This window comes from Ylistrum balloti, unplaced genomic scaffold, assembly GCF_031769215.1.
Source record: "Ylistrum balloti isolate Yb309-2 unplaced genomic scaffold, AGI_CSIRO_Ybal_v1 Utg369992, whole genome shotgun sequence".
Taxonomy (NCBI): Eukaryota; Metazoa; Mollusca; class Bivalvia; order Pectinida; family Pectinidae; genus Ylistrum; species Ylistrum balloti.
In genome coordinates this window covers 622,324-694,412 of record NW_026782074.1, presented here as the reverse complement: position 1 = coordinate 694,412, position 72,089 = coordinate 622,324, and the positions used below count along the sequence as shown (strand labels likewise).

The 72,089-nt window shown below is 34.7% G+C and overlaps 1 protein-coding gene across 1 annotated transcript; it reads right to left on the bottom strand.

Moving 5' to 3' along the window:
* Positions 1–27,574: 27,574 nt before the first annotated feature.
* Positions 27,575–58,312, bottom strand: LOC132547969 (uncharacterized). The gene is made up of 5 exons (XM_060211784.1): positions 58,234–58,312; positions 55,765–55,773; positions 48,438–48,479; positions 39,020–39,270; positions 27,575–27,625 (listed from the first exon to the last, which is right to left on the bottom strand). Exons 1-5 carry the CDS (start codon positions 58,310–58,312, stop codon positions 27,575–27,577), a joined length of 432 nt encoding a protein of 143 aa, XP_060067767.1.
* Positions 58,313–72,089: the final 13,777 nt, after the last annotated feature.

The following is a 72,089-nucleotide window of genomic DNA, read 5'->3' as shown; positions in this document are numbered from 1 at the left end:
TGTCTAAGCTAATGAAACGTAAAATTATCAATATCGTTGCTAAGTCTTCAAAAGATGATCAGTGACTAGAGATCAGTTCCTTGAGTCCTATTTCCTTTGGCACATGTATGAAAACCACAAAGTTAATAATATATACCAAATGTAATGAACATAGTTCCATAGTACGCAGCTTCCACTAGTATGATGATGGACACACAATCTTATTCTTAACCACTCAATTAAGATAATTCCATTAAATGTCATTCACTAAAAGTATTTGTCTCTGCTGTACCATCTCACGAGTACTCCATCATGTCAATACAGAAAGATCACAAAGTTCTAATATCACATGTATAAATGTCAATGAATCTTGAATACCGTGCTGGAATCCACAAAAGGTTTTTTGTAAAACTTTGCAAAGGTGCTGGTATTGCTCCATCCAGCTGTACTAAGTATTGATGTTATTGGTACCTGCAGCCTAGATGCTGCAGAAACTGATGCTGCTCTTGTGCTATGCGGTGTAAAGATATTCATATCTATCCCAGCACTAGCCAACGTTGTCTTAATCCATCTTGCTAATGTTGCTTTAGACACTGGTTTGTAAGGCTTTTGAAACCCCAAAAACAGTTTTGAGTGTTGTCCTCTAAGAGGTTCAGTTCTTGTTAGGTAGTCTTTACATATTGACACAACACAAAGCTGTTTGTCCTCAAACTGCTGAAGGGTTATCTCCCTTTGATGGAAACCTGGACGAGTCTGTTTTAGTGCATCTCCAAATCTAAGTTTCAGACTAGAATCTGTTAGAGAAATGTTCTTTATATCCAACAAGTGAAGGGATTGTAGTCGTTGGCCTGTTAATAGTGCCAACATAGTAACCAGCTTTAGTGTTAAAGATTTTAATGTCCCACAGTCCATAGTCTTTAAAAATGTTAACACTTGCTCAGGGTCCCATGAAACATTGTTCCTGGGCAAAGCCGGTCGTAAATTGAAAATTCCTTTCATAAATCTCTTGATCAAGGGATGAGTGCCACATCCTTGGCCATTAAAAACAACAAATGTGGACAACATTGACCTAGCGCTGTTAATGGCACTATAACCAAGTCCTTTGTGGTACAGTGATGTTAAAAAACTCAAAATGTCTCTGATATCAGGTGACACGGCACAAATGTGTTCCGAACTCGCAAATGTTGTCCATTTTTTAAAGAATGTTGAGTACTGTTTGACTGTTGATGGTCGCCATGATGACAAGATGATGTGTTCAACATCTGGCGGAATTGACAACATTCGGAGGGATCTCCTGACACCCGACAAGCCATTAACGTCATCTTTGGAAAGTTGTTCCTGTCCCTGGTTTCTCGGTGTGGATGACTGAGGATTCTGTTGACCGTAGGTAAAATAAAAACACAATCAATAATACAGTTCAGAAGATGTGAATACCATGGCTGAGTAGACCACATTGGTGCTATTAATAAAGCTTGTGTTTTATCCTCACATATTTTTTGGAGAATTTTACCCAATAAAGAGAATGGCGGAAAAATGAAACTGTAAGAGTTCCATGTTAATGTAAAAGCATCAACTGCACATGCAAAGGGATCAGGCCTCCAAGATACATACTTGGGAAGCTGTGCATTTAGTCTGGAAGCAAACAAATCAATTTGTGGTCTGCCCCAAATTTTTACCAAGATTTGAAAAATACTTGTATGTAACGTCCATTCTGTGTTTTCATGTTCAAGTCTACTTTCTGTATCAGCCTCAACATTTTCACGACCTGGAATGTGGGCTGCGGATAACCATATATCCCTATCAATAGCCCATTTCCAGACTTTAACAGCCAACTCATTACAGGCTTTTGTCTTTCCCCCCATGTTAGAAATGTATGCAATAGCCGTTGTATTGTCAATGTTCAGTCGAATATGTACATGATGTAGGTCTCCACACAATGCCTGACATGTAAACCATGCTGCTTTCAACTCCAGATAATTAATATGATCAAGGCTTTCCTCAAGAGACCATCGTCCACCTGCTTTAAGTTTGACCTTCCCATCATTATCAAATAATGCGCCACCCCATCCTTTTTTAGATGCATCCGAGGTAAGGATGACAGTGGGTGTACCATGGGAAATAGGATTTAGGGCGGCATGTACATTATTCACCCACCATTCTAGGTCTACTTTACTCTGTGGTGAAAGTGACATATGAGCCATATAACTACCATGTGCAACTTTAAGTGCAAGAATTTTATCTTCCTCCAGAGACCTATAATGTAAAGGACCATACTGCACCCCTGGAAAACTTGACACTAATACCCCAATACATTGAGCTATTGATTGGATACTATGTTTAGTACCCACAAGCAAGGTTGAACAGACATTGTGTACCTTATCTTTCTTTTTGTCAGTTAATCTGATTGTCATGTCTTCTGAATTTAACATGAAACCTAAGTATTCAATTTCTCGAGTAGGTACAAACACTGATTTTTCTGGGTGGACTGTAAAACCTGTAAGATTGGATAGCAACACTGTATTCATAACATTCTCTCTACATTCTTGAATACTATCCCCAATGAGTAGGGAATCATCAATGTATGATGTATTGCGATATCCTAGTTTGCGCAATGTGGAGAAAAATGGTTTTGTGACTTTAGTAAAAATTCTGGGTGCAGAAGACAGCCCATTAGGTAAAGCTGTGTAACGGTAAGTATGACCCTCAAATTGAAAACACAAAACGCTTTGAAATTGTTTGTGTACTGGGATAGAATAGTAGGCATCCTTCCAATCAATTGAAGCCATGTAACAACCAGGTGTAATAAGGTTCAGAGCACTCTGTAGAGTGTCCATCTTAAAATGTCGATAAACCACAGATTCGTTTACATCTTTCAAATTTAAAATGAGCCGCACAGTTCCATCTTTTTTGGGGCGAGTAAAAATATTTGACATAATATGTTCAGCAGATGACTCTACTTCAATCAAAACTTGTTTGTTTAGTAACTTGCTAATTTCAGTTCGAATTGTTTCTTTTTCTTTCGCACTAAATTTGTACTGTTTAATTTGCGACTGCCCATAAACCTGGTCATTACAAGGTTCACCAATAAATTCTATTTTTACACCCTGAATATTTTCCAGAATAACAAAATCTGATGTAAGCCGTTTCCAATACTCAAGAAATTTACTGACATTACCAGCAGTGAAGGTTTTAACTTTGTCAGACAAGACTGATCTGATATTACTCAGAAAAAACTTCCAATCATGTTCACTTACCGTAGAGATAGGAAAAGTGTCAGCTGGGGCAATGTTAGACTGGCTTCTCACTTCCTGTCCTGCCCCTTTTTCAAGTTTTTTGGCCTTTGTTGGTTGTAACCGTTTTGTGGTTTTCCTTGAAAACTTCTAAATGGACGGTTTTCGTATGGCTGGAAACGACCCCTGTAGCCACCAAACTTTCCCCTGTTTGAGAATTTTGATTGTCCCTTGTATTTTCCATAATAGTTTCCGTACGAAACCTTGGAAGCCACACGATTTGTTTCGCTGATTTCCTTCATGGCCCTATGTAGGTCATCACCAAACAGCTGTGTTGTTACAGGGTTGTTTGTAGAGCATAATGACGAGAACTGGTTGTTCAAATCAGGCTTGATCAGTTCCCGTCTTCTCTGACTTATCTCTTGCGAACCCGCACTGATAAGCATAAAGCTGTCGAGTGTAGTTTTCATCAACTCGTCCAGAACCGCGTTCACATTGTTATCCGTAATTTTTTGCCTTACGGAAGTGATATTCTGGAGATTTCTAGCAAGGGGAACTAACCCTTTTAATATTTTTTCCTGTGCTCTTTGCATGCGCAGGTCTCTGCTCTTTGTATTATGACTAATCTTCCGCCATATCTCCGGGTTGGTTCTAGGTGCCTGGAGTAGTTCAACATTTGCAGGTCGGGGATATTCGTCCATTTTTACCTTAATTTTCTCGTCTGCCATTCGTTTAACTAGCAGATCCCCGAGAAGCCTTGATAGTTTTTCATTTGATAGCTCGGGCCCAGTGGCGTCCACGTTTGAGAGGTCTTGTGCTAGGCTTTTCATGTACTCGGGCAGTTCATCGCCCTGATCAGCAGCTTGGTCATTATTACCCGCGACGGGTCTTTGATCACTTTTCTCTTCGTGGTCAGATTGCGTGTCCCCGAGCAAAGCATCTATCCGATCGCACAGATCGACAGATTCGTTGTCGACGTTCATGTCGTCGTCGGAACCTTCCCCTGTGAATAACGATCTCTGATCGAATGTTCGCATTTCCGCAAACATTTGCATTTGCTGTGCCATCATGTTCTGCATGTTAGCAAGAACTGACGTTAGAGTATCTTGAAAACCCGTAGAGGGTTGTAAACCTGATGGACCCGGCAGAGATGGCTGTTCTGTGTCCATAAGTACTGGTGGCCTGTTGTCCGAGGCTTGGTTGGTCGAGCCGACATCTTGTGCCGAATGTTTGTCGGCAGTACCCTGGGAAGAAGGCTTCCCGCCAGTGTTATGTGTAACATTGGATTTTTTGCCTTTGTCGCCTTTTTTGTTGGGTTTTTCCGTATAACGGGGCTCCATATTGTTGAGAATGTCCCCAACAAAATCAAATTCACTCACGATTTTACGTTTTTCCAAGATGGCGGCCATAAAGCGCGCCAGAGAGGGAGCCCCTCCTCACAAGAAAACGTGAAAATATGCCGAGACGGCAGTGTTCAGAAATGTAAAAAGTATTTACACGAACAGTGAAAACCAACAAGTAAACCCTAGAGAGCCTCTGGGGTTGTGAAACAAATAATGAAAGTATAAAAGGCGATATAAAGTCAGAGGAACGCAGTTCCCTCTGTACTATTTGCTAACAAAACACGCTATGACTGCTAACGATGCGCACGCATCTCATGGGATCCCGGATGTACCATCCAGGAGTGAATGACAGAATGCAAATTATCGAAGCTGTGTGTTCAAAGATGAACGTCACAGAAAATGATTTTTTTCTCTGAAATGGATGGCATTTTGTACAGGCATGTATTGATTGTAAGGAACATTATGGATATCGTTATTGCAAAGTTTTCATGTCGCAGACAAAGCTCAGATAATGCTCAGTTAAAATGTTACTAATAATTGATACATTGTCTTGTCTAATTTCATTTTATTGTTAGTTTTAGTACTAATGAAAAAAAACAATTTCGAATCATTTGTCATTTAGATCAGTTGTTTATTATTCATTAGTGTTCAATGAATTAAATTTTAATTTGCCATTTCCACAAGATTGCCATATTTCAATTATCCTAGTCATTATTGCCTGTTGAATGCTTTATTATGATTGTCAAAAGGTTAATTTTACCAAACAGAGATGTAATACATCAACTTATCACCAGTCAGTTACCGGAAGATTTAATAGAGGAATGTCAAAACGCTGCCTTCACTGCAAAACAGAACGTGAAGTTATTGAGTGCTTTTCCCCTGAAAATGAAGAATAAGGACAATGAACGTTTGTGGTGTGGAGTTGATAAGTTAGATATTTATTGTCAGTGGTGTCTCCTTCCTGACAATGAACGTTTGTGGTGTGGAGTTGGGGAAATAGATATCAGTAATAAGTGATATCTGCTTCCTGACAATGAACGTTTGTGGTGTGGAGTTGGGGAGATAGATATCAGTAATAAGTGATATCTGCTTCCTGACAATGAACGTTTGTGGTGTGGAGTTGGTGAGATAGCAATATTTGTAGTAAGTGATATCTCCTTCCTCGCACTGAACGTTTGTATGTTTAAAGTCAGTTATGTTGTGGTAAATACTAGTGCTTAAGTGACGATTGAAGTTGCCACGGATAATCGCATGAAGCCCTTTTTATCATCTTATTGTAGTGTTAATATATACTTATTTCTATAACTGTTTTTACAAAACACCTTTGTGGCTGTGTTTATTAATATCAAACCTTCTTTTGTCTTCCCTACATAACTAGCCAGACAGAACACCTTCGACATATCGGTATATTGCGTTAACGGGGACAGAATATAAAAAGAATCTTTATATTTATTTGATTATACCACAAGTGATATGTGAACCTTTATGAGGTCGGAGGCAGTTGTTTAGATCACAATAAATCTATTATCATGTCTGACGTTGTAATTGAAAAATAATTTAGCACATTATCGCAAAAATCGCCGAAATGTTGAATAACTAAAACAATGATCTTGTAAAAATATTGACAGTTAATAGGTATGAATCGGTTTGGAGGAAAACTACTCATACCTCAGTCAGCTGGTCTCGATGTACTGTAAACACAGTACACGACTGTGCTTATTTGATGCTATTTCCTATAAGAATACAAACATATACATCGCATTGACGCCGTTACCATGAAATTCAGTCCACAGGATATCATCAGATTGATAACTTGTAGGTGCTTGGTACTCACCATTCTCTAAGGCAATAGACGATTTGTTGTGGAGAAAACTTAGTACATAAAGCAGGCCAGTCTTCACAACGTATGTAATCATAACAGTTGCAATAGCAAAGCACGCAGTTTTACACTTAACTTTCATTTTATGTATTCTTCTTGATGTAAAAGTAAAACCTCGTTTTCCCTGTACACAGAAAATGTTATGAAATCTATGCAAAATTGAAGTGAGCGCTGCCTTTTAACCTCAAGAGACTCGTTGTCATTGATCAGAGGCGCTCGAGTTCTCGGAGCTTTTTCGTCTTATTATCACAGATCACAGGTTGGATCAGGTCTGATGCGCTGTCAGTAATGGTAATGATCTATATGAAACAATACTACGTTGTAGTGATATATTGAACGGTGTTGAGATTTGTATCTATGTTGTGAGATCGATTGGACATTGTTAATTTGTATCAACGAGGTGATATATATTAAATATTGTGAGTTTGTGACTACTTTTGGAGTGTTTATTAGTATCTACATTGTACGTTGTGAACGGTGTTTATTTATATCTACATTGTACTCAGTGGACAGTGTATATTTGTATCTACATTGCACGTTGTGGACAGTGTATATTTGTATCTACATTGTATGTTGTGAACATTGTTTATTTATATCTACATTGTACTCAGTGAACAGTGCATATTTGTATCTACATTGCACGTTGTGGACAGTGTATATTTGTATCTACATTGTATGTTGTGAACATTGTTTATTTATATCTACATTGTACTCAGTGGACAGTGTATATTTGTATCTACATTGTACTCAGTGGACAGTGTATATTTATATCTACATTGTACTCAGTGGACAGTGTATATTTATATCTACATTGTACTCAGTGAACAGTGTATATTTGTATCTACATTGCACGTTGTGGACAGTGTATATTTATGTCTACATTGTACTCAGTGGACAGTGTATATTTGTATCTACATTGCACGTTGTGGACAGTGTATATTTATATCTACATTGTACTCAGTGGACAGTGTATATTTGTATCTACATTGCACGTTGTGGACAGTGTATATTTATATCTACATTGTACTCAGTGAACAGTGTATATTTGTATCTACATTGCACGTTGTGGACAGTGTATATTTATATCTACATTGTACTCAGTGGACAGTGTATATTTGTATCTACATTGTACTCAGTGGACAGTGTATATTTATATCTACATTGTACTCAGTGGACAGTGTATATTTATATCTACATTGTACTCAGTGGACAGTGTATATTTGTATCTACATTGCACGTTGTGGACAGTGTATATTTATATCTACATTGTACTCAGTGGACAGTGTATATTTATATCTACATTGTACTCAGTGGACAGTGTATATTTGTATCTACATTGTACGTTGTGGTCAGTGTATATTTGTATCTACATTGTACGTTGTGAACTGTGTATATTTGTATCTACATTGTGCGTTGTGGTCAGTGTTTATTTGTATCTACATTGTGCGTTGTGGTCAGTGTTTATTTGTATCTACATTGTACGTTGTGGTCAGTGTTTATTTGTATCTACATTGTACGTTGTTGACAGTGTTTATTTGTATCAACGAGGTGATATATATATATTGAATTGTATAACTTTGTATCTATTTTGTGAGATTCGTTTAACAGTTTTACTTTGTATAACGGTAGCGTTGTCTGTTAACAATTGTTACTTTGTATCACGGAAGTGCTGGCTATTGAACAGCGTTACTTTGTATCATGGAAGTGTTGGTTATTGAACAGTGTAGCTTTGAGATTTGTTGAACAATAATTATATGTATACTATTAAGATATTCAGATCCATTGAGTAATGTTGCATTAAGTTATTGTATTCAATATAGGACGAAATAAGCTGGTACAATTCTACATTAGCACCGAAGTATGTTTTTCAGTGCTTCCTTGGCATTGGAAATATTTTCATAACGAGTTTGTCAGCATTCAATTACTTTAAAGAGAGTGTTGAAAGACATTTAGAACTCTTAATTCGTATTTGCATAGCTTGCCGAGTCTATCGTCTAGTAACGATATATCTGAATATATAATCAATAACGTGACGTCGACAACTGAACTGAATGTACCATATCGAAATACCTATTTAAGATAAATTTAATATTTTGTACAATCAATAAAGTTTGAACAAATATTACAGAAATAAATTGTCTATTCCGTTTACAGAGTAGAGATGTTTTCAGCCTAATCTCAGGATCACAATTTTCTAGTGCAAGAAGTCGTCAACTGACAGACAAACACGTAACACAGGGTTTCCAAAAATGCAGGTTGATGAAAATCATGAGGAAGTTTTATGGTTGTCATATTGATCTCATTGAGAAATATTCTATTTCTTTGTACGATATGAAGTAGGGCATGTTTGATGGCCGTTAGTTTGTTGATACCTTTGTTATATACATTGTTCTCATTTAAAAGTTTGACATTACTTGCTTGGATTGACCAAGGTTTACATGGATGGTGTCGTTAACAAAGCAGAAAACGCTTGCTCTTCCAGCTCACCTGGTCTTACTCTCCTTGTACTTTTTCAGGAGTTTCCGTGCAATTTATATATCATTTTGCGTCCTAGTTCTACTGAAACTGACTTTGACCTATGATAATACTGACATGCTGTTATTTTCCTGTTGTTTCCAGTCTACTGTCAATAGGTTAAGAAGTTTAGAATATCGGACTACGAATGATTAAAGAGTTTAAGATGCTCTTTATAATGGATCAACCTCAATTGTTAAGATTATCCAAATGTATCATATACGATAAAACATCATTTAAAGTAAGGCAAGAGCAGCCAGTCTCATGAATACATGGACTTACATCATACATTTTACCAGTGAAAGAATACAACAGATTTATTAGTGCCAAACAAATGTCATCTTCTAGAATACGTCAATTTAAACCAATCACTGATGTGAGTGAGTAAGTTGCAAAGGACACCAAGTCGAGGTGGGTTGACATCTTTTCTGGCAAGAACCTTACTTAAGCTGGGAAATTGAGAAATCGGTACTGGAGAGAGGGATCAATTTTGCTTAAAGTCCTGATAAATTACCCATTTTACTACGAGTATCGCGACAGTGTGCAACTTACATCGGTCCTCACTCACAGGCAGCTATGCATCTACGCACAACCTGTGTAAAGATCATGACAAACACCGAACTCCCCAAATCCTACATATCAGGAGAGTGTATCGACTGTCATTATAACCACACGGCGGATGCTGGTAGCACCTAATGATAAAAATTCAACTATGAACAAATTTGGTGCGGATTGTCCACCATTGTATAACAGGGTGACAGATGAGACGGATAGACCGCTCTGTAAACAGTAGGAAGATCACCACAGAAATTCCTCTCTCTCTCTCTTGGGGGCCCACATAAGGGACCAATTCCGTAATTTTGTCGAGGGTAACATAAAAGTTTGACCAGGATCTACGCTGGTCCATACTTGTGTTGAGGAGGCGATTAAGTAGAAAGAGCATGTCACACCCTGCCGACGTCTTTGCCAATCATGTTCAAGCACATGACTTGTGAATGGCGGTAAGGCTGAAGATGTCTGCCGGTAAGTAGGCGGAAACGACTCGTGAATTCCTTTGTCATTGAGTGTGCTTGTCTGATATACTGTTTAAAAGAGTCGATTTTTCCAAGACGATACATAAGCATTACAGAATCTGATGCCGATATACAGAAGTTATGTATAAGACTGTATCCGTGCAATCAATATTAGAATATTGATTATCAATAACTGTTTCAACAACAAATTTGAAGCAATTTCTACCCACCGCGTTACTCTTTATAATATGTCCCACTTCTGTTTATCAATAAATTACAAGTCTCAGAAATAAAATACGGAAGATGGCGCTGTTCTCATATTCATAACTAAATATAATATGATTGGCATCATTGCTACCTTCTCTATAATAAACCTTTGAATTATTTACAGGATCTGTAGCGCCATATTTCTCAGGTTGCCAAGGGTGTTCCGCCTGGCTTGTTGGATGGATGAGGTAGCAGATATGATACTACACATTAAATACGTTCACTGTAGAGTTCGTAATCAATACATAACGCTATGGGAGTGATAATAGGTATTTTTTATCTTTTGTATAAATATGTACATACACATAAAAGAAGTAAATAATAAATGATATATTAAATACAAATGGATCAGGAACGGATTGTTATCAACAATATCAATACATCAGTTCATCATAACGAAAAACAATGCAATCAATAATTAATAACGTTATTTAAGTTGTCACGCATCGTGTATCCAAATATACTGAAGCAAGCCATGCTATTTCATGGACATGTCATTAAAACAATCAACATTTATAATATATCGGAAATTACAGCAGTCGAAACGCCAGAAGTATGAGAAAAAAATCCAATATAAGTTCCAGCTGTAAACAGACACAATCACAGATATCAAACAGCTAACAAAAGTTGTATATAACAATGCTTCCAGTATGTTCTCAGTCCACTGCATAATTAGTTTGGGATGCGGGAGTGTTGCTATGCAGAAATTGAATATTCCCGAATAACATACAATGACCATCGTCGTGTTTTTTTACACATATCAGAACACCTCGGCCGATTCTCCTGCAGGCATCTAACGTCGGATGCATGGCGACAGTTTCCATGTTGCGGAATTACGTTCAGGATGGTCACTTGCACCGGTGTAATTTCTCTCTCTCTCTCTCTCTCTCTCTCTCTCTCTCTCTCTCTCTCTCTCTCTCTCTCTCTCTCTCTCTCCCTCTCTCTCTCTCCTCCCTCTCTCTCTCCTCTCTCTCTCTCTCATGTATATATAAGTATCCTTGGTTGCTATGCTTTAGATATACTGAACAAATTGTAAGATATCTTATTCTGTATTATATTAAAATCAAGGTGCTGAAGTTTTCACTGAAGCATGCCATAACATGTTTTAGGTGGGGTAACTGTAATCAGCTGATAATAGCAGTATCCATAACAACGGTCACATCTATAAATTCGTGTGTGTGTATCAAGTAGTGTATTGTTTGTAACATTGACACAAGGAGGCTACAAGTTTTATCGCAATACAAGGCAGTTTGTGGAAATCTAAAGACACAATTGCAGTTTTGTGTGTGTGAAACTGGACTTAATGGTGCGCCTGTAAGAAAATTCAGATTTGCAAATCATGATATGAAAGCATCTCTTGCTAAGCTACGAAATCATCGATTGTCAATAAATGTGAATGAAATGTTGATTTTTCGTTTTGTTCACACTGATAATTACCTAAAATTCTTAAGGTTATGTAATGAATTTTATAAATGTAAAAAGCGCTTATTTCTCCTGATGTAAACTTTATATGCCAATGTTAGAATGGCTAGAAGATTTTTGTGCATATGTGGTAAATTTATTTGTTTCTTTTGTTAAATAAAAATATGGTTTAAGCCGAAAACAAACCTTTCTTATTGTATGTAATGATCTAGATACATATGTAGGTCTATGATCTGAATAAAGATAAAAAGTGATAAGAAGGTTTTTTAAACTCTCAATAGAGTTGATGCTATTTAAAAGGTGAAAAAAAAAAGATATTTTTTTCATATAAAGAACACGACTCATTAACCTTAAAGAGCTATTAAATCAAAACAAAACATTGCCAACAATTCATTGACTGCAATGAAATATTAGCATGTCTGCTGAATAAATAAATGTGCTTGCCATAAAGCAGGGATTGACATTTTAAAAAACTCTACGTGGAATCTGTTCATTTTGGTGCAATTTTTTCTTAATTATTGAAATGGATGTTTCACTGAAATAGTTTACGTATACATGTATGTTAAAAAGACATTTATATATATAACATTACAATTATGACCTAAATAAAGAGTGCTAAAATTTGGTGAAATTTTCAATTTCTAATAGAAATTGGAATGCTTATATTCCATTGGACCATAGGCAGTAAAAGAACACCCAAAAGAAACATACCATTATATCTAAATCGGACCTGTTATATAACACTTGAAAACATATATAAAAGTTTAACTTTATTAATTCAAATACAATCTAAACTGCTGGTTGCCGTAACCAATGCTAAAAATAACAATCTCAATAAAAGCTGTCAATGATCTGTGTCTTATAGCTGTAAAATGTCTGTTGAAAGTAAATCCTGTCTCGGTGTAACAAAGCGGATTATAAACTCCATATTTAGATACAATTTGTATATCAGTCACAGTCAAGAGAGATCTTTGCTGTCAATGTGACCAAAATAAGAAGTAATTCTCAAGTGGATGTGTCAGTACCATTTGTGCCATTTATTCCAGGACGTTTTAATATGTCATCTATGACTGAAAATGAGAAAATCACACAATTGTTTCAATGTACGAGCCCGAACGTCCAATCAAACACCTTTCTTTCTGAATCTGAAAGTCTTGTTAAAACTAAGTTATCATTCACTTCCATCTTTACATCATAATGATATATCTAATAGTAGTGCTAAAAAGAAAAAAAGTTTAAAATATAAGGCATTGTTTAATATCACAGACCCAACCCATTCCAGATTTGGATCCAAATTGATTATCTCCCTTCTTATATTCCCTTCTACATGTCCGAAGAAATAGGAGACACAATATATACAGGCAGATACTCAACTTCTATAAACCTATCTAAAATAGCACATCTAACTTATTTAATAAACATCATAGTATTATAAATTTGATTTATAATGAAACTGAATATGTCATTTCTGTACGAGGTATGAATCAATTATTGGCAACTTTTCATATTCATATTCAACATTTTCAGCAGCAACCATATAAAACACCGTGCCAAAATATGTTCCCATTCAAATCCAAGATGACCGACACAAAAATAGAAACTTTTAACGTTAATGATATACGGAAGCCTTAGTTTTAATGTGTTCTTCATAAGGAGCCAAATATTTTTAAAATTAGACTTAAGTCAGGACTCTGCTGGCTATTGTTACACTGGTAAACTATTATAGGCCTCCAGGTTTCACTTATGACGGGGAGCATTGTCTTTTTGAAACAGGTAAGATTTATCACCTCAATGTACTTCTGGCTGTTCATGTTTCCATCCACGAATTCAAGTGTTCCACTCCATCATAAGTAATACAACCCCAGGCCATTACTTTCAGGATCCTCTTTCGATCAACACTCATGTAGCCGAGATATCCTGTTTTTCATTAATGACAGATGACATATTCACTTCCGGTATGGTGACATCATCACATTGGGTGTAATCGGCCAGTAAGAGATACGATTGCTGTGTGATCGTCGGGATTGCTTGCAATAACTGATGCGAGGGAAATTAACTCGCCTTTATTTCAATTGAAGATATTTTTTAGGCACTATGCTGTATATATTTTTGTTACGTGCAAATTTAATTGTTGTGTCTTTTTTATATGATAAAAAATAAACCCGAGGGCGGAATATATAGAAATAATAAGTATGAGAAGTGTATTCTATGAAATATAGATTTCAACAGAATTGGAAATGTATATATGCATCCCTTGTCACTATACTACATATATATTGACAGAGGGTAATTCACGAGAAGGAAATACTGAACTTGTTTTATTTTAATTATGTCTTATTTATATTCTAGGGGTTGAGGATCTTAGTAACACATGCATTGCAGTCTAGAGAAATATTTTATCTTTCCAATGAGTGTTTGATGAACGAGATGGACCAAATGTAAACTAAGTTATGGCCTGGCTAGTTCAGAAATATAGGTAAAAATTGGTAGGTAAATTTTTCCGTGTCCTTTTGAAACAGGCTCTCTTCTCTAAAAGGTATCCCCAATAACTATGCAAAAATCGAAAAATCTACAGTACAGTAAAAATACAGTACCCACAACCTTGTCAACACAGCTTGTCCTTTGATGTTTCATGTCTCGTACGTTGTAGAATTTCCACATTTACATCACGGGGTTTACATCGATGAAATTTTCAAAACCCAATCGAAGATTAAATTATTTACATTTCAAGAACAAAAAATAAATAAATAAATAAATAATAATGATAATAAATGAAAAAGTAAAGATCAAGCATACGTCAGTTTTAAACAGTACGTAAAGCGGAGAAAATCACCGATTTGATACATATTCATCCGCTTCATACATCCGAACCATTGATGTAGGTACTGGAATCAAGGCGAGGTGTTCTAGTTAATATACCAGGTTATGAAATCTTGATCTGTCATTTAGGTCAACATTTAAATATAAATTGAGCAACTTTATTACAAATCTAAACTTTCAAATTCTTACTGAAACATAGCATTGATAAGCTTTTTGGCACAAAACAACATTTTGTAATATCCTGGTCGCCTTTCCCGACATTTTGAAAGAAAAGTTAACGATGTTTAGTTTTCTTAAATCGGCGATAAGCAGATGCATGTACATATCTCCTGGATTGTGGCGAGTTGTCGTGATATTTTCATCGTTTTCCTTTGTGTTTATCCAAATAAGAGCCAACATAGAATGTTCAAAATTGACTAGAACAAACTTTACTCTTTGAAAAAGTATGATAGATAATTGTATATGAATTAAGACACAAACTTCACGAAATGAGGTCAAATGTTTGTTTTAGTGATGGTTTTCTTAGAGTTTAGATATTATATAATAATTTGATTACAACAATAAGATACATAATTGCCAAATTTCTGCTACAGGCGTCAAAATATGATAAAAAGGAAATATAAAAATTTTCATTTTCACTGATTATTTGTATATATTTTTGAGTCAGTAATAGGCATTCTTTGTTATAATCAATAACACTTTTATACAATGATATTGGGATTTCGCAATTTTCTCCAGTTTGTTCTAGATCTGGAAACAAACTGAAATATATACAGCCAGGATATAGGAAGTGACTGTCAGGATTCGCGTGTTATAAAACCTTTAATTTGTGGTGATATTTTAAAGACTTCTAGATTTGTACTCATGAGACATTGTTGACTCTATTAACCGACTTACTGCGTCAACTAGAGCGTCACAAAAGATAGAAGTATGTTAAAGCTGAGGTCTCCGAAATAAAGTTGTAATTTACTTTATATTGAGTACTTTCTGAAAGACGGAAACTATTATAATGATGGATAGAGCGAAATGTTGGTTATGATATATTATCCCAAACATCATTTCTGAGAATTTAAGAACACAAAGAGTTGTCTCTCTTTGTTCCTTGTTACCAGAATGCGTTTGCCTTATCGATGACCTTTACTGTGTCTGGTCGAGATAGTATTTACAGGTACAACTGGTTTTATATACACCCGCCATCATACGTTTTGAATGTTTCAATAGAGCCAGTAGAGCGGACAATGATATTTCAGGTGAAAATGAGAGACATGAGGTCCGATGAAATTGTTTTTCACACCAAAGAATTACCTGTGCTTGCATGATTGTGTCTTTTAGACAAGACACTTCACCAAAATGTTTTTTTGAATATGTAACAAGTAATCGGTTTCCAGTATGTTGTTCGGTGAAATACCCAAAAGCTTCTTCACTGCTCAATGATATACCTACTCAAAATGAATTTAGCTGTTTACTTGGTGCTAAACCATGCAGCTACTGTTAAACAGTTAACTTAGTATGGAATCGGTTAAAATTTGTTATTGGCGGAATGTAATTCTATAAAGGGAGAAAGGGTATACCTGTTTACATGTACTTGTAATACCGGTGTGAGCGAAGGTATTGAAATTGTACAATGTTTCCATCCAAAGGATCTCTACAAAACACTGTATACAAATTAGGCTAGCTTTCTTATGTGCTGTCTTTTGGGACATATCATGTTTTAATATTTCACTTTTATTGCAAAATAAACAAAGTGCTCCATTTGCAAGTTATCTTTCCTGGACTACAGAATAATGTTCAACTTTACTGATCTTTACATATCTCAGAACATATTTCAGTTTTGTGCCCTAGACATGTTGAGATTTTCATTTTTGATATTTGTTGTGCTACTACTGATAAATGTCGTTTGTTGAAGGACAATACCAGACTACCATAAAATAAATCAAAATGAAAGTGACGGAACTATTACCTCCTACTGTAAACTGAGTATAAATTTTGTTCTGACTTTTTTACAGCTGAGGACAGAGGGATTATGACAAGTTTTGTGGCGCTTTGTAGCGTTTTATGCCTGTTTTATAACGTCTTCATATCTAAGCGGGCGTAGATCGTCATTGTTCAGTTTATCTGTTGCTTTTATGATACAGTATACGAATAAAATGGCTGTTCACCTGGATCGATGTCAAATAGAAATTATATCAAACCTTTCATTTCCCTCTTTTTTAGTAGGAAACTGTATAATATCTCGTCATTGTATTCTTTACTACAATTGAAATGTAGCAAAAAATGAACTATAAATCATCTCTATGTTCCTTGTACCATGTTTTGTAACAAACTCGTTTTTTGCTACAATATTATTTTTTAGGCTACGTTTTATGGAATTAATGCAGCGATGGGGTGTGTGTGTAGGGTGTTGATCTATTTATTGTCAGAGTGTTCACATCTACTTCCTCCTTTTTTCTTTGTTTTCATACGTTGAAATCTCTTTAGCATTTCGTCATAACTCTATCAAATTAAAAAATATATATAATACCATGGAACTTATTTAAGCTGAGTCGGAATCACCACAAGATATTTACCTGATAAATGCTGCTATGAATGAAAATAGCCAGAAAAGAGATTTTATTTACCAATTCAAATAAAATTCAATGAAAACGTTACATCTAATTATCTTGTTTGTATTTCTTTTTTCAAGTAAAAAGAATATATCAACTGCCAAAAGAGCAAAAAAGAAAAATACCAGCGCTGACATTTATTCTATTTCATGGTGAGTGATAAATATATACAGAATATCTATAGGATGCATGTCAGTGAGCAGTAAGGCAGGAACGCTTTAATTGCATGACTTAGAGTTAGGTGGCCAGGTGGCGCAGTGGTAACGCACTCGCCTTACACCTAGTCCTCCGGGGTTCGATCCCCAGAACGGACGTGAAAAGCTATGGGAATCACCTGCCCGACCACATGGGCTTTCCCCGGGTACTCCTGTTTCCTCCCACAGTAAGACACCCGCGCGCTTCCATCCTTTCCAACAAGAGTGATTCATATAAGCTGATAGTGTGTTAAGGAGTAGTTATACAACTAAACAAGTTCATATATAAATAGTATTTAGTGATAAAAGCCAGCGAATGTGTTTACTTAAGTTAAGACAGATACTGTGTAGAAATTGATTTTGTCAGCTTTAGTTAGTAATGTCCGTAAGTCGGTGCATTTTGTACCATACTTACCATAGAGATATACGTCATAATATTGAAAATCATATACCAGAACACTAATTCACTCTCATTAGACACAGTGTAAGAATGCAATCCGCCTATTTTTATTTCAACGGCAATTTCGGACATTGTTGTCAGCTGTGGTTTGGATGGTACTCGCTTATGATAGAGGCCCCGAGCTCGCCCTTAAGCAGTTTGATACTAGTGAACACCGATACCAGTTTTGTGTTCTACATTCTTCTGTACAACTCGTGACCATATTTATGTAAATGTTTATGTGTATGTTGTAGGAGAAGTCATTTATAAGCTGGTAAAACTTACTGACTAATCCTATTGTCAATGTCATTGTCAATAAAATATGTTTAAACAATACAACTCGTCTAAATAGGACCAAAACAACGTAAACAAGCCGGTTATCCAGATTGCGATTTCCACCACCTTACATCAATGTTGTTTGGCAACGATAAAATGCAGTTTGGTACTACTGAGCATAACAAATCCCGGATGTTTAACGCTGCTATCTTTGGTCCCTGCATAATATTCACAGCTACGTGTTTAATTACAAGCATTGTTTGATGACCTTTATAAAAAACGTAATCGCAGTTTTTTTTATTCATTACACAGTGAAACTGAAAAAAAACTTATGTAAAAACTTTTCAACTCTTTAATAATCGAACATGATCCGTGGGTGGAGACATGTTTTGGTTATATGATAACAGATCGATGTCAATCACATCCATCGCTATAGAAACAATTGTGTCGCTTTTAATTGCCGCGATAATATTGCTTTTGATTAATTAGATAAATAATATATATTAGCTGAAACGTATCATTTTATCTTGAGTAGAAGTCTGTGAGAACTTAAAAAGGCAACAATGTGTTTACGACCTTAGGGATATATGATATCACACCTTGCTATCGTGTCTGTGAAACATCTCATTGTATATAGAATGTGACAATCTCACTCGCTTCATTTTCCCGTTTTAATAAATTATATCATAAAACAAATTCACCTGTCACAAAGTGTTCTCTTACATTTGAAGCTTTTGTCGTCGTTGCCATGGTAACCGTAAAACTGAGCTCTGGATATCACACCTAATCAATGGATGTAATTATCTATATGCGACACCGGTCTTAAATCATCATTACCTGTGTATAGTGTTTATATGACAGATATTGTGCTGATTTGTCACAAGGGGACAATCAGGAGGCTAATTGTGTATTGATATCACCATTCTGACTGGAGGTTATTTTTTTTATTCCAAGCATATATACCATATAAATTTTAAAAGAATTGAGACATGAATAACATAAGAGAGAGTTGTGGAACTTTACGATGTTTTTTTGTTATATCTTGAACAGTGGTAAATAGGTTAATATATATATATAAATATATGATATATATATACTTAACAAAAAAAGAAAGTTTAACATGTTTCCTTTGCGAATACCTGTAAATGAGTGAAAACAAAATGACGTTTGTGCAATATTGGAAAATGGTAATGTTTTACATTATAAAATCCAAGGGTGTTACCAAAATCATTCAAGCGTGAAAGTCTGTATTAGCGATAGAGCTGCACGAGGTTTTCTGCGACTAACTTGTATCTTCGCTTGAATTTCATAAACATTCAAACTGACAAGTGTTCCTTAGATCGTTAGGACTTAGAAATCACCGAATCTTGCTATCTATCAACTTTATCATAATGCCCCGGCTGTCACAAGTACAGAGAGAAAGGGATGTAGGCATGATCCAGGCTGGGGAGTCTCGCAGTCGAGTTGCACGGCATTTTGGTTGCAGTGTTAAGACAATTTGCCAGTTGGTAAGTCGTTTAAACCAAACTGGGTCAACATCCGATCGTCCCCGAAGCGGCCGAACCCGTAAAACGACCGCCAGGGATGACCGTCGTATACGATTGATACACTTGCGCAATCGATTCGTTACCGCAGTAAAGACTACAAGGACATTGTTTGGGCGTCGTGTGTCTCCCCAAACAGTCCGCAACAGGTTGAGGGCCTACCAATTGAAAGTGCGGCGTCCCTACACTGGACCCAATTTGTTACGACGTCACCGTAATAATCGGCGTAACTGGACCCGTGTTCATCGTCGTTGGGCCTTACGACAATGGAACAATGTTCTGTTTTCAGATGAGTCCAGGTTTTGTCTGCAACACGGTGACGGAAGGCGCAGAGTGTGGAGGCGACGAAGGGAGCGTTTTGCGAACTGGTGCGTCGCAGAACGGGACCGCTTTGGCGGCGGAAGTGTAATGGTTTGGGGTGGTATTTGTGGGGAGACTTGTACCGGGATTGTTGTGTTAAATGGCAATTTGACCGGCATTCGATATCGAGACGAAATTTTAAGACCAGTGGTTCTTCCATTCTTAAGACGCCATGGCGTTGGAGCCATTTTTTCAACAGGATAATGCACCAGCGCACACCAGTCGCGTCAGCAGAACTTTCTTGCAGCAGAATAACGTACAGGTGTTAGATTTGCTATCTAAATCACCTGATTTGTCACCGATTGAGCATGTCTGGGACGTTCTTGGGCGACGCATGAGAGAACGTCAAAATCAGCCGTCAAATTTGCAGGAGCTGGCCCAAGCCTTGATCGCTGAATGGAACAACATATGGTGGCCATACCCGTTACTAATGGTGTTACCTTTGAAATTGACCCCAACATCCTTTACAGTCGATTGAAATCAACTGAACGCAAAGTTTTATAATGAACCATGACTGCAGTTTTATCAGAACTGATCAATTACTTTATTCGTACATGATTGGTAAGGATTTATGAAGGGGTTAATTAATCACAGAATAAAGTAGTGTTACCTTTCTTTTTTTGTTTAGTATATATATGACAAATGCTTTTGTCCTCAGTCTCTTGGTATTCATAAAATATGTATGTAGTCATTAATTTGCTGGGTTATATGTGGACAAAATTCATTTTATTGGGAAGCAAAATACATGTGTACCTTAAACGTACATGTGAATCCAAACGGGTTGAACCCTTGTAAACAAGGTCAGCCAAGAATACGTTTCCTTATCGCTCTTAGATTTATTTCGCTTAAAAAATCATATTTTTCCCTCTTATAACCTCATATTGGGCGTACCTTTTTTAAAACAAACATCATTTCAAAAATCCGTTTGAATCAATTGTCTGTATAATTCAGGAATTACTTACGTTGATGTTATGAGTCTTGACCCCTTTTGGCACCAGGATCTCTAAGTAAAAAAATTACAATGGGTTAAAATGGACTAAATTTATATTTGTAGGCGGCGATATATTTCGGATACATAAAGTGTTAATGTTTATCTGATTATCTGATTATCTGATGATCTGAATATGTACAATGTAGTTAAAATTCATGACGTATATATATTACAACCAGTTAAATCAAATACCCAAACGAAGCCGATGACATATTGTAATTAGTATTTAGAGAGATAATTTCATGTTGTCTAAGCCAATAAAGGTATGGTATGATACCCGGGAAATCTGCAGTCTTACAGAGTTTACGAGTATTATGATTTGCACAGGGGCTGGTAAAGAAACTGATCATCCAGACATATTCTTGACGACTCAAGCAAATGGCAATGAGTGTTCCTGGATGCGTCATTTGACAGATATCACAACAAACGTTAATTTATGACAAAATTTGTTATCACAATTTACTTAAAACCCCACTCACTCCCCCCCCCCCCCCCAAAAAAAAAAAAAAAAATATATATATATATATAAATATATCCATACATAACGATACCTAGGCATACTTTTCAGGATACAATATGCATTGTAACATTTTACTTCATTACGTACGACTATTTCATATTATATCTACGTTTTAGAAAAGTTCGAGTTTTAGAAAAACCTGAAGTTTTATATAGAGTCTAACGTTATTCTCGTTTAGCGCACTATGTTGTAAATAAATGTTCGTGTGGCGTTTTCAAATCTGTCTCATGACGCATCCATGAATATCCATTGTCATTCTGCTGAATTGTTACGTTCATATGTATGTGTCTGAAATATCGAAGTTTTTTTTACCAGCCCCAGTTTAAACAATGATACTTGTGAATTCTATAATACTTAAAAGTTTACACAAAAAGTGACGATTTTCCGTGTAGTATGTTCCACTTGGCCCAGACAGCAGGATGTTACCAATAGATACCAGTCATGCCATGTTTTCGGCTCCTTATAGGTATTTTATGACAGTGCATCGGGTTGTTTTGAAGTCAAGCTACATATATGTTTAAGTCGAGGCCATAACATTAACAATCTCATCATCATCAACAACAACCGCAGAATGTATAAGTTCATTTGGATTTACAAAATAATGATTTTATATGGAGTCTCAAATAACTTTTCTCTATATAATCTGAATTGCAGGCTTCGTCCTCGTATACCTAACTCGCCAAATGATGGTTCCTGACGCCGGTGTCGCATGCCGCACGGTCCTCACTTTCGAGTAGTTCCATCAACGCTTACTGATATAATTAGCACAGAAAACTCTACCATTTGCCATTTGAAATGACAGTATGAGATATAATTTAGAAGGATGCAATTTGATTTAATCCTGGAAAGGGTTACCAAAGGCTGATAAAATATTTCCAATGATCAGATTATGTTGGCTTCAGGCTATTGTCGACTTTGTAAAAAGTGGGTGCCGCTTGTGTGACTAATAAAGCAATTCCGGTTATGTTATATTAATAATCTTCAACCAAGTGGTCGCAATACATGGTAATTGTCCTCTGACGAGGTCCGCTGAAAGGATGAAGAAATTGGTCAATCATCAGCAACGTTCCATTGCTGTTGTTTATCAGCCTGTTATATTTTTGTTACCGTCGATGAAAATACAGTTTGCCGTAATAAACCCAAAATCAATATTGAATAAAGAAGTAATTTTGATATGGTCATGTTACTTCAAAATGAAATATATTAAAACAAAAAGATCTTCATTTCTAATAAAATTTTACTTCAGTGATGACATTTTCGCAATAATATGATAATTCAAGAAAAAAAACCGAATCATTACAGAATTGATAACACTTTTAAAAATGGAAACACCATCCAATGAAACGCTTAGAAAGCTTAAGTTAAGTAAAACACTTGGTAACTGACTTTTAGATTATTGAATGGACTTCTCATGTAGAGATCGTACTGTATGATACTAATTCTAATAAAACAACGTATGTGTTCCCTGGGTTGACTTAGTTTCCTTTCGTAATCTCTTTGTTCTTGCTTCAGATACATTTCTCAACTGTTTGAGGTTTAATCATCAGATCCTCCGATCTATGTTCCAGTAAGGGATCTAAGCTAGTATTGTCATCTCCTTTGGTCTTTACCTCCAAACCTGATTGTCCATTTATCTTATCATAGCTCGATCTATTTTCTTAGAACATTGTTCAAAAGACTCCAAGGTGAATAACCCTTTTAAATACAAATTTAGAATAAGACACAGCAGAGCCAAATAATGAATGAAACTTACATTATACAGCGGTAACATTTTTCATTGAAAGTTAGTACCTGAACTGAGAAATCTAAGGGCAATAGAGGAATATGCATAGTGGTAGAAAAAATGACACAATCTAGACGGGGAGGTTCACCAGCCCAGTAATTCAATAAATTTCATAATATATATCTGATAATCTTGAATCAAGAACATATAGGTGAACCTAGCTACTATTTTAATCAATTAAAACGTAGTATATAGGTTAAGGTAAACTTCGGGGGTTAAAAGTCTACCAGCAGTGCTTACCATTCTCAATCACGAAAGTTGTTAAAAAAGACACAATTTAGAATAAGATAAGTAGAGTCAATTAAGGATTAAGTTGCATCATACGGCTTGGTAACCCTTTTCGTACTCGTCAGTGATGCTAAGAGCCTGGATTGCGAAAACAAGATAATACAAAGTGGGGTATAAAGTAAAAAAAACCATATATATTGAGAGTTATATTAGTTCAATGAACTGCGTCATTTCCACAAAAGTACATTATGGAATGATATAGGGAATAGTGTGTTCCTTTTGCGGTCTGTTTGAGATCTATCGGTTCTCTATGTGAAAAGCTTGTCAGCAAGTCGTCGGATTTCATATCTGAAATACTTTTGATAATGTGATAAGACAGGAACACCTCCATAGAAAAAAAAGAAATACTGATAAGCCTGAAAAATAAAACATCATCTCAGAATAAAACGAGGATGAAAACTAAGAAATTTTCTATGAAAATATCCAGAGGAAAATTGAAGAGATGTTATGGAAGTACTTAGCTATTAGTTTGATCTGATTTGTTAATGAGGTGTAAGGATGCATGTTGATATCAAAGTCGTTAACACATAGACCAGAAAATATGTAGCGGTTCAGGAAAACATGAAAGATTTGTTCAATGTCTGTTAATATCCAATATGTTTTTGCTGTTAAAGATCTCAAATGAAATAATTCCTTCCTTGCATTAATCACAATCTACATCGCTGGTGTCGTCAACAAAGTAGAAGACGCCTACATCTCCGTCACACATAGTCTTATTCTCACTTTACTTTTTTCAGGAGTGTACGTAGTATTTATTTTACTGTGTGTCACTCTTTCTAATGATTTGTTCGGATTTAGAATTTGTGAACCATGTCAGTATGTTGTTGGTTTCCTATGTGTAATACATCTCCTGAAACTGCTGAATGTAATAACAAAGATATCCGCAGTCATTAATATAATTACATTTACATGTAGGTTTAATTGCTTAGAGGTACTTTTTAACGTAATACACATCAGGGTCATGTCATGACCTTTGTAAAGAAAAGAACAAAATCAAAATCTGCTGCTGGCACACAAGGGAAATATCATAAAAACGATCTTATATAGCTAGTACTAGTTACAAATTACTATTGAATTTGGAACTGATAATTATTTCTTTAGGTAGAGAATATGTGTTGTATATTGTTTTTCGTTCACTCGAGTTATGTTTTTCTCAAGAGCTTAAGCTCGTGTTTTGTGAAATATTGAAAGGTATAGCTAAACAAAATTCAATAACAATTATAATGGAAAATATGTGCTTAAGGGACATGCTAGTTATAGAAATTTTGATGTTACATAAAAAATATAGCCATAAAGAAAGTAAGTATATAATTAATACTTTTGTACTGAATATACTTCTGATATTCCATTCTTTCTTTTCTTGTTTTTTGTTGTTGCAGAAACAAAACAGAATGTCTTTTTTCTTATTTCGATCATTTGCGGCATTATAATCATGGTACATGGCCACAAAGTTTAAAAATACAAAATAATTATCTCTATTCTAATTCATGTAAATGTAAAGTTGTAAAAACACAAAGATACAGTGTCGTTTTATGCATTCTTTTAGATATATAGTTAACCTTGCTCAGTGCTCGTGACATCATTTATAATCAGTCGTTTCCGAGGTGATGGAATTGCAAGCTACAAACATCAAATTATGTATATTTTGAAATGTTAAATTCCTTTGCGTTGAAAACAGGCATTTGCTAACGTTTTCTCAAAAGTAATCATTATCCGATGTTATTGAACGACACTGGCATAATAACAAGTGAAGCCAAAATGCTAGCACTCATTAGATTTTACGAGCTCAATAACGCATAACAGTCGTTATTTGAAAAAGAAATATATATGGAAATATTATCAGCAGTAGAACAATATTGGCAAAGCAGATCATCCCCTGATCATTGATGTTTTGACACGTTTTCATATTTTTAATAGCATTTTATATGACTAGACATACACTATCTATTACATCGAGAAGCCACTGTTTTTGTCGTGCAATATCTTTATTAAGGAACTGGCTGTATGGTAATGGACGTGTAAATCCGGTAGGTAAAGTTCGTGCCATTTATGGTTTCTTCATGCGTCCTTTAGTAATACTTTATTTACACGTATTTCACATTCTGAAGATTGTATCTGTGCATTCAACTGTCATGTGTCAACTTTCCGGGCATTGCTTTGTCAAGTTTCTACTTCACGTCAATGAGCCATATTTACGTTGGTAATACGGATATTTATTCACATCTTTGGAACATTTTGTTTTGCAATATATTTACGTAAATCATTTGCACGTGTCATTTTGTCAATCTATCTGAAGCCTGTGACCTTTACCTGTTAGTTATAAAGGGATTACATACTATAACCAGTTTTGATAAATTTATTTAGTAAATATACATAAACCAAAACACACATTTTAGATAGACATTCAACGATTTGTGATTAGTTTTCGACATGGAAGTACAATGTAGGGAGAAATGAGGTGTTAACTGGGGTATCTAAATGTAAATTTAGACGCGTCGGCGAGGAGGCAAGCTCCAAAGGTAATTTGAAAAAGCCTAGAAAGAATATTTCGGCATCGGTTCGAAATATGATCTTAAAATGCTCACCGTTTCCAGAGAAACTGCCGACTGGTTTCACTCCTCACACTGAACACTTGCTACTTTCTTCACCTTAGGTATACCATCTAATACAACGCTATCAATTGCATGCATTGTGTTTATTCAATTCCACAAAATCATGATAAAAAGAAACACTCTTCCAAGACACAGCTTTTATTCGAAAAATAGAGAAATATATTAATGTCATGTATGTCAAAGTTCTTCGGCAAGAACAAAGAGAAAAAACAAGAATAATGAAAATATTTCTTAAAATAGCAAAATATTTCTCAATCTTCAGGAATGCTTTATAATATATCATTCTAAATATAGACTAAGTTTTATATTATTATTATGATGTATCAAAACATTACTGTTCAAGTTTACAAGTCATTGCTATGAATAATGGTCTGTAGCAATCATTACCTCATTTACTCATTATAGAACTATTATTTTTCAGTGTCTAAATGTAAATTCGTATTACATACTAAGGGTTAAAGAAATTTAGGCAAAATCACAGTGGATATCAGCTGACTTGTGATTTGGATTCCTGGAAGTGACGATTAATTTTTTTCGTTAGGATGTTTAGACATTTTCGCTTACACCAGGAATGTCAAATGTACTTTTAAGGACTCGGATAATTTTTACGTCTGTCTACGATCAAAAGATTTTGATTGGTTATTTTCAGTTTATTTTAGTAAAAGTGTTTATATCTGGCGAGAAATTGAAAGCTGCATTGTAAGGACTGTAACGCTCCATACATGGGATTTGAAAATATATAAAAACACATTTTATAACGTACACAACATCTTAAGGATAGGTGCAAATGAAAAATAATATTTGTTTATACAACAGACATATGGCAATTTATATCAGTGTATTTACATCTAAGCACAACGGATAGCTCTGTATGATAACTGTGTCTCCGTCATACTTAAGGAATCATTCATAGAAATATTGGTATATTTTGATATTTGTCTTATTTTTCGAACTAATACATAATGTAAATATTATGTAGTTTTACGTGCTTGTCTTAAGTGAGTTTTATATTTGATAGGTATATGATCTTAAATAAAACAAAGATAATTAATTGACATGTATCATCAAATAACATATAATTAAAAAAGGGATCAAAACAATAGACAACAAAAAAATGGTCACCTAGTGACTACATACGTATGCATTTATGATATATCGGGTGACAATCCATAGTTTCTCTTGAATAAAGATAGTATCATTTAAGATATTCTTAAACAAGTCTTTTTCCATGTAAGTAATGCATGTTTTATTTTCTAATCTAAAAATGTTTTAAAAAATCAAATCATTTTTTAACTTCTCTCTTGAAATCGTTATTCTGTTAATAATAAGTAAATTAATTAAAAACATCTATTAAAGTTTGGTCCTTTGAAAAACATTTAGGTGGATAAATTCAAATAAACAGTAGGTTCATTGGAAAACTGCATCTTTTTTGAGCTTTTAGTAGAAAAGATATTCGGAGTCATGCGCCAAATACAGGCACTTCCGTCATTCGTCGTCTTATACAAGACCGGCTTCATCACTCAGAGAGCGGAGCTTCTTCCGGTATATCTGTAAAATACAAAAAGAAAAAAAAAATAAAGACACAAAAGTAAAGGAATTATTGATAAATACGATAAAGCAGTATTCTTTTAATTCATGGACAGTCACCACCAAACAGGATTAACAGCAAACACGTGAAATAATTGTGGGAAAGGAGTATACATTTATAGATCTATATATATATATATAGATATAAGTAAAGCAGACAGCCAATACCAATAATATCGTGACTCTTGTGTCTCAGGAGCGATGATATATTAGATCAATAATGAAATAATCGATTCTAATTTTCTCAGAATCATGTTGGGATTCCAATGTCACAAGTTTCAATCTTCCTAGACCAAACTTTGTAAAAACTCAGCGGGATGAAATATCCCTTTGATTTACGAGGCACCATCTCTATTTGCTCACTAATGAGCCGGTGACTTCTTCAGAATTATTGATATTTCCGTTATCCGTACTTGCTGTTATTTGGTGTGTGCGAACAGTGTGATGTGCGTGTGGCATTTCATCATGTGCTTCCTACTCAAATGTACAACAGTAATAACCCATCGTCTGAATGATAAAGACGCCTTCTGGATAGCATCTATCGTTTACATCGCCAACAAATAATTGATGGGACGATAGTTCAGGCGATTTTGTGCCTCAGTGATCTATGTTTCAATTAAAGAGCAACGCAACAAATCCAAAGTTTAGGATAACAATGTCAGCAAGAAATAAACATCAAATGCAACTGTATTGTAAGTGTAGCCATAATGGTACAACGCATACCGATTAAGGTTGATGGTACGAGAAAACACAGTTTAAACATTGATTTAAACTATTCTCTAATATTGCTATCTTTATATTGGAGGTAAAATTCTTTTCGGAAATCACAGTGTCACTTAAATGATAAACATAGCTTAACCATTCGATGTCGAAAATGATGCATCTGATCGATGTAAGTAAATACTAATACAAAGCAGATTTCTAATTGTGGTGTGTTTCAAACCCATATCGGTGAAAATATCAGTCTTACATGGGTCAAAGCACACGCACACTCTGTTCATTCAGTCAGATTTTCTGAGAACGTTTCCACAAGAAGTAATGAAAGTTGTTCATTATTGACAAACAACTTACCATTCACAAATGCGTAAATGCCAACCGCCCATATCCTAATATGATGGTCAATCGATGCTTATTAACTTTTCCGCGGGGATAGGACTCCATCAGACCAACGTCGATCAATATGGTAAATAAATACTCTAACTAATTATTAATTTTCTTGAGGATATATTAGGTACGCTGTATTTTATTAGCATGGATTTGAAGCAAAATGTCACTCTACAAGATCATTGGAGGACCTGTTATGGATGTTAACACACATGTACAAACTGTTCTGAACCGCAATAGATAAGGGAAATTAAAGTTATTCCTGCCAGTTTTGTCTATTGAGTGTAAAGTCAAGCTTTCAAAGGACAAGAAATATAAATACTTGCTTTCTTGTCAACAGTCGGAACCGTCTTGCTCTTAATTGGAATTAATTTAATGGTAACATTTATTCCTTAAACACCTTGCGATCTACATTCATCACTCCTAACAGTTTCGTTGGAAAGTGTTCCGTATAAATGAGTACCAATAGTGTAACCGAAAAGATACTTGTCACCGGGAGACAGCAAATCGTAAGCAATGTCTTCAGCGAGATTTTAGCATCAACCATACAGACAACATCTTCATTTTTTACAGCACCATTTAATTAATTACACCAAACAAGTATTTGGAAATTCGGTATAGATCAGCCTAAAGCGAGAAGACATGGTCATGGCGATTTATGAAATAAAACATGTCTACATTGTTCTATAAAACAAAAAGTGGCTAGCTTTTTAAGATAAGATGACATCATGATAATTATTATAAAACAAATTGCTCCTTACACGTTATAACTAGCTCTGTGTTTGCGTAAAGCATGTTAACTCCTGGGATTGTTAAACCTTACACCTGGGAAATCAGTAAGATAGACGCATCCAGAAAGGGTCGATAAGGCACAAGGGAAATTTCTCCCTGGAAAAAAATCGTGCAATAAACATTCCAAGGATTGAAAATGCGTATTGCAATACCTTAACAGTTGGCAAGAAAGTACACATGATATATGTATGAGAACAGACAAGGAAATGTACGAGAAAGGTGTGTCAGGAGAGACAAAGAAATATGTACTATAAGTGTGTCAAGGTGAGAGATGAACGTACACACATGAAACGTATTTGTATTTTTTTAAGAGACTAGGAAGTAAACACGAGAGCTTAGTGTGAAGAGAGAAGGAAGAATACATGATATACTGAGTCCGAAAAGAAACGCAAATCTGAATTCAGATACGTTATTGTAAGAAATCAAAATCAGGAACCGAATTCTTATTGATTTATTCAATAGTTTGTTAAAAGCAATTAAACAAAATGTGGTTAGATTGTCTATTGTCTGTTTAATGAAGGTACCTCTATGTAGGGGAAATCAGAATACAGAGAATATAGAGAGTCTGGTAGAAAACCTGGGGCAAATTGTTCCATTCCCAGAGGAGTCTCTGTTCCAGCTGTGCCAACGTCAACGGAGCTCCACCAACAGCGATTCTTATCCCAATTTCATTCCTCACATACAAAATAGACGGCCAAGGAAACCCATATGTACTCGAGCAGTGTGGGTACGGACATTGTCCTGCCGGTAAAGCTGTAGTTGCGGCTGTGCAGCAAATAAGGGAACGACATAAGGCCTGATAACGTCATCCATGTACAACATGCATGTTACACGTTGACGGAAGACGTTGAAAGATGTCCGATGGTGGTAAATGAGGGCTCCCCATACCATCACGCTGCCGCCATTCCATCTGTTAGCCTGTATGACACGAAAATCGGCGTAACGTTCGTTTATTGGCCACCAGCATGGGAAAGAGAAGAGAACTCGTCGCCAGTCAACAAGACGCTATCGTTGATGATTCCTTGCCCATTGCAGACGTTGCTTGTGATGACACTGAGTGAGAATAGGCCATACGCGGGGACGTACGGCAGTTAATGCCATGTTCACATAGGCGATGCCGGACGGTCTCGGCGGACACTGGGCGTCTTCTAACTCTGATGGCAGCTGCTGTTCTGATTGCAGGCTGGGTCCGGTTACGAAGGTGAGTTACCCGGATCTTGGGCCTGAGTTGTCAATCTTGATCTCCTCTTACGGGGATGATCAGAAACGTAACCCGTTTGTTGGAAGCTTCCAGCAAGCCTGGTGATATTGCTAACATGACATCCCAAGCATTTGACTACCATAGTGGCAAAGGTACTCGCCTGCAAATTTCAAGAACCATTCCTCTCGTTTCATTTGCGCTAACTCCACTGAGTGAATGTTTTGAGACATACCACTTCATAAAGGGCATGTTCGGTTTAAACTCACCTGTATTGGCAACACCCGTTTTACGATTTTACGCATTTCGCATGTGTTGGTGTGAACAGTGTCGAGAGCGAAAAAAACAACACACCATTTCATCATTTGCACTCACAACTTTATATTATTGATATTAACGGTAGTATACAAAAGGTCAAAACTAAAAATATTACGTGAAAATGTATAAGTGTGTCAAGAGAAAGATGGAAAAATTTACAAAAGGTGATTCTTTAGAGACTAGGAAGTATACAAGATAGATGTATTAGGAGTGACGCGGGGGTATGGATGGTAAGTGTGTGAGGAGCGGCAAGAAAGTAAACATTATAGGTACATTAGGGACGACACGGAAGTATATACAATAGGTGTGTCAAGAGAGACAAGGAATTATACACGAGATGTGTTTAAGGAGTGACGCGTGTAAAGACGTTTAAAAAATCGATAGGTCGGTGTTTTATGAAAGACACGCAGATATAACATGTAAGTGCACCAAGAAAGACACAAAAGTAGTTCAAGGTTCATGTGCAATGGAAGACAATGTAATAAAAATTAGGCAAGGTGACTTGGATGAGATTGGGGAAGGAGGTGGAGTATTAGGTATCAAGCGCGTGAGAATTTTCTTTTGAAATGTCCACTGTTTCCTTATAAAATGTAATGAGATAATGCAGTTTTCTTTGATTAAATACACAGAATCAATGACTCGATAAATATAGCAACCCTTAGGCTGTAAATAATGATTGCTATTGAAACCATGTCCACAAATGAAATACAGAATATATATATAGCAGGCAAAAATATTGATTTCGAAAATAAAACAAGACAGTAAAGGCAGGTTCTTATTTGATAAAAATGTGCTTGTATGTGAATCTAACTGGTAACAATATCAATATTTCTACGATAAAATATGTTCCTGACTACAGACTAGGTTGAGATGACATGGCAGCGGAAAGAAAACCACGTCTATTTGCATTATACCGTTTTTAGTCAGTTTTATCAAATGTTGAAATCTTCGAACCACCTAACCATTTTTTCAGCTATTTATTTCAATTGCTTCATTGTAACATATAACTTGTTTTGACTTTATGAAACGATAAGTAATATAAAATAAAAACATTCTCAGGCTCTAAATGGGATGGGGTTGTCATGGATATTGATCGGATAACATGCAGGTTATGTTTGCGTTTCTGGTACTTTAGACACGACGTTTTTTAAAAGACAACTTAATGTTACAATATTTGTCATTGTCTACAATACCTTTGGCATTATTAGAATAAATATTTTTGTTTTACGATGTTCTACAGTATCTGTATTGTAGGGTATACTGTTGGGTTTCCTACAATAAATAAATACATATAAATATATACTTTGTCTATTGTATGATATGAGTAGTTTGAGGATAAAGAATATTACTTTTCCCTGCGTACACGTTTCAAATATGAATCAACCGTTAAGAGAATCAATGTTTGTATCAACATGTCAACCTCCCGAACCTTTCTTTACCGTCGATAAGTGTTCGTAATTTAGAAGCCACCGTGCAAATGACCACAAACTGAATACACTCTACCATAGACAACGTGAAGAACAATACATAAGACTGCTTGGCACTGCTGCGTCATTTGGCTGCAATGACCACGTGGAAATTTGTTCAGTCCCGCATGCATTAATACTAACGTTATGGCTTTATTCACTCCTCAAGCTAAACATAATCGTAGTCATAGACAGAGGTATTACAATAAATCTAGCGGATATACCGCCATGTTTGAAAATCTAATGGATATTGTACAGAAACCATTATGTGGCCATCAAGTTCAAACTACGTTATATTAACTTCCTTTCTCTGCTCGTTGAAAAATTCAAGTGGTTCCAGCTAATATTGCTTCTGGTGCCCGGAGACTTTATAAAATAACTGATGACGTGGCAAATCAGGCATTTTACACCTGTCCGTACAGATGGCTCCAATCCTCCAACAACTCGGCAATTTATTAAAAGAGTAAAGTTTTTAAATAAGGGAATGGATGCTTTAAACAGCAGCAATATTTTACACCAGAAGTCTGTTAAAGCTAAAATTCCACCATACGTTCATAGCATAAACATCCCTGTAATTTCTTACAGTTACCCAATGCCATTTTATCCAAACTTTTCAACTACAAACAATCACAGCAGCAACTGAATGTAAATGATCTTAGAACTAGTCCTCCGTCAGTTTGTTCTTGTTCTACCTCTGCTTATAACTATGGCCCAACTGGGCATACAGTGACTGGTAATTCAACCATTATTCAAATTGATAAGATTTTCATGAAGGGTCCTAAATATCGTGAAACCCCGTCCGTTAATTGGAATATGAATTTCAAGATACTGGGCTTGCTTGATAACGAAGGAAACTCTACCTATATACAATGTAATCTTTCAAAAGACGAAAAACTAGCTGATCATGCTTTGATTTATCAATCCTTTAGATTGCCTATCAATGATCAGAATATGGACCTCCCCCGTTTATAATGGATTCCTACCATTTACGAGAATCCATATAAAAGACAGTGTATTGCTTGCTCGTCTAGCTGTTCAACCAAGTCTTTGTCAAAAGCACTAGCCTTCATTCTAAGTACTGTTAAATCTTGGTCTTATCGTGATAATGTTTACTCAAGAAGTAACATAAACAGTATGTGAAACTATGTCTAAATCAAAGAAGAAATACACGGAGGTCGAATGTTTGAATGATGCTATGATCTTCCAACAGACATATTGCATACGTATGAGAACTATCTGCGCTCTTCTGTTGACTGACTTGTTTTCATACGTGATTGAACATATTGAAGAGTTTATCAAAACAGTTCACAAAGACCTTGTAAAGCCGTTTAATTTCACTTTCAGATAAAAGCATGATATCTTGTCTTTAAATAACAAGAAATCTATTGACCACGTCCATCATATTTATTTATTTATTTCCAGAGTTGGAAACTACAGACAAGACAGACTCTTCTAAATCAGCTTTTTTAGAAGTGTTCATATTTTGCCCTGGTTTTATGGAATTTGTTTGGATTATGATTTAGTTGACATGCTGGTATTTTCTTGTAGTTTCATGTGAATATCATCTGATGTTTGTGGTGTTTTGTCGTGTCAGGACATAGTAAATTATCGTTTTTAATGGTTTTGAAATGAAAACAATACCCCAAATAATTTTCTTGTAGCATTATTTGTAACCAAAGCGATTTCTAATCCAGATCTATTTGATATTCCAGTAAATGGGTTAAGCATTACCAGTTATATTATATAAAAAAGCAACCTTGCAATAACCATTTCAGAGTTTGGTATGTTATCATATATCTCATACACTTGATTCAATTGATCGGAGCTCTAAATCAACAGGGATCTGTTTCGATCTTTGATGAGTTTTGTACTATGGTTTATACGAGGATAACGTATAGAAATAACAATCATTTCGATATTATTCAAATGGATTAATGACGCATACAGTGATGTCATACAAGTAAGTGGTTCTATTGCATATCACCATGTTTGTATCAGGTATCTGATTATTTTTACATCTGACATAGTTAACATGCAGCAGGCAAAGCTGACAGGAAAAATAAGAAAAGATATTCAATTTAAATTCCATCTTCAGCCTGTCTAAGGGTTGACCTAAAATTAGCACTCCAAGAATTAAGAAAAAATGGGGTAGTGCCCGAAATATAGTGTGATATAAGGAAAAGCTAAAGGTTGATTTGACGTCTGCATTGGATTATTTTAGAAAACGAAACCTAAAAGGAAAATGCTAAAAAAACATTGAAAATGACGACGAAAGTATACATTACCTAAAATAACATTGGTAATTGAAACTTATAACCAGTATCAGGACACGTGTTATACCACACGAATATCAGTAATCATACAAAAACATTAGATACAACTGACATAAAAGGTTACTGCTCAAATACCGACATTTGCAATTTTTCGTTTTCTTCAAATAGTAACACGTATTTTCTTCTTTTAATAGACATATAAAAATAGTCCAGTTGATGTGAAGTGTGTAAATAAAGTTTAATGTTTGAAGTTGCCCACAAAAAGTTTACGTAATCAACAAATGTCAGGCCCATCCCAAAAAATTATATGCCTAATTGCAATATGGCATTAACCTTATAGACACTGCTTCGTCTATAAAAAGGGTATGTGATCAGTGGCACAAAAACACTGAAAGTATGCTTTTTTCGTAACCCGCAAACTCTCTACTGATCAGAAAACAAGATATAATTTCAGATCATGGAAATGTTTATATGATTGGGCCTCTCGGGTGTTATATATTTCATGTATTCAGAGAACACATTATTTGAACATTAACGGGATTACTAGTGATGCCATAGGATTTCATTGCATCTGATTTCCGCACAAAGAATTCCTACTGGATGGTGCTATTAAAATTTCAATCTAGCTAATAACAAAACAATGTGTTTTGGATTTTGCAACAAGATTGCTTCGTTCAGTATAAGAATTTCAATAAAACAGTCCTAAAAGAAGAGAATGAAAGCGTCATCGATCTTTCTGAAATACCAATACACACCTGTCACCAAACATAAAAGTAAAGAAGGAAAATAGATAAATGAACATGTATGATAAAATTCCCCTCAACTCGCATCTGGCGAAAGATTTCTACGTTTTGTCAAATAAAACAGAATGTAACTAAAATCAGGGTAACACGTATAAAATCACGTAAAACGTCACTTGAATATGTAGATATTCCTGTTGATGTATAATGAGGTCCTAAAGCACAGCATTGCATTTCATTAAATGGAGACATCCCTCTTGTATACATTTTATATATTTGAAGTTCATAAATACAAACACTAACGATATACTCTAAATGATCAATATGACATCAAATAGATACAGTAATTGAATTGATAATAATCCGAACTTAGATTGTAATGTTATCACTTTATAATTGGTAATGTTGATTACAAGGAATTATAAACATGCTTTTGTCCAAGTCGAAATGAATGGAAATGTTTTCCTCATATAACTACCACAGAGTAAAGATGATTGTAAAGGGGCCATTTTCTCGGGTCAATAAACTGATTGATTCAGGGAAATCAATATTTTGAAAGATATCATAGTAAAAGGTTTTTCAAAGGTATTAATGATGTAATGAGCAAGATTTTTCATCTCGCCTTTCTATTTGCTTCTTAATTAGTGTCACGACTTGATTGATTATGTTGACGTCTGTACAAGTTTAATACACGGATAGCATCGACCTTTGAATGTTCATGCACACGGGACTATTATTCATGATTATGTATGAACCAAAGCTACATGTGTGAGAGAAAAAGAAACAAAACGAATTAAAAATGTCTTCTTATTAACGATCCAGTATAGTTATCATCCCATGGTCGAAGACGATAAAATTGAAAACTTATATCTACGCACACCAAGGAATTGGACTATTACATAGATATCAAATGGAATAACTCCCATCACGTATCGAAGCAAGTCAACAAGTGAACAAATGAGGTCACAGATTTCACTAATGATACCATTGATCAATCGGGACGTCCAATTAACCAATTACCTATGATCGTTGATCAGAGCTGTGACCCCAATTGCCATTAAGGGATTAATGTCGTGTCAATGTAACGGCTAATTTATGAGATGCCATTTGAATACTTCCAGTTTAAGTTAACATGCGACTATAAAAAAAAATATAACGTCATTTTATTCTGTTCGCGATAATGCATTTATACTATCGCGGATGTACCATTGCGTTTATTTTAAGGTAAGTCTATTTCACATAAAACAGGTATTGTATTTCGTGACCTTAGCGAAATTGGAAAGTTATCTAACCAAAACCTACACGATTCAGAAATAGTTCAGAGTTCTGCAAATGTGTTACCTACAGCATATGCGGCTGTGGTTAATGACATACTTTTCGACAGCAACTAACATGTTGGTATTTAAGCAACATATTTGAATGTGTAATAATATCCTTTTTGTTGGATTACACTACGATAAAAAATCAACTAATAGAAAAAACCTTAAAGAGCCTGTACCTGTACATTTCAATTTTACTGTGAAATAGAATACATTTCAAAGTAGTTTATGTTTATGAAACTGACAGGGTGCACTGCTTATACCAATTATAATGTTTGGTAATAACATGATATACATAGAAAATTTTGTGTGAGGGTTTGCATAATCAGTTTTCATACTGTAGGTTATGATCCGATACAGTGATGCATTCACCATTATTGCAATACATTTTAAGAAAATTTGAAATGTAGGAAGTTTCGTAATTTGCCTCTTATCTTTTCTAACTCAGTTATGTGGAACTGAGCAGTACACCTATTAAGGCATTGAATATAATATAAAATGGGATACAATCAAAGGTTTGAATTCACCCATGTAATATTTAGTAGTATACCCTGGAGCGCTTTTCATTGGCTGAAATCGATTGTGTTGTTATATTATGGAAAGTAACCTTACATCATGAATATAAAATTATTGGATAAAATGATTATACTTTTATCTCATGGATGTTTGTTTATGATCTAGATTGTTACGTCTTGACTATTGATTCGTAAAACTGATATTGACATACACAGCCAATACTGACACCAGAAGTGATTTTCTCGACGGACAAATTGACCTCAGCGTCCATGAAGAACTCGCCTGTATTTATATCCTTTCTATCAGTTATCTCCTATCTGACAGCATCAATACTTGGTGTACTGATAATGAATCTGGTTCCATGATAGCTTTTCAGGCTATTGCTATCAAAACCACAAGTTATGTCGAGATTTCCTGACGGTTTAAAAATGTGTACATCAATTTCATTTGTATTGCCTGGCAAAATATATATTTGAACGGTGTTACGTTTATATATATAAATCTTAAATGTAGATTGTAGAATTAGTAATATGACGATTTCATCAATGAACATAGGACATGTCATTGATATGTCAGCGTCATTAATTGGAAATATTAGAAGCTGTATGGAATATCGATTATGGAGCGTCATACATTTGTTAGGAATAGAGAAATAACACGTTCAGACAGAAAATATTTTACTTCCGGATAATGATGATCTCAATGGGAACTATTCTATTTCCTTGAACGATATGATTGGACATAGCTGATGCACATGTGTATGACTGATGGTTTCGTTGTTGTTTACATTGCTCTTGTTTTGGAGCGTGACATTAATTACTTTTATTGACAATGATATACGAGACGGGAGTCTCCTTTTTCCCACCATAAAGATACTAATGGTAGATGTTATAATGACGCACTGAAGATCTCATAGTTACACAGTATGTCAATTTTCCCTGTTTAGTATGCTGTACATTCTCATTAGCAGAATACACATTCGTAAATAGTCACCTGTTTTAATTGACTTAATAATATACGCCACTGTGAACTTTGCGACCTTTTTCATTACCCCGATGTTAAAGCATAGTAATGCCGTCTCAATCAAACAAAATATGACCAAAATGACGAAATGACGCATTTATTTCAATCCCACACTTCTTCCATAAGGTGTGTGTCATTTTATGCTACATTAAGAAGGTTCCCGTCCATTAGATTACTTTGACGTCATAGCTTTATGGTGTTCAACATGTATGTCTTGTGATTTCATCAAAACAATATAACGTGACTGTATACTTATTAAAACAGTGGTGAGTTCCTCCATTTAACATTATATATGTATACATTTATCAAAAACTTAAAACAATAGACGTGCTTTTAACTTAACAACAATATCTATAGTCACGGCATGGAAAGATATTCCATACCTATAGCAGGGGAATGAGTTATGACTTTTAATGGGTGAACTTCGAGCAATCTTGGCGAAACATATTACTTCATAGTTTATATCGCCATGAAATAGTTAGAGAACGTGACCACGTGATCGGTAGTTCTATATTTTTATCTACATAACATTGACAGTGATATGGACAGAAAATTACCAACAAAAATAAGATGATTTTTCCTATGTGATCAACAGAGACTACATACCAACTCGTCCACCAAATCGGAGAGTCTTTGGAGCTGTTCCGTGGAGAGATCAGGGTTGTCCAGGACCATTGGGATATCCATGGCGTCTTCTGTATCCTGTACGATGGGAGGATAAAAACTGTCCATGTCGCTATAACTGTCTGAACCTGATGTGGGGTCGTCACTCCTTAAAAGTAACTTTTTTAAGAAAAGTCCACTGTTTTCTCCACTGTTGGGTAATGCTGATTGGGGCCCTGACCGTTTACCGTTACCTATAAATAGAACATTTGCTACACATAATTACTGTATGATAATAAACAGTATACATATCATGGACATAACTTCGACTATCCAGCCATCGATTCTTGATAATTAATTAGATTACAGAAAAGTAATATAGAAGGATTGATTAGATATTTCATGTTTTACAGCATAACAATTTGTACTTAACACTTAGTGTGATTTTTGACATATCCTATGTAAGCATATCTGATTGGACCAGCTGTGAATAATCTGATATATAATTAACGAAAATCATTGCTTTAGCCATGTTATAAAATGACATGTACTTAATTAAGCAGATAAAACAGAAGAAATACAATCACTTTGGAAGCGCTACAGAACATGTGTACAGCTTTTGATGTTTCAAGTTATGATTAATATAACAGATATTTCTCCCACTACTAACGAAATCGTAGTCATGCATGCTTTTGTCAAATATTCAAAATATGACAATGTATTCTCAGGATTGTGTTCAAGTTAACATGCAAATGTAAAGACAAAGAAACGATAGGTAAGTTAATATTATAGAATAACAATATTTTTGAAATGAAGTTATGAAAAAAATTCCTTTCTCAACAAAAGTCACTATGCGAATCCTAATACTGGATAAACCAGCAAAGAGTGACACAATGTTCGTTAGGGTATCGTTACTGATAACATCAAAAACAATTCAATCCACCAACAAATTGCTAGTGACAACTGGCAAATAATGCATTACCACGTTCAACATGTAATGCATATTCCATTCATCGAAAAACAGGCGTGACATGTGTGTCAAATGTACATGAAATGAGTTGTGAAATCCAAATGAGATGGAACGAACACGTGTAAGTGAACTCAGTACCTTGTCACTTTCAGTCATGTTTTTGAAAATTACTTGTAGAAAAAGCTATTTTTGTGGAAAGCTATTATTTTTTTCTATCGGCGTATGTTTGGAAACTGAGATAATATAAATACCATTGTTTCTGAGAACTCATTTGTGTTACTGTAACAACTGTCATTCTGTGTTACTTAGATTTTGTTTGATCAAGCCCACCATTAAATGAAGTTCACGAGACCTTATGGAAGATATACATAGTTATTCCGGTGTTAATTAGACCTTGTTGGAAATAGTCTCTAATGAAGCTGACCTTTTTACAGATCGGATATGGTGGTTTACTTGTTGGATTATAGTGATAACTTTATCATGTAGTGTCATTTGCTTAAGGCTTTAGATATGTGTAAATGAGACATTGGGGATTATGGTTAATCTCGTTCTTTGCTTGATACTTCAAACCCATGCTTTCACACGCCCTTAAAGATGGCAAGGCTAGTGCAAAGGCCATGGCCTTTAAAAGAATCATATGCTATCAGCCAGAAATAGCCTCTCGTTCATTTCACGGAGATATACATACTATAAGTAGTACTAGGAGGAATAGCGACGACCTCACGATCATATCTCTATCTTTGATTAATGAAGGAGTTTTACTTTCCGATTCAACGTCAACTTTGCAATGTCGTTCCTATAACTTGAGTTACTCTTTAAAACACTAAACCCTTTTACACTTGAGCCCCTACATGAACATATCAAGCAATTTCAAAAGATTTGAATCATAATTGTTTCGTGCGATTTGCTAACATCCTGAAATTCTGTCCGGTCAAAGGTGGATACACGCACCTTATAATATGCAGTCAAGGCCATGTAATGTTGTAATAGCAGATTTAATTGTTCAATTAAGCATTGATAATTCTTTTATCACATTTTCGTTTAGGATATTTGTACATTTTGCCTTTATGATACATGCGCTGTTTGTATGGTCATATCAGAGCCGAAACTTATAAAACCGACGCTCCTGTTCACTTCGTTAAGGACATCGCCAGAGGACAACAATGCCTAGCAGTCCAGAAAAAAGCGAAAAAATTAGTTTACAGCTCATACTATTGATAATATTAGATTTATAGAAATGCCAAATATGTTTTTCCCGAAATGTCTGAGAAAATTATAAAATGAAAAAAAAAAAAAAAAAAAAACCCGATTATGATATGGCTACTTTGATATATCATCTTTCACAGCCTTGGGGCCTCAGTCCTTGGGTTAATATCAGGCTCTCGGACATAAAATAAGTGCGAAATCGACATATTATGTAACGACCTCTAAATATTCAGTAATCCTTGCGATGTTGTATAACGAGGGAGAAAGTAGGGTCGTAATCAGTTCAAGGAATATTGAAGTGCTTAGTTAATAACATATAGGAGTATATTTTTCACAGTGTTAGATTTATAAGTAGTCGAAACATTAAAAAAAAAAAAAAAAAAACGCATTGAAATTTTTGAGATCTCTTTCGACTTTTTTTATATACGGTTGCTCTTTTCTTAGAGGTTTGTGATGACGAGTGTGCACAACGTCAACGTCTTGTTTTGTACACCTGTTATGCAATTACATTTCTTGATATATTGACCTTAGAGGTTATAACGAAAATCGAGCACATGATAGGAAACAGGCGAAATTGAATTTACAGAAAGTGTACATATGCACAAGCCCGTTTATACTAGATGGATCAATTTGACTTTCCTTGATTCGAAAATGCGAAGAATAATGTACCATCTCCAACCCAAAATAGGTCCGAGATAATAGAAAACAGCTAGATGACTGTTTCTTATGTGATTAATCCGACTAGCCGATCTAGAATAGTGTCGGTGGATATGTTAGAACCTACACGTTACCATACCGACACGTGTTCTTATCACGTACATACAATTAATGTCACACCATGTTCAACGCCCAGGTGGACGATTATGGTAACAGCAAATGGAACTCAAAGAATAGATTGACTAAGACAGGAGAGCTAATTCTTCTGTGCACGTCATTTACATATGAAATTTTTACCCTAGAAATTCGAAATGGACATTTCAGTTTTCGCTCATGACTTGATGCAAAATTATCTGTAATTTATCATTTTTGTTTCAATTAATTTCGGTATTCATCTTTCACCGTCTAGGTTTTATAACGTTTTTGCTGTTAGCTGTTGAGTACTTGAAAGACGAAAGAGCTGTATGATAAAGGTAAGTCCATTGTCTGGCAAAGTATGAAGCGTAGCTGTATATTATGTATATTCTTACAAAAGAACAAAAAAGTCTAGGTATTTCATAGCTTAACAATTATAACAGCACAGGTTCCACCCTGACATTTACTGTAGGGAGGATGTTGACCAACAAAATAATGTTCATAATGAAAATATGTAGCACAAACGATTATGTAAGTGATAGCACAATGATCATATACTATCCAGTCCCATCAAAACACTGCTAACCAAATCCTGCGTGAGGCTGCGTTGCCAAGGAAACAGAAAGGATTTATCAATGGTTGGATTGCTGGTTATTTTCATGTTAAAATGTAGTTATACATGAACAAAGGGAGATGTAATTGAAAACGAAAAAATAAATGCGACGACACGAATTCGTGAAGATTTTGTGATATTGTCTTTGTCGGGATTGACTTCACATATTGATCAGGAAAGGGAGTGATAAACAGTGAGAAGTTTTTTTTTGCCAATTCTTTAATAGTATGTCTATGCACGTTTACATGCCAGGAAGATTACATTCTGTTCAAAATAGACATTGAATTGAGTAGAAGATAAAAACTGCATGATGCGGTAATTAATTCCATTTTCTAGCGCGTCACAAGTGGTTCCCACATGTGTCCAATACCCATACATTCAGTATAAGGCCCATGGCCTTGTATGTCTGTGATATGTTATTGACAGATATTGTACTCATGGAAAAAAATGGGACCAGTAATTAGTTAATAAATACTTTAGTTCCATATAAAACGAACTTTGATTTCCGAATGCGAGATATCTATTTTTATATGTAATCATATTAACGCGTTACCATGTCATCCTGTCTAAAAATGTATCATCGGCACATGTACATTACCGGAGAGTTCTAGAAATACTGTAAAGATAAATTCGACTCCAAGTCATGGAAGGTCCCATCTGGGTCAGATTCAATTACGATATATTTCTTAACCTCCGGTGCCTCGCTTTGATTATATTTTCCTCTAAATAATTTACGTGCGTTTTGTTTTATCCGGAGTGTCTCAGAGCTCCTTAATGCATGTCGGTCTCTCTGCCTACAATCGATTGTCCATATAACAAGAAACTACAAGAGATAATTTAACCTTCTGGGCCATGGACACAGTAAAGTAAACAACGCCCAAGAGAAATATTTAAAATTGAAACTAACTCGAACAATCAGTAAAAATTCGCCGAAAACTCTGATTGGAGGTGATGACGCATAGCCTACTGGTTTGTAGTTAAATGACAACAGATCTATGATTAAGTAACAACTGGTCTATGGTGAAGTAAACTGTTCATATTGCTGCTGCTGTCAATCCATTATTAAGAAATAATCAATGCTATACATTTAACGATTTTTTCTGCAAAGGTATTCATTTCACACTAAACAAAAGATTACCTTGACATCTCAAACGTGTCTTTTATGATCTTTTATCTGATAATTCGTGATTTATCAGTCCTATTAAGGTATAATAGTTTTACGGGAAATATTAAGCGTTATTACCTTTAAAATTTTTGTCAAATATCTTTACATTAAATCAAAATGTAATAGATATTAATCTAGCTAATTTACGACTTCTCTCGGTTTAATTATCTCTCAATTCATTTTGATGAGTCACATATCAAGAAAACCATTAGAGATGTATCATAATTAATCCCTAATGGAAGATATTCCGTAGATGCTTGGGAGTTATGGCTCTAAATTCCAACACGTCAGAATTATTTTAACGCCAACAAACACACACACACACTTATAGTATTACTATATTAATTGAACAGAATTATTATTCTGTAGACCGTATAAGGCAGGGATCATTATATATTTAGGTTACTACACAACACCCAACAAACCATCTCACGATCCGGATATATTGTTCAGTCATCCGGAACGTACTTTAACATTTTCTGTTTTTATTTTTACCGTTCTATTTCTGTTCATTGCAATATTAATGCTTCAACCTGGGTTCATTGTGGACATAATGGGTAGTCGATCATACGTGTAGATGTTTGTGTTCTGGTTGTTACCATTAACTATCAGTATAAAACACTCCTTCCGATTTGTACTACTTGGTAATAACATTGTCTTTGACGTAGTGGTATATATTAATCACAATGGCATAGGGTGAGTTTGGAAACACCAACCCCTTCATCCTCTTCACTTCGAGCAGCAAAATGAATTATTTAAACTCATAAAAACTGTCCTCAAATGATCTCTATCTCTACTTTCAAACAAAGGTGTTTGGTTAAGGAGATTTCGCGACCAAATGTCACTGAACTTTAAATGTTTCTTCAGATATTCAATATCACTTCCTTAAAACTTAATAACTATAAAATAACGATAAATGTCTCGTTGATACAGTGTTGAAATAGTCTTTACTTTCTGTTTTTTTATACCAATTATATCGAACACATGTGTACTGAAATGAAGGAATATCAAATAAAAAATGTTACTGTATAGATCATAATCTGAAACGAGACCTATGTTAGGTCAAGGACAGAAGGTCAGTTAAAAGATCATTAACAAGTACCTTGAAGTTCCTTCGGTCAGCATGGATTAAAAAGTATTATTACGAAACAGTCCAATGCACAGTTTGCATGTATATATATCACTTTGTTAAAGATTAAAGGTACTTTGGGCATTGCATGTAACAATTACCTTGGTAACGTATCAATTACACGAACACATCAAATGATTCTAACTGAACACGCCCATGCGATTGAAGCTACGTGTTGGCTTATTAGCTTAGTTTCCGCTGACAAGAACGCATAACTAACCTTTCTACTCTTTTCCTGGAAGAAAGTGACACTGGATGGTGTTGATATAATGCCTTCTGCCAAGGCTTGGTCTCGCGATGGATGTCAAGCATATGGCTATAATTCAAAGGTGTAACTTGAAAATAGCAACGCAGAAAATAAAATCCCTTTGGGAGACAGGTCGGCATCGTTTCATAGATCTTAAGTGCGATCTTTTGTTTGCGGCATGCGCATGCCATTTACAAGTATAGTAATGGGTGTTTTGTGAGTCCATGTTCTTTTTAACTGGTCTTTTACTTTATCGTTTAAAGAAAACTTCAGCCAAACCCTGAAATTGATTGGAATGGGGTCTATTGTACTTATTGAAGATGTTGGTTCTTTCATTAATGAAGTATACGATTATATTGGCAAACCGTAATATCTGAAATTCAATTAAGTAAATGCTCTTACATGTACTTGAGTTAATCTAAATGCGATATCTGAAACACAGTCTCTAGCAAAGCATGAGATACACTTGATATAATCTTATGCTTATCACATAACTTTGATACTTAAGTTTACATTCCTGAGAAATATAGACTGTGTAAAATCTAACTTGGCGATACTTAGGATTCATATAGGGTAATGTCATAACGCATATGACGCCATGCGCACAATAAAGCAACGAAAATGCCCAGTCATTCACAGATCGAGTAGGTTACTTTACACGTGTGCCACATCAGCCCCTATAAGTAGTAGGTATAATTATAGCTGGATATTTTCTTGATCAAATCTATCTTACGACGTCACCTATTTTTAATCCGTAAAGTTACTTGAAAATATGACGAATACATATTTCTTTTTGTTTTGTTTTATTAAAAATAAATGAATAATTTCATTGCCTATACAGTACCATGACTAGTCTTTTTCCAAGCGTGTTTTTTTTTTCAAATGGTCAGACTGATGACTCAGCTTTGGGAATTAATTATATTTCAATTACGCTTCAATTACGGACATATTGAAAGATATATACATGAACGAGTCAATATACGATACGTTAATGAATAAGGAAGGGTTTGCATTACTTTGAATTCCAAGGAGCGTTCAGAATCGTATTCAGCTTATGGGCAGAGTTTCATGTGTACATTAAACAGAACCTTATTGATTGCGCATCTCGATACTGAAAACTTCCAAGCATCAACTATATTCAATAATATTATGATGTACCGAATATTGTGCGTCACTCAATTCAAGTCATAGTTTCAAAAGGTTATGTTGACGGAATAGCAAGACTTACTTTTGATCGACACTAGAAAAACATTAACTAGACATGTTATGAAGAGTGAAACACGTTGTGATGAATATGGCCGAGCATCTGAAATGACTAGCTAGTATACGTATCATTAGTCGAAGGTGATAAGCGGAACTCTTTTGTTTTTCACATCTACTAACATTTAATTTTTACTTTGATACATCTATAATAAATGACAAAAGAAAACCGACTCTAACATAAACTTGTATTATTAAATCTTGATATGACTCAAACCATCTCTCTGACATTTTGGGCATTTTTCATGTTTTCAAAACAAGGAAGTTACAATAAAAAATAAGAAACGTAATGTTGTATCTTAATGTATATCTGTCCGCTTTGTCTCTCTTAAATATCAGATTTTATAGATTTGTGTAGTTCTGATTTTCTAACTTAGAAATACACGACACTCATGCCCTTTTTGTACCTCCTTGATAGTCACTCGTAACATTGCAATGACGTGCTATTGGTCAGCGGATTACTGTCTGACGTCCTGTCACTCAAATTTGATGTTGCTAGATTCTCGTTTTAAAAAGGAAGCCGGCTTTGACGGCTTCAATTACTTTATTGGTAGAAGTAGTTTTAGACACGCGCTCGGGGCTAATAAAACAAATGCGTATTGTAACAGAGGTTTCAGTATCCAAATATGGAGTTCTCAGAATAAAGCCATGGCTTCAGTGTTGACTTGTCACATTTCGTCTTGATTTGTCTATGGAAACATTGCATATCATCTGGGTCATAAGCGATATATTAATGTCGCCACGTTAAAGTATACATGTGTTGCTGTACCATTAAAAAAGGCCATTTTGAGTCAGAATAAATTAAGGCCCGCGGTGAATTATTTTTGGGCATTAAAATGTTGCTTTAACAATTTACAAGTTTGTAATTTTCTTTTCGAACGTTTTTTTGTGGTTGATAATTATCATAGCGGTTTCAAACCTCGATGCCATGACGTGTTCATTGCAACTAAGTCAGATACTACTTCTTCGCTTTCGAATTCGATACATTAAAAAAATAGTACTGGTGGTCATATGGCAACTGATTATACAAACAAGAGCACATGAACTACATTGTATGTGATCATTCTAAAATGGCGTCATATACAATATACGAATTTAATCGTTAAATACAAGGCTGTGTTTAACAAATGGGTCTGAAGTTCACATTCAGAATCTAACGCCTACAACATGTAAGAATTACACAAAAGACATACATGTAAAACACACCATTGTGTCTTACTCTACAAAAAGAGCTATTCATTTGTGTTTGTTTGTACAATCTTCGAAGTCGCAGGCACTTCTAGTGGACTTTTTGTCCCAGAGGATTGCCGCCACCCGCATGTCACATCTAGATGCTCTCAAATAGGGTTGCACAGTTCAGAATATACACATGTACATGCTTTCTTTTGAAATTATCAGATCATGAAAATACCGAAATTTATTGAAATTAAGGGCAATTGCACTTTCCCATCTAGATTTCGACATTCTTTCGATCAGTTTGGAAATTCCTCAGTCGTCACCTAAGTTTCATTATCTAGGCCCGTAGCATCACCGACGAATCTTACAAGGACGAAATAGCTGTAAGTTGCAGTTTAATTTAATGTTTGACTTCACTGGGTCTAACCCTAACTTTTTATCAAGAGGTGTTATTCCAATGTGCGTCGTTTGTACTATCTTTTCAATGTCAGTTTAGTATCAGATACACATGACGCCAAAATAATGTTTGTGCTGGGAAATGTTCCAGCACAAGAACAGCGTTAAAATTTAACATCAAGTAAACAATTCATCTTAACGACAACCTTGTACCACCGTTGTGATGTAAAGGGTAAAACATGGTGAGTTACAGAGTCAAGATGAATGCGAAAGTGGAGGTGTTTTATTGCCATTCTCAGATCGATCCTCAAAGAAATAGCAAACTCCCTTTGGTGCAATGCTTTCTTTTCAACTTGTTTGTGATAGCTTAATAAAATTCAAATGTAATACGAATTTCTGTGAATTTATGTATTGCGTTTTATTATACATGAATGATAATAAATGTAATCTAAAACTTTGTCACTTACCTCCTAAACATGCGTGAATTGACCATCTCCCTCGGCATTTGCCTGTTAAAAAACAAAACAGATAATATTACGACATGTGCAAGAGGGGTTAACCAAGATGGACCGGTGGTGACAATGAAACATCTTCATCATATCTAAAAGATTTTAACAGAAAGAAATAATGCCGTAACACGTCAATGTTTAAATGGCAAGACACATCTCAAGAACTCTAACATGTACAATATATTGGCTTTGATTATGGAGGTTATTATCAAAGCAAACTTCTGTCGTTTATTTAATTTAATCACTGAGTTTAATCAATGATAATACATCTAAGACGAAGGTCTGATATCAAATGTTGGAGGGCATGATACCACTAGACAAAGAAACTGAGCTTTGTGTTCTTTAATATGTTAGATTTATTTCGTTAAAAAGATAATTGATCAAATCAAAGTTGATTCAAAGTTGTTGAAAGAACTGATAACGAAAAGTGGTTATCACAAACATTTATTCTGTAGACCTGCAAAAGAAGCCTTAATTTCAATTTGTTAAAAGAAATAAAAATATCGAGATGTAAAAGACTTGTTTGATTTGATAATAATGTGGTTTGGATAGAAATGTCATATGAACTCTGTGAGAACCCCAGGCACATTTCATTCAATCTCAGTCCGTGGTTGTAGTCTGATCAACAAAATACCATGTATACCGAAAGCTTATCTCGTGAATACAATTTTTCATTCATTCTCAATCAAAAATAGACAAACATCGCCGTGGATGCAATCTCTGGCAACCGGGGAAATCATTGATCAGAGTCGCATACTCGTTTGCATCACTGCTATAACTGAGATGCATCTGGAACATACTAGCGATCTGGATCAGATAGATGTAAATGACTGCTTGCTGTAGAGAGGAGATCGAAAATAGACATACGTAAGAAGAAAAAACAAATGAAGATAGCACATAATGATACCTATAATTAGTATAGAAAGTCGCCAGATTGTGATGACGATAATGTAGATTAAAACAAGTCAATGCAAACAAATACAGTGGTCATCGTGATGTAGGAGGACTTCCAGAATAAGCATTGTGAATAACTCGATTTTCTTTTGATATTTCAATGTTGTAGACTTTACAGAGAAAAGATCTTTACAGATTATTGTTATTTGTCAATTTGATTCAGCACAATTTTGTGAGTTTATTCACACAAATACCAACAAGCTTCGAATGACCAATCGTTCCATTTTTGTGTAACCATCAGCTGTTTGGTTTTGGTAGGCAAGATGAGGAAATCTTACAACAGTTAGAACGATCGTCATTGAATTAAACACACAATGACTTTTTCCTTGTTTATGTATATGTAACTAGATGACTGTGAGTTATGTAATTAATACACCCATGTAATAATACTTTTGGAAATGAATACACGTTATAAAGTGATTCTGATGAGACCGAATTGATTCCTCCACCTGTATTGAGATGCAACTAATGCAGCATAGATAGAATATTGTCCCTCACTGACTGCACATCTCTACATCGCATGAACTTGGCGATAATGGATAGGGTGAACCTCAGATGTTATTGGTAACCTCAAGTGAGACATACACCATTGTAATATAGAGGAAGTAGACAAGACGACAAGATAGGCCGCAGGGGAACCGTATTATCTACCATTAGTATCATAAATGAGTATTCTTAGAGAGGAAATGTCCCTTTATACATATACTAGTGTTCAGCACGATTCTAAACAATAATTTGCGTTCCAGATATATCGCTCCAAGGCCCTATAGCTCTTTCTTCCTTGTGAAAGACTCCTTGGAAGCCACTCTGTTTTGTATAGATATGTTAGTCTGCCAAGTTCTGAAAAAAATCCCGAATGTTTTTAGTTCGGATCAAGATAGACATTACTCACAATATGTATATGTGTTTTAAAGTCTACTTTCATTGAAAATAATTCACCATGAAATGTTCAAAGAGATGTTAGAATTTCACAATCAAATTCGATAGACGAAATATTAACATACACAGTCAGCCAAGGTGTCCCTTCCTGGATACTGCTAAACCAAGCGACCCGATGTAATACTTTATAAGGCAAGTGTTCAAATTGGAATTGATTTTAAACAGACATATTATAATAGTTCGTAGACGTCTCTATATTCTATCTCACATTTTGAAGATGGAACTTCAAACGAGGCATGGAGTGTGATCGAAATGTTTCATGATGGAAAACCACTGTCATGTTATAGCACAAACACATTAAGAAGGCTTATACATTTTTTGTTTTCGATGTGTCCAGAACTTCCTTGCTTCATAGTATAAAGTAGTCCGGATTTTTTTACTGAAGACAGTAGCATTCATGACCAGACAAAAACGAAGACGAATTCGTTTTAATGTTTGTATTGTGTCTATTTTTATATAAGGAAAACGGACGTTGATTTGTCTTTACCTTTTATACTAAAATTGTATTTCCTGTAGAAAAGGAGAGATGGAAGTTAATGTTTGACGTTGACAGACATTCGTCTATTGCCAGTGGGTGGTTATATACGTCCGGCGAGTCGACGCTGTGTCGCAATGTACTATATATTTCCCCGTGGTTGTTTTCTATGGTGGTAAATGGCCAACGCTCATTATTAGACTTGTCATAAATGAGTGCCCAATATAATGACACAGTCAGGAATGATATAAATTTCTACTTTCATGACTGTCTGATAAGCGTTTTCTTAAAAGCCTATGACATTGAATACAAATTATTATCAAAGTAATTACACACATCGCATATTGCTTACGAAGCGTTTCAAAAGAAATTTGTAGTGGCGATAAACGTGTCTGTTAAATAGAATCATGTGGATGCACAATATTCACATGGAACTTTAGTTATTTCTCTGTCTGGTAACAATACTATTGCGACATGTATTATAACCTTGCACCTGGTCTTTTTTGGTTAAAAATTAGCAACGGAACGGGAATTCTATCAGAATATTACTTGTAAATAGTTACTAAGCTGTCATGACGATCTGTTACTCATAGTTATGCTTTATTGATTATGTGATATATAAATATTCAGAACAAAATGGTTAGGGAACTTTAACACCCTAACACGCACGACAGAAATTGTGAAAATGAAAGCACACATTTATATTTTCTTACCTCATTGTCATTTATTAAAAAATAAATTATCAAAGATATTTTTAATGTTAGTTTTACTGTTGAAATTCGATGCTATTTGCTCCTACTTGTGAATCTGGAAATAACGTTAACAATTAAATTTCAAGTTACTCTACATGAAAACAATGTAGAGTCAATATTGTCAAAAAAATATATCATACAATAAATTTCTTCAACGTAAATATGTTAGCTATTCCGTTTGATCAAAAGATTTTATAGAAACAACAATTAAGCCTACTGAGTTGCTTTTTATTCGCCGTTACATTTAAGGAATGTAATTGACAACATGTTACAGTCATTGTTGTGGTCAGTTATAAGTTGTTTGTAATGATGTTTTAGGTACTGTTTGAGAGCGAATTACTTAGACGCCCAAGTGATAGCTTAGAGGCCCTTTTATACACACAGTGTATACAAGTAGTTACTGGTAGTTGGTATCATATCGACAAACCCGGATAGCATTACATTGTTTTGCTGGTTCGTTCAATGCTGACATGTTTTTTCCGTCAGATTTATACCGATCTATAGAGCTGAATCATCGTGTTTATAATGCCACTTAAAATGTTTGTTTATGTCTTTTTCTCGTCTAACATTGTATTTATCGGAGATCGATGATTGTTGTTGTCTCATTTGATTTGTATTTCAAATTGATCTGTTTGTAAATATTTGATGGACAAACATTCATGGAATTCCCTTGTGTTCTGCACACCCATTGTGTATATCACGAATCGTTGTTGGAGGTAAAAATCTGTTATTAATGTTGGCATCATGTAATCTTCATTTGCTTAACATCGAACATATACATTTCTAAAGCGTATGGGGACATCTTTAGGCCCTGTTCCCATTATCACGATTTTTCGTGCAAGAAATCATCAACTGATGGATAAACTCGTAACACAGGGTTTCAAATGATATAGATTCATGAAATGGTCTCCTTAAGAAATATTATCCTTCTTTGTGCGACATGAAGTTGGACGAGTTTGATGCTCGTTAGTTTGTCTGTTGTTGTATACCTTGTTCTTATTTGAGAATGTGACATTACTTACTTGGATTGACCAAGTTTTACAAGGCGGGTGTCGTCGATAAAGCAGAAGACGCTTACTCTTCGGGAACACTTGGTCTTATTCTCCTTGTTCATTTTCAGTAATCTGCGTGTAAATCTTTCTTTTGTTTATATTTTGCCTTAATGATATATTACACTTTGAGCATGGATCATGATTATATTGAATTTTTGGCGTCTTTTTTTTGCAGTAAAGATATCAGCTTTATTGTAACAAGATGAAATTGTTAGGTCAGAGTTTCATTGGTTTGCTGTTTGTCTTCCCTTATTTTTTCTCTTAAATGCATTTTCCCCTATACGGTATTTCATTATTCACATCGGAAGCTGCTTATGATAAATGTGATAATAGCATATACCAGGCCTAGTGCAATAAAATATAATCTACGTGATAACAGTGAAGTATAACGATTTTACAATCAGGATTATCTAATATTATTGCTTTGTGGCATAAATCAACTAGTCACCACAAAATTAATATTATCATTATTATAAAATAGATGGCATTAAAGTAATGGATTTTTACTAATGACGCTAGCTGGTGTCAGTGTTCGATTATCGTTCTAATCTTACATAGGACGATAACAGAATAGAGAACAACTCATTTACATGTATGCATATGTTAGAGTTATCCATTATATACATCGTAGCCTTTAAGACTTATCAATAAATCAATAGTTATCCTAAAATTACATTTCCCTAATATATATATATTTTCTTCATTTGAACAATATCATGTGCTGTACGGACTGTGTGCAGCCATCAGAAATGAACAGTTTACAGTCTCCAAAGAATGTCACTATTTAAACACCCGATTATGATCTGCACCGGGTGACATGCCTCAAGTACTGTTTTCTAGTAATGTGTTATGATAACATATGTACTACCATGTGATTACGCTGGTTATATAGTTGATTCGGCATTAAAATCAACACTAACTGATGAGGCTTTCGGCAAATATTGATTTCATGGGTGTCATAGATTCGAAGTAACGAACGAGAATTCCATGTCTTGTGATGTTGCATTAACCCCGTTATATGATGTTACATTAACTTCGTTATAAGATGTTGCATTAACCCCGTTATACGATGTTGCAATAACCCCGTTATATGATGTTGCATTAACCCCGTTATATGATGTTACATGAACCCCGTTATATGATGTTACATGAACCCCGTTATATGCTGTTAAATTAACCCCGTTATATGATGTTACATTAACCTCGTTATATGATGTTACATGAACCCTTTTAATTGATGTTACATTAACCCCGTTATATGATGTTAAATTAACCCCGTTATATGATGTTACATGAACCCCGTTATATGCTGTTAAATTAACCCCGTTATATGATGTTACATTAACCTCGTTATAAGATGTTGCATTAACCCCGTTATATGATGTTGCAATAACCTTGTTATATGATGTTACATTAACCCCGTTATATGATGTTGCAATAACCTTTTTATATGATGTTGCATTAACCCCGTTATATGATGTTACATTAACCCCGTTATATGATGTTACAATAACCATGTTATATGATGTTACATTAACCCCGTTATATGATGTTAAATTAACCCCGTTATATGCTGTTGCATTAACCCCGTTATATGATGTTAAATTAACCCCGTTATATGATGTTACATTAACCTCGTTATAAGTTGTGCATTAACCCCGTTATATCATGTTACATTAACTCTGTTATATGATGTTACATTAACCCCGTTATATGATGTTATATTAACCCCGTTTTATGATTTTGGTAGGGGAAACTCGTATTGACACTATAAACAATACACATTTCAGTTTCATTCGCATCGGCTATTTTTGAGAGATGCTAAGAAAACGAAATCCAAACACCTTACAAGTCTACCTTGTTTTAACTTTCAATGACATGTTAACGTTCACCTTAACTACACTTATCAACTCATTACAGAAACTATTGATGATTAGTGACAAAACTGTTTTATAGGAATTGAACTAGAATGAACTTTTAACGTTTGAATAAAACATTTGTAGATGGACGAATGTATATGCATTATGATATGGTTGAATGGGGACTCAGTACAATACAATTAAGTACACCGCACATTAATTGACAATACATAAATACTGTATCGCCACTAAACGTACAGTACAAGCTAAAGTACCGCTACATGTGGAAACCATTCATACACTATTGGTATATGCTTAACTGACTATATATTAAATAGATATTGTGAATCTTGCTTAGCTTAAAACAGTAAACTTTACAATCAAGGAGAATAATAATACAGATATTCCCTGGCTATTCACACAAAGACAATGACTTTTCAATCTTCAAATTGAATACATATTAACATATATATACGAAGAATATATAGTATACAGGAGTTGATTTAACGTATGGTGATACGATAATTAAAGGTAATTCTCTGAAACAGAATGGTGCTGCAGTGTTATTGGTGCTGCAGTGGTATATTGTGATATTGTATATTAATTATGTTATCTAGCTACATTTACAATAAGTTTACATTATACTCTAATTTGGCTGAAACATCAAACATTGCATAGATATGAACGACGCGTATTAAAGTTCCATATGGCTGTTTATATATTCAGTAGCATGCAGTAACCTAGATCTAGTGATCAGCATCGTGCCATTGTAGTGTTTCAGCAAATTAGGAGGTGGAGTACAATGGTTACATGGTTGTTATCAAAACGGGATTAAGAGGATTTTTTAAACTGCGGAAATGGAGTTCAGGGTTGATAATCAGAACTAACGTATTGGGGTATTTACATATATTCAGATAAGCCAAATCATCCTAATTTGTAGATAACACTCGAATGGCGAGATGATAGCCAAACTATGAATAAGTATGTTCGTTGGTTTTACACTGTTTTCATAAAAACAAGCTTTGATACTGATTGCAGTACAACAGAATGAGTATTCTTTCAGTGAAGTGGCACAACATACATGTCATATACGTTTCAGACAGGAATACTTGATATTCCATGAACATCTTGCCGATGTAAAGATATATTTTATGTGCACGTTTATATGATTGGATAAATATATACTAGACTCTGCTAAACATACATATCTATCTATATCTACATTTCTAAACATTAGTGCTAGCTGATGCATACCTCTCCAGCCTGTAAAATGAAATGAATAATTAAATAGTAAATTAGGTTTGTTCATGTAACATCTAATTTACAAACTTAAGATATAAATAATGCATAAAAAATCGAATTTATGAAACTTTTGTTTCCGTAATAATGTGGTTTAAGATGCGGCACGTTCTCACAATGAAACATCTTACAACAAGCATAAAAATTAAATGATAATACACGAGGTTGCCTAAACCGAGAGATAGGAATTCATTGGTACCTGATAATAACTAATACCAAAGATGTCATCCGACAATGCTTTGCATCAGTATATTTTTCGTATTACAAAACTGTAGCTGAACATCAAATGACAACGCCTGCACCTTAATTTGATTCGCATAACTAATATAAAGATAATACTGATCCCGTAAGATGTACGGAAGTTAAAATGGATACTGGGACGCAATATTTTATATCAGACCAGAGGGAACTTTAAATGATCAAAGCTTGATGATTCGTATAGCTTTCAACAGAAAAAATAGACCATTGATAAATTATCGATTTCTTTTGAGCTAATTTTAAGATAAAACTTGTGTTCACACATATTCTGATATTGTACTTCTGACATATGACATTCCTGCGTACCTGAGTGAAAGTCTTAAATGGCATTTACCTTAATCCATATAGATTCCTGATAAAACACACAGAAATCAATTCCACTCAACAGCAAATACCGTACTCTTTATCCGGAAGCGACGAGAATCATTTACATGAAATCAACCATTTAAGAAATAAAGATCATATGAAGGTCTACTCCACTGGCAATGGAATTTCCTTAATGGTTAGAACGTATGTTTATCCATCTAATTAATATGCTCATATTCTAAGCTTTCAAAGTCGACTTATTATCACGTATACTGTATTTAACCGCCTTTATGCTTTCCTACAAACACACCAGTATATGTCTATAGCGTTATGATAGCAACTTCTGTAGCGGATTCCAGATACAAGTAAAGAGAGAACATTAATTTCATATTCCTGCACTGGTTATCGTAATGTTTATACTTAAACATATATCATAACCATGAAATTGAAATTGTCGTAACCAATCATTTCTTTCACATATGATTTAAATGAAAAACGTGGCAAGCTTATTTTGAAGATAACTATAAAATGCCTATAAGAGACAATCTCTTGCAGCTTCGGTGGTACTTGCACTGTTGTTGCTCATTTGTGAGCAAATTTTGGAACGACATCTGGTTATAACACAAAAAATCACAAGTCGACGAAACAATTTTGAGTAGGACAATCAAAGCATTACCGGAATCAATGGAAATGATTCCCCAAAGGAGCGCACTTTTTTGCCGTTTAATTTGTTTTATAATAGAGTTTTCCTATTTGAATATAACGAATTTTCTTTTCTATCGAAGATTTACAGGTTTGGTTGACAGTTTAATATGATATGTACTCTAATAGAATAAAGCATCGCCGATAAAATTATGAGAGAGGTTCGAACTAGTTTACTAGTAAAATGCCATGCTGTCGATAACGGACCTTTGAACAGCTTTTCGCTGCTATTTTGACGATCCAACAACTTCATTCTATTATGGATACACATCTTTTCCCATCTTTTCATATTCATATTTAAAAAAAACCATCATTTTGAAACGATTTCAATGCGCCATACTTACTAGAATATATCGATATCACTATTGTTACCTATGTCATTCCGGGATTCGAATTTCTATATAAACGTGTCTGTACATCATTAAACCTCAATCAGGTTATCATCGTTTAGAAGATGAATATCACTCGACAAATACAGAATTGTGAAAAATAGTAAGGACAACCTAAAACATCGCTTACTAAAGTTTATGGAAAGTTTAAACTGAACTTAATGTTTCAGACATCGTGTGAATATTATTTAGTATCCTATCGTCCATACGTATTCTTTGTAGTTCTGTCATACAACGGTAATGGTGTGGATTTGTTGTATAATGTCTGAATAAACGAAATATTGATGCAGAAGTTTATTCATTTCAAGTACTTTTAATATGAAATATGATTTTCTCCTTTTTCTAAAAAGAACATAGCAAATGGTGAACGTTATGACTTGGCATCTAAACATTTTAACTTTCCTCGGTAATTACCGAGCTTTAGGTTATTTAAGTACAGTACATTTTAGGGATATGGTAGTTATGATAACATGATGTCTTCATAAATTTGATCAATTGATCTGTTACTTTTCTGTACATCATACACTAATTTTGCTTGTCTTAAAGAATGTTTGTCTTGATAAACATGATATGATATTCGACACATAGCAAATCTTTAAGATATAGTATCACAATATCATCATAAAGAAACGTGTTACGGATATGCTCGATGACAGGATCATCTGTATTATATTACAATTTCAAAAACAAGGACTTTTTACAAAGAGTTCAGAAACTACAACACAAAGTAAAAGTTCTGAGAAAATTAATATAACGTTTTAACACTTACCTGCTGATACAGATGAAAAATTAACGGATAGATATACACAACATGTCGCAGCAAATAACCAGATACACCTGTGATTCATCTTTAGTTGTGAGGTCCAAAGTAACGGCCAACAGGTGTGTGAGAACTCCAACAAAGCTAACTGTCAACTTAGCGTTTAAATATCTACTGTTTAGAAGATCTTCTATAGGTGTGCTATCTAAGAACGAGTCTTGTATTGCCAAACGTTATTCTTTCCTCTTTGATGTGAAACTTTTTAAATCACCGATATTTGTATTGAGTGTTTCTGGTTAACGACTACAATCGCGTGTCGGTTAAGAATGTGTAGTTTTAGTGTTTACCGCCCCCGTGAACGGCATACATTGACACTACCTAGCCCAGTATAGGGATGGTCAGGAATCATGGATCGGTTTATCAGACTGAGCAATGAGACAAGGTATTGGATATTGGTTGGCTAGGGGGGAGGCCTCACTGTATAAACACGCACGGTTTCACTATTATTGATTGCTAATAGATGTATAGTAATCCACTACGACTATTACGTCAACTCACAATACAGCATTTTCGCCCCTTCATGTGATTTTTTTATGTTCAAAACAAGAGAAAATAGAATAATAATTAGCAGGCCAAAAAGTGCATTTCGTCACTAGTGAAAGGTGTTATTCGGTAGTATTTGTTCTTCGTCATCGTGATCATGTCATTGAACATTTGTGAAACTCTTAAACATAGTCAGTTTTCTGAAATAAATGACTCATTGGTACTTGTCTTATTTCATTCAATGAACGTTCAGATTAAACTTTAATATCGTGTCTTGACCACAATGTTGAAATATGAATACTTTCCGAAAATATATACATGTAAATACACATTATGGCACTTAGTGGAATGATTTGATTTGCTGATTCAAATTTGACTCACTATCAAGTACTATAATGGTAAGGATATATGTTATCTGCTTTGAAGGGTCATTGATACGTCTAATTGTCATGGTATGATATGCTTATATCAATACACAAGCGTACATTTCATCTATTGTATATGCGCCCATGATGTGCCACACTAACACCTAAGTGAGTTATGAGTTATTCATACTTTAAAGGATATAGAAGTATAGACTGAAATTCCTAGTATGGCTTTGAACCCATGTTTAATGCAGGGTACTAAGTAACCAAGCGTCTTTATTAAGATAACTTGCTTCTGATTAACGATGAAATATGTGAACCTACCTGCCTTGTTTATTTTGGATTTTGAGCTTTCGCCAGAATCCTTATGTGCATCCTTGGCAGTGTCGTGGGGCTGCGGGTTACCATATGTTCTTTATGGATACCAAATTTTGCAAATTACGAACTAACGAATTATGTAAGCAAATCCCTCTGAGTGTTGTGATGTTCATGGTATTGGAATACCAAGTCGTCGATGATAGTGGACGCTTAACCTTCCGGAATCCTTGATCTTATTATCCTTGGTCTCTCTCAGGGATTCCTGGTATTAATTAATTTATCGTTCATATTTAGCCCAGCATTTGACTTTGAAGTAACATCCTGCTGACATTTCGGTAATTTTAGAGATGTCCCGAAGAATACGGTAATTCCACATTATAACGTCCGAGTAAAGAATCTTCATACTTAAACGCCAAATTTATACATCGATTAATAACACTCGTTCACGTTATCATTTCGTTTCTTGGCATAGGTTTTTTTTTAATTTGCTCTCGTCTCTGAAAACAAAATCAATTCCGGAGTTGATATGTTATTTGTGCTGTATTTTCATCTTAGAATAAGGAACTGATAAAATTGTCAGTGTTATATTTCTTCGCATCTTGAAACAGGCGTAGGTTAAGGTAAGTTGATAGTTGACAAGTCTATAAAGCTTACAAGATATTTTTTGTCATCCACACATTGGAAATATATGAATGAACGTCGAAAATAATATTGTGGTGGGCATTAATGAAACACGAAACGAGATAATGCTTAGATAAAAGCGACAACAGAAAAACTTTAGATGAACTACGTGTTTCAGAAGACATTTTGCTTGAACAAATGTCAGACAAAATGACATCTTAGATCTGTCAATATAACGAGGCAATTGATACCAATGGATGTATTAAACAAAAATTTATGGAACTGCAGTGCATAGCTTTAATACCTCTCTAAACCTTTATTAAGTTTAAATGTAATACACATTTAGAAATAGAGAGACACAACCAAATCCCATACCAGAAGTTCATAATTCAGTTAATAAATGATATAAAGTCATCTGTAATATAAAAGTTGATTTAAGGGTGACGGCCAATAGTACCAAGATAGAAACAGCTGTGCAGCTGTACATCAATATAGTTTATTTCTTCAATGGCTCAGTTTTGAACGATCATTTGCTAACGTCATGAGTTTTAGGATAGTCTCGTCGGCAATTGACTTTGAAAGACTATCCCTAGTTACAGCAGATGTTCTTCCGTCACACCATTGTATCCAACAGGCTATAATCCTCCGTGCTCAATTCCAATGAGACTGTACATTGTGAGAATTCAGCAACAGAGGAACAGCAAATCTCATTAATTGGCCATTTAGAACCTTGGCAATGGTGTTTTTCTTTATTCAATTAACCAGTAGCAATGCAAATTCTTCAGATGTATCGATTACATCGTAATATTCGGACGACATGCTTTATTACTTAATGTTTGCTCTTTCGCTCTGGAAAAAATCTTACATATGTATAACAGTGCCCTCCCCTCACCTGACACCACGGCCCTATCCCGTTCCAAATAACACATGCAGGGTTTCGACATGTATCTAGAAGATGGACTTGACAATGACGACATAACAGGCCTTCGTAATACCATATTGTGTATTTGGATAACAAACTTGTCAGATGGCCATTCGTCGTCGAGATAATATAAAATGATTCGAATGCGGAAAACATGGTTTGAAAGAAGAAAAATAATTAACATGTTTTCAATTAGTTGTATCAATAGACTAGCATCTCCACTTTTGGCCTTGTCGCTATCTAATATTTCAAGTTAACGTTGAAATGACTAATAGAAGGTTGCTTTAGAAAAAAAGGTTAAGACGTGTGTTTCAGTAAAATAGAATAATTAAAGTTACATTGGCAAAGTTCGAAATGCTGATTTTTTTTTATCAAATGAATGTTTATTTTTTTAGTGACGTAATGCTCGTTCACCCATTTCTTTTTCTCAAATTAACAACTTTTTGACGTGTATATGGTAACATCTGCGGAAGACAGAAAGGTTTAAATCAAAGCTGAAGGCATCAAATTCACCAGGAAAAAAAACAAAGCTTATACTCAAGTTATTAAACACACAAATAAGTATTCCTATTTCCCGTGTACCACTCAATCTTCTGGAATACGAAAATGCAAAATACATGTATAATGGTTATAGAAATGTCAAATGAATTGATACTGCTGATCACGACCATGGAATCATCATTAAGCGTTTTATTCTCATAAGAATTGTTACACATGACTATGCAATTTGAGTGTCAGCATGAAAATATGGATGTATAATATGTGTTGGTAATCATCCCCGTGACAACAATATGCTTATCAAGATGAATGTGATACATGATAAAATCTGTTTTTCTGTGTGGTATGAGTACCCTTATGCCTATCAGTGCCCTCGTACGGAAAAAAAGAAATTATCTTGTGTCAAAAAAAGGAAATGATGATAAGACAATTTGCGTTAATGGAGCTGAAGCGGCATTAGTCACATAGCAAAAGATACACTATTAAACATCAAAGAACAAAGCAATGTTTTTATCCAATTGTTTAGTCTTTTTTAATTCATTTATGAAACAAGAAGTTAGTTCTTACAATAACGTAATCTTAAAAGCTTTCCCCAAAGTATATAGATATCTTGAGAGATTAATAGCTTCATCAAAAAAAAAAAAAAAAATTAAATATTATTTCTCATTGCTCAACATTTTTCATTTGTTAAATGATATTTAAACCTATTCAACTATGTATCTTTGATGTCTAAAGTAGAGTTAAAATTATTGCCAGTTTTTCTAGACACAAAGGAGTTGTCCTCAATAAAAACAATAAAAAGTTACTTTGATAATTATTAATATTTTTCAAGCAAATACATTTTCATTCTCTGGAAATATCTTGAAATACTATTGATGACGAAACTTTATTTGTTATATATAATACAGCAATAATTAAAGTCAGTTTCCGTGAAAAGAATTGGACACACAGTTTTGCTAAGCAACATAGCGAGGAAGCCGACTATCGTTAGTAAAAGTAACTTTAAAACTTTAATATCTCAGGATCAGAATGGGTAAAATCAAAATACTGAATGTATGAAAAATTAGGATTTATTTTTTTCAAGCGGTGTTCACTGATCTAGTATTACTTCGATGACTGTCTCAACATATCCTCAAGATTTCAGCTCTGTGACATATGTGAAACTGGAGTACAAGCATAGAATGTTTTTTAAGATAGCGGTCATTTTTGCCTCTCAATAATTGACATCAAGAACAAAAATAGTAATATAAAGGTCTTCATATTGGATCAGATAGATTGTAGATGCAGAGACGTGACAAAACATGCCATAAAGACTGAAGAACGATATAGATAATACAACTTCACTCAGTTTTCCTCAGTGTTGTGCGTTGCCAATTTATCAGCTGCAACATATATATGGTTCAAAATGATAACACTCATTTTGCATTAATATGCAAGGTATTATCTTCAAATAATTAATACATTATCAACCAATCTATTATGCAGTAACCACATACAAATAGTCTTTTATTCGTATACAACAAATAAAATACAGTTCTTGTGTTTTACCTGTACATTTTAACCTCAAATCAAATAACAAACGTATTCTCATCAGTGTAACTTCTACGTGAATGCATTTGTTCTCTTTACCTATTATATTAGTTCCCTGCACTGTCGACAGATGCTCTATAAGTATAATTACAGACGAGAATATACGAAACAGCAGGACGACAGTTTAATGATACTGTAGAAAGATACACGCAGAATAATGTCAGTGTACCGGTAGGGTGAAAATGTTGGTCAATCTAAGTAATGTCACATTTTCAAATAGAAGATATTAATGATGTCTTGAAAACGTTCCATTTGTCTTGACCAACATGCATCTCATGAATTTCTTTATAGTAAGTTTTTGTGCCATCTGTTTACGAAAATCATAATATTTTTAGCGGGTCATTGAATATAGATTTTAACACCTTATATAGGAGAAGCACGGTTACTATTTAGAAATCACAATAAAGGAATAGAGCCATCACCCTTATTACACTATATAGTGGAAGTTGTTCTTTTCCATATTGTCCAATGATATATTATGGTTTTCTGGTAGACATGGTAATGCGAATGGGCAGCTTCAAAGGAATCAATTGTATAAATAAAATGGGATATAGATTAGCATAGTGAACTTTCCATACTGACCTGTATCAAAAAGATGAAACATATTTGAGATGAGTGATGAAAAAAACTGACTTTGTTTTAGCTTTATAAGTAAATCACCTCTAAAAAAGCATTAATGACGAAATTTTACCTTAATATATTTATACATTTTGGGATATGTTTAATGGTTTCATAACTGATATCTATGAAAATTGCTTGACAAAACTTTGTCTTATCATGAAACAGCTTTTGATAGAGATATGCAGTTGCCAAGGTAAGCCGAAATCCCTGAATGTCACGTGTTATTTATCGCGAATAGTAGAATATATTCTTTAAAAAATAAGTAGTTCTATCTGATTATCTGGCTACCAAGAGCAGTTGGCCATGTCAATATTTCTTCATTTTAACCAATTGAGTTTACTTCATTGCTGCTAGATTTCTCCACTTTTGAACCATTGCATGAATGAAGTGTACTTAAAGGCCAAAACGGCGGTATTAAACAGTTTTATTTATTATTTGGCAAGTATTGTATCTATCTCAAATTCCTGTGTAAAAAATGTCACGCTTTGTTTTTTTTTCTTTTGTGCAATTTAGAACCTCAGTATCGCCGGTGGGTCTAATAGGAAGAAAACAGCTGAATGATGCAATTTATATCATTTTTGGCTCTACTATTTGTTCTTAATTCTGTCGAACATGTGATTTTCATTTGCATGTTCTGTACAATCTTTATATATATATAATATTGTACTGAGAGATCTAAATGTTATAAAAGAAATGATAACTGATTAGACGTTTAATGATGATACAGTCTATGTAAAGGTCTTAATCCTCATTCAGTGGTACCTAAACAGGCAGTGAAAAGTTAGTAAGTACATGATATCTGATCACGTTACCTTTTATAGGGTCTTGATGGATTTATTTTTACTTCAATGATTCCAGGTTTCCATTTCTGTATCGACGTTTGTGTTTATTTTAGTAGGCATCATACATATCTTTACATACCAAAATTTCATGTCGATCGGCGTCGTTCACATTTACAAAACCTTAAGTGACTGGTAACTGATATATATAGTTGAGATCTTCTACATACATGAAGATTAAGTAGTTAATATCCAAACCTCATAATGCGCCACGACCAAACTTCTATAAAGTCCACTGAACGTGTGAAACCAAATTATACGATTCCCATTGTAATTATAGCAATACTTTGATTCAATTAAGCAATGCTGCTAATTATCAAAACCAACTGATTCCTAATTAACAATTATGCGTATGTATACTTATCGTAAATAAGACCTGCTATGATTCCTCGAACCTATTTGTAATGACGTAATATAACATTAGAATGTATATAGTAGGACATTCTACCACATATCCATCATATTAAACGTCATGCCAGATTTCTAGAAAGATCTAGAACACACTCAATTTTACTTGACATAGAATAATTTAAAGGCAATATCAATCAAGCTTCTGATGGATGAAGCAATACAATATAAAATCACAGTTTATTCCATAATTTTACCTGGCTAAACGAACTCTCAAGGATTTCTAACATTCATTTGTATGTCAACTATCATTATCTTTTAAATATGTTAGAGCTGAATCACTATCTCACTAAACAGAATGACATTGAAACGTGTATTTAGAATTGATTTCTTTATTCAACCACTGGATAACCATTCCTTAAAGCCTTTAACAGACACAAAGTATCGCTTTAGTTGTAGAACGTATTAACAAATAAGGCAGTCTTTCTGAGAAAATTCTGTCATCTTGCATTATTGTACTTGTACCTTTGTTATGAAAAAGAACCCAGAAATCAGAGGTTGTTTCCAGTTTTCTGTCTTTATCAAAGTCCCTAGTAACTCTACAGCAAGTTCTAAGAAGACGAAATTCTTGTTTTTCTTTTCAAAACCATAAACCACAACATCACAGAGTCAATTTATCATATTCGACAAAAATCAAATAAGCTTGAACATTATAAATTATAAGAAAATCAAATACAGGAATTCGTGGAAGTCAGGCAAAGATCAAGAATTACTCGTGACCATTACTGAGAATGCAAATTCGTAAGGTCATACGAAAAACAGCAAAGCAAAATGAATTTTCAGACATCTAAGCAAAAAGATGTTATATATACATACAATTTTACGCCGACTTGGAAAACTTCATTGAAATTATCGTGATTACCATAAAAGTTTCACTTACTTATCATTATCCCTGGATCTATCGATACCATGTGTTGTGAGTTGTCAACTGTCGACATCTTGCAAGGAAATAACATTGTGAAAAGTATTTTCATTAGGAAACACTCATCAAGTTATAAAACAAAGAAGAAATATATTAAGGATGAACCATAGAAAAGACTATTGGGGTATCCGTGAAAATATACAAACATGTAATCATTGTGTCCATATCTTTACTGACATGTTTTTATTAGGTCATCTGACTCAAAGGCGCAGGATAACCTATTGTCATCGTGTCTTGTCTGTCGTCGTGTGTCATACGCTGTACGCCGTGCAATGTGCGCTATTCGCTGTCTACTGTCTTCCGTGCTTCTTACGTGAACGTTTTACATTTTGAACTTCTCTCAAATGTGAAATTAAATAGAAACTAGCCTGAAATTTTGTAACGTTTTTCTGATCAGTCCAAAATCCACTGTTACTACCAAACGTCCTCGCAGGTTGCAGTGGTGTCATTAGGCTGTAAACTGGTTAGGATGTTTTAGGAAAGGGAACCTACAAAGTGTTGTAAAAATGTCAGTCTCGTCGAAAGCTCAATATGGCAGCCTTGATGGTCCAATGTAACATGATTGCGTAATCATGATTTCCTTGAAATGCGCCTTTTAAAAACTTCTTCTAAAGATCTGCCAGCGAGATATTGCTAAATCTAAGGAATTATTATTTTTCGGGTTGGTCCGATAATCCAATATGGCCACCATGACCATCTTGAAGAACTAAATCTAAAATTCTCTACGGTCAATGGCACAGTTTACCTGGAATTTTACATTAACTACTAAAATAATCTGAACTGCTTTGATAATTCAATAATTGTTCCCACTTGTACTGCTGCTGTTATATCATATATAAGTCTTCAATGTCAGATGTCTGTTAATGCTAATAGGCCTCTTGATCTCATACGATGTTGAGATATGCAGTGGTCGCGCCCTACTTGGAAGAATATGTACAGGTTGGGTTAGGTCAATACACTCGATGTTAAAATAACATCGTCGAGCAAAGGAAAATCAATGAATAACATACATACACCGTTTACCGTTTATGTGAATCACTCCTTAAAAGACGCCAACACAGTTCTTAGAGCTCAGGTTTTTATTTGTGATTACATTTTAAATATCTAAATATTTTTTTCTTTTCAATGGTTACAAAATTGCTTTGCCTATCCCCTTCAACAAATTTCCTGTGTACGATATTTTTTTTTAATTATTAGAATTCGTTCTTGCTGAACTGCGCCTATTGTAATGTAAAGCACATGATTTTATTTTTGAATTACAATGCTGTTGCATGCTACGAAATTTGCACTTATTCTTTCATTTGGTTTAATTAGAAATAACAGATTCTTCGAATTTGGTCCATACATGTACACACTGTATATATCATTCGAGATTATGTGTCAAGATAAAAAAAACCTGAATCCTAAATGTGTCATCCCCGAGGCTGCACTCGCTCGTCTAGACTTGTTTAAACGAATTCAAATGAAACGAAAACTATCCAAATCATTAAAAAGTGTCGTAAGTAGGTAAGTCGATTGCGCCAACAGTAAAAAGTGGGTTAATTGCACTAAGTGAAGGTGTTAATGAATGCGTTTCCGGCACTCAACACCTTTCTGGCTACGATCCGCTTGTCTACTTAAGGCAATCATATTAGCCCTTTGTCACCGATAACACCAATACGGAATACAGCTACAACCGTGTTCTTTTGTGGTTAGTGAATGTCATTACACCTCTCCTCAGACATCTTAAACTAATGTGTCTCATCAGTCCATAGGGCAAAACTACTGGATGTGATGATTCAATATGGTCAAACGTGACTTTGTCATTGTTATTTAATGTGACATCAGGTTAGCTTGTATGACATAATTATTTCCATATTCATATTTGGACACCGCGATTTCAGCAAGCAATGTGTATCTCAAATAAACCCAACATCGTCCAAATAAAAGAAATTAAATTTTTGTTTTGTATCATATCACCTTTTAAATGTTCTACTGTTTTACGACTTCCAGCCTATATGATTGTTTCAGAAGCTGATGTCAATGGATTCAAAAGATCAGAATTATATTGAATGAACTAATCCAGCTGCAATATAATGTAATCTAGACATTATTAGAGATGCTCCGTGAGAAGAGGATGTATTCCCGATGTGCTAGTGTGACAGAACTTTTGTGACTAACATACTTTTGCGTATTGGAAAGGAGACATGAAGACGTGTCGCATATTCCAAAAACGTTTACTCTATCCGGGCACATTGGTAGTCACCAACCGACTCTTCCCTGGCTTTAAAGAAGCTATAAAACAGTTTTTCAGTGGAAACGCTTTCAAAATTGAATTCAAATCTAACTCTGTGTTCCAATGCTGTCATACGATATGCTATATTGGTGTCAATTGAATTTAACTAAAAGTACAACATACAAACAGAGGTGCAAAGTCATTCGATATTCTACAAAGCACGATTTATAAAATAACTAACTAAATTTCAAATACAGCTAAACTTCGCATTTTCTACCGAATGATTGTGTGATAATCTAATATCCATAGAACGTTTATAGTAACAGGAAATTGTTTTGAATTTTAATCTCAATCAAGCCCTCTTAAAAAGGTAGCCTTTGCTCTCAATCCCCAACTGAGGAAAGCGACTATTAATTTGACAGATATACTTTACTTAAAGAGTTCGTGAAAAATTGAAGGTAGTACTATTTGTGGAATTAGAGATTTACTCTGTTCTCGATCTTGTTTCATACATCGTCCACTGGAGTATGCAGCTCTGACAGAAAGAACTTTAAATCAATAGGAAATGTATGTCGTTTGGTCATCGATGTCTAGGTTATAGTTTTGTTTCCCGCTAAATGACATTATTCTTATGTTTAGATAGAGGTATCAGCTTTGAACACCAAAGCCTAATTATTGACATTGTATTTAATATATGTTGTATTTTTGAGGATAAATATGTTCTACATCAATGCACATAAAAACGGATATGAACTGTATTGATTAGTGGATCGATATTAATTTAGCGTTTCCTTTGCCCAAAAATGGGGGTTTCTGGTCACAGCGATAATAATGAAACTCGATTTGCTTAAAGTATATAAAAACATTCTGTCATCATCGCAAGCATTTTGCCATTTTCATTTCACAAGACTCGTCAGTTGCAGTCAATGATTTCTTATAGTGGATACTTCTTTCATGTAATAGTGTTAAATACTTTGCACTTCATCGAGGCTTACATCTGAAATAATCAGAAAACAATCGTAACTTCTCGATTGAAAGTTGAAACTAGAAACAAAAGAGAGCACAATAACGAATAAGGAGTGTTGAGTTGCTTTATTAATTTTAATAAATTCGACGCTCACATATTACACTATATCTACACACTGTTGCTTTTGGTTTGTGTAAAAATACAGCTCGATGCCTCCCAAAATGGCCGCCGGTCAGCAAAAGATGAACATAACGCAAATTCCATTTAAGAAATGATGATATTAACCACCCCCCCCCCCCCCCCCCCAAAAAAAAAAAAAACACACGGACACCTAAAATATAAAAAGTAGAAAAAGTCCAGGGGTTCCGAAACATTAAGCGTATTCTGCTTCATGGATGCATTAAACACGTCTAGCTTCATATCTCACCAAGGAATATGGTGTTTCGCAATCACTACGAGGACTGCAAAAGTCATCATAATTTTCCTCAAACTGTACCTTTCTTGTTTCAGATGATAAAAATTAAATGTAAATATTAGCATAACTGACGCCATGGTCAGGTATTTAAATTGTAATTTTATCGACTGTATACCACACTCTTGTAAAAGTTTATTGTTACAATGAAGATACCATATTGACAAGGAATCCACAGACAATAACACACACTTCAATGCTCTTTCGTATCACTTTACTCATGGCATTGAGTCGAAAAAATGATAGCTAGCTGCGTGATGGACAAATTTACTTTAGAGAAAAACTTAAACAAGACAAAACCAAACAGACTGTATCAGTAATAGATTTAGATGATGTCACGTTCTTAGACGAGAACAAGGTATACAACAACGGTGCCCATAGGCAAACACGTCTCACTTCATATCTCACATATATTTCTCAATGAGATCTCCATGACGACCTGAAATTTTCCACATAATTTGTATTAGCCATCATCTTGTAAAACCCTATGCTATGAGATTGCCTGTCAGTTGACAACATCGTGCACCAAATTCGTGATCATAATATTTAATCGGGGCCATCTCTGGATAAATCTTGATATCGAAATGGTGCGTTATTGTGGAAAGCAAACATAGCATATCATGGAGTAAAGTGACCGACGTAGTCACTTTGTTTCTAAACCTCCGAACCCAGCTTTAGCACAATGATACCTGAGGATTTGTATAATTATTTTTAAGATCACCTTTTATGTAAATGAAAACACAAATCAGGACTATCTGAGATTTATTCTAAGCAATTGCTAGCTTCATCAAACAGTTGTTATTTTCAAAAAAGTTTCACAATGGAGTTATTGCATGGATGCAATAATAAGGAATCCGAAATATTATTTCAAACAGAAGACGATTACTCTTCCAGAACACTTGGTCTTATTATCTTTGTACCTTTTCATGTGTATCCGTGTAAATCTTTCTGTTGTTCTAGAATGCCCTAGAATGGAATATGAGTTAAGATTATCATTATGTTACCATTTTGGTATTGTCTTGATGTCTTTTGAACATGTATAATCAAGTTACACACACATGCATATACATGTATCTTTAAGAAATAAGGATTTCCGTTATTTTTAGAACTAATTTTGAACTTGCTGATTATCAAAACAAAAACAAATATCTGAACAACTGAACGAAAAAATGAAAGTCAAACTATTGCTCCAAAATTCTCAACGAATTTAATACAAATAACATGTTCAACAGTAATTGTTCAACGAGATCATAACAATCATTTCAACCTTTCGTCTCTACATGTTCCACCGGGAGTGCTTAAGTGCAGGCAAACTCAAGAGTACATAATGTATTAATCACCTATTGTATCAAACTCGAAAGTAACATTTTGAAATTTTTGCACTAGATAATGTCTTATAAGGAATTATCTTAAGGTTATGCTTTTAAAGTTTCTATCAACCAAATTTCAGATTGTTTCTCTCGCCTGCATTATATTAACATAACACTAGAACATCAGTACCCATGACAAGAACTATTGGGATGATTTAAATGATTTTATTTTGTTCGGCGTACTGTAATGTCGACGATGCTTTTGATTTAGCTAAGTCATTGTGCAGCGCCTACGTTTTCCGGATCTCGACCATGTCTCATACATCGCTTCAGTATCGCGTTGTTTTCTCAAAGTGTCAGTAAATATTTGATTACACGAAAATTTACGATATATAACGATTTACGTTCACGTTTTGCAATTAACATTCTATTATCTCAATATTCAAAGTAACTGCTATGTATGCATCGAGTACGATTTGTTGAATATCAAATTGATTGTAACTGATTTGTTATCACAATGAATGATTTTTACTCGTAGTATTTCTTTCTGTGGATGGAACTGGTGTGTTTGTAGGGGTTCGGTGAATGAATAGACAGTAAACTATTTGGAAATTGTTAATGGTAATTAATATTCATTAAGAAATTATAACTGTGATTGCCAAGAGATTTAATCATTACGATTTGAAGAAAACATAAAGTTTGTGACTGGTGTTTGTAAATAGAAGGGTTTTTAATGGCTGTGGCTGGTAGAAAACCCAGCGTTTGTAACTGGTTAAATATTCAATTATTGTGACCATGGTAAGTTCGGCAGTAGCTGTTTTTGCCGAGATGTTCATTGTTTGTGATTGATGCGTTGTTAAGTGACTGTGTCGGAATAAGAAAATATAGGAAGTTCAGATGTGCATGCAGGAGAATCCGTTGTTTGGGAATTTAGTAGTTGTGACCGAGACAAGGCTTGCGAATGTCATTAGGAGGTTTAGTGTTGTTATTATTAATCACAGATTCAATATTCGTTAAAATTTAATGATCGATACCTTTCTTATTCTGTAGGAGAAAAATTTAAATCAATGGGTTTAGTGACTCCAGGAGGTTCTATAGTCCACTGGCAAACTGTTTGTTGGCTGTGAAAGGTTCAGTGTCCGAGACTAATATAAATCATTGGGCGTGAAAACGTTCTTTGGCTATGACTGAAATGAGGTTCATTGGCTGACACTAATTGCGAAATGGTTTATTAGTTGTGACTGGAAGAAGATT

Excerpts from the sequence above, each read along its gene's own strand:
- LOC132547969 (XM_060211784.1), bottom strand. The coding sequence starts at position 58,312 with ATGAATCACAGGTGTATCTGGTTATTTGCTGCGACATGTTGTGTATAT. Across the intron at positions 39,271-48,437 it reads AATTCACGCATGTTTAGGAG|GTAACGGTAAACGGTCAGGG; the intron begins GTAAGTGACAAA and ends TTCTATTTATAG. Across the intron at positions 27,626-39,019 it reads CCGATTTGGTGGACGAGTTG|ATATACCGGAAGAAGCTCCG; the intron begins GTATGTAGTCTC and ends TGTATTTTACAG.